Here is a 72,089-nt window from a genome sequence, read left to right as displayed (position 1 = left end):
AAAATGGAGGCTATAAAATGGATAGCGTTAGTCGTAATAATTTGGCAAATTTGCAAAATAATGCTTACAGTACATTGGGCCGAAGGGGTAACACCTTTGGTAATAATTCCAATTTGAATGGTGGCCTCAATGGTGATATTGGCAGCAATGGAGAGCTGATGACCAATACGCTGGGTAGAAATCATCATCAGCAGCAGCAACAGCATAATATTCAAAGGGGTTACAATGAAGTGCCAATAACAAACCCATTGTTTCAGAGGTAAGGGGACAACTAAGTATTCGTTAATAAAAAAAGCGTCTTAATAGACGACCATAAAGTCGTCTTAATAGACAACCTTAAAGTCGTCTTAATTGACGACCATAAAGCCGTCTTAATAGACAAACTTAAAGTCGTCTTAATAGACGACCTTAAAGTCGTCTTAATAGACGACCTTAAAGTCGTCTTAATAGACGACCTTAAAGTCGTCTTAATAGACGACCTTAAAGTCGTCTTAATAGACGACCTTAAAGTCGCCTTAATAGACGACCTTAAAGTCGTCTTAACCCAGATATGCCCAATGTCCTATATATAGTACACACAAAATTCTTGTTTTCATGACATGCCCGCTTTATTAAAGTACCGTTTTTATTGCTGACCTCAACTATATAGCTAGAAATACATCTCGACACCATTTCGGAGGGGCCCAGTACACAAAATTTGAATTTTTGTGAGAAAAATATAGAAAAAATGTCTAAATAATTATCATGATCATTATCAAACCTTTAGCATATCTGGGTTAATAGACGACCTTAAAGTCGTCTTAATAGACGACCTTAAAGTCGTCTTAATAGACGATCTTAATGTCGTCTTAATAGACGACCTTAAAGTCGTCTTAATAGACGACCTTAAAGTTGTCTTAATAGACGACCTTAAAGTCGTCTTAATAGACGACCTTAAAGTCGTCTTAATAAACGACCTTAAAGTCGTCTTAATAGACGACCTTAAAGTCGTCTTAATAGACGACCTTAAAGTCGTCTTAATAGACGACCTTAAAGTCGTCTTAATAGACGACCTTAAAGTCTTAATAGACGACCTTAAAGTCTTAATAGAAGACCTTAAAATCGTCTTAAGAGACGACCTTAAAGTCGTCTTAATAGAGGAAATTAAAATCGTGTTAATAGACGACGTTAAAAAATCGTGTTAATAGACGACGTTAAAAAAGTCGTCTTAATAGACGACCTTAGTCGTTCATATACGACCTTAAAGTCGTCCTAATAGACGATCTTAAAGTCGTCCTTATAGACGATCTTAAAGTCATCTTAATAGACGACCTTAAAGTCTTCTTAATAGACGACCTAAAAGTCGTCTTAAAAAACGACCTCAAAGTCGTCTTAATAGACGACCTTAAAGTCTTCTTAATAGACGACCTTAGTCGTTAATATACGACCTTAAAGTCGTCCTAATAGACGATCTTAAAGTCGTCCTTATAGACGATCTTAAAGTCGTCTTAATGGACTACCTTAAAGTCGTCTTAATAGACGAACATAAAGTCGTCTTAGTAGACGGCCTTAAAGTCGTCTTAATAGACGACCTTAAAGTCGTCTTAATAAACGACCTAAAAGTCGTCTTAATAGACGACCTTTAAGTCTTCTTAATAAACGACCTTAAAGTCTTCTTAATAGACGACCTTAAAGTCTTCTTAATAGACGACCTTAGTCGTTAATATACGACCTTAAAGTCGTCCTAATAGACGATCTTAAAGTCGTCCTTATAGACGATCTTAAAGTCGTCTTAATGGACTACCTTAAAGTCGTCTTAATAGACGAACATAAAGTCGTCTTAGTAGACGGCCTTAAAGTCGTCTTAATAGACGACCTTAAAGTCGTCTTAATAAACGACCTAAAAGTCGTCTTAATAGACGACCTTAAAGTCTTCTTAATAGACGACCTTAAAGTCGTCTTAATAGACGACCTTAAACTCGTCTTCATAGTTGTCTTAATAAACAATCTTTAAGTCGTCTTAAGCGGCATTTGCATTAGAGCTTTTGCTGGGTTAACCTTCTTATGAGGGTTTATTTGACGTTTGCGCTATGGAATTGACATTTGGAGCCCATTAGGTTTATTAAATCCGGTTAAGTGCAAGTGGGGTATTAATAGGCATTTAATAGAGATTAAATAATAACTTAAATAACTTTAAACTTTAATATCATTATTTCCATTTATTTTTATTTCAGGTCCAATGGCGATCTATCCCACCTAAGTCCCACCAATGAAAATGTAACATTTGGCAAACGTGATTATGGTCAAATGGGATTTTCCTATTTAAATGATTTGGATCGTTCTGAAGTCGAGACAACAACCGAATTATGAAAATATTTTAAAAAATACGAAACGAATGAAATAAATCAACTGAAAAGACATTGAAACGAATCGAAAATCCCCCAAGAACAAGCCAAAATACAATTTAAAATATAGTTTAGTAAAATAAAATTAAAAAAAGAAAACTAAAAAAATATTAAATGCAATAACTAATTTAGAAACAAAACGAATAAATTCTATTAAAATCTAAAATAAAACAACAAAAGTTGCCATTAAGTGTATATTATATTTTTGTTTTGTAAATAGTTAAAAAACTAAGACTTTTATCTAAAGATAAAGACAAGTAATAAATGTATAACGAAAAACAACTTGAAATATATTAAAAATATTTATAAATAGTCATTAGTCTTCTAAGTTGTGATTTTAATTATATAAATAATGTAATTGTAATCCACAATAATTTAATTATAGTTCATATAAGAAAAATTTAAACTTTTGTAAAAAGTTAATTTTGTTTAATAAATTCTTAACCACACTTTCTTTTTAGCTGTTATGTATAAATGTATTTTACTTGTTAAATGTGTGTCTAAGTACTTATGTATATTTTATTTTGAAAAAATAATGCAAAGATTATACAAAATATAATTGTTTTTTAGAGAATTATAATAGTTTTTGCAACAAAATGTCTATAGTTTTATGTAAATGTTTAAACTACAAAATATATAGAAAATTTTGTTTCTGTACAGAAGAAAAAAACAACAACAAGTGTCAAATTGCATATGAAATCGTTTTAAATATAAAATAAGCTCAAATATTCGTATAGAAAAAAAATAAATTAATTTTTTAAAAGAAATCAATACCTTGTTTTTATTGTCTGCCCCTTTTTTGATCGCATGCTTGGCAGACTATGGGTGATTCTTCTGTCTTTTCTTCGCATAAGTAGTTGTTGTTGTAGTTCACTCCTATTTAATATAGCTCTGGTACAATCAACATATGATGATTTGGATAACTCCCATGGTATCACTCACACAGATACTGCAACGAAAATACATTATTATGTTGACTTACGGGAAGAACACTGTGCAAAATTTTAAGGTGATCTTGTGCAAACAATACGAACTGAGGATTTTTGAAAGTACAGATCCAAACGACAAGAATCCCTAGTTGGGTTCTGTTGTGTCAGATCCAGCTCGGATTTTATGGACCCATCTAAACATGGTTAAATATTGAGTTTTTAAAGAAATTCGGGGCTATATCTCTGAAAACAATGTGAATCTTCTTCTGACCTCTGAAGCAAATTTGTAGATAAAGCCAAGAATAAAATATTTGGGGAAATAATGAACTCGAAAAACTACATTTATTGCCTCAAATTTCAAAATATATGCAAAAATTCCACAATTTTTATACATTTCGCACCGTATCTCCAAACCTTTAATTTTTTCAGAATATTTTCTTTTAAAAAATATTCCCGGGAATGTAATACACAACTCTTCAGAACATGTCATTGTTGTAAAATGCCTCTATGCCGTTGTTTTCAGTACATTTTTCAATGACGATTTAATAAAAATTTCAATAATGTAGTGAAATCCGAAGTGCGAGAATAAACTGTTGGTGTGAACTGTGTTTGAAATACGTGTTGTAAAAGATATGATGCAAAATACCGCTGAAACAACATAAAGTAAGCATTTTAGAGTTTCAGAATGTTCTAAAGAATTGTTGAGAACTTTATTTGGAAGATTTTTGCAAGAGGTTACTTGGTTCAACACCCAATAGTTTAGCCGATACTGACCAGAATTTCTGCAAACAAGGCCAAATTCCTCTTCGTTTCTGAGATAAAGGCCTGATAAATGCAAAAAAGTGTAGATTTAGCCCGGTTTAGATGAGGCCATAAAATCCGAACTGGATCTGACAGGAAAAAACCCTACTAGGGTTTTTGCAGTCTAAATATGTACTTTCAAAAAATGCATACTATAGCTTCGTTCCCGTACTTTTCAATGGTAAAACTCGTAAAAGAGAGAACTGCAAAAAATTTGTTCCCACACACAAATTTTTTTGAAATAGTTCGGGAACGGAAAAATGGAAAATACGTCAAAAAAACTGGAACAAATGTCAAAGTCGGCGTATCAGCCAATCAGACGCCGGCAACCATGTTACTATTTTTTTACTCGCCCAAATTTGTCGTGTAACAAGTTTTTAAAGAGAGCGTCATTCAGCGCCATTTTTGTTTAAAGAGAAGTGAACACTTTACAATTTTTTTGTGTACGGGAACGCTTTTTCGAGTAAAATGTGTAAAAGTCGTAAAAATTGTAAAAACTTTTTAGTTCTGGAACACAGCTTATAAGTTGTTTGCATTTTCAGTGTTGCATAGTGGAATATTAGTATGTTCGACTAAAATCTCTTTAAGGGGTTATGACCATATATTGAGTACGAAAAATGACATTTTTCACGATTTTTTTACAAGAAATCTACCATTTTTTTCAGAAAATTTTATTTTCATCTGATAGATCAGACCTTGAGCTACTTTCGGAATTTTTTAGTTGAAAATATTGCACAGTGTTCTGACAAATGGCCGCCTACAAAACACTGTTTTTACTAAAGCAGTTTGTGGTGCCCACTGTAGCTTGAAAACAAATAAACCGATCAGCATATGCTTTTGTGGGATTTTTAAGAACCTAATAATCTTGTACTTATGCGAAACGGAATTCAAAAATATCTATCTTTAAACAAATTGTGGTCAAAAATTGTCGGTCAAATTCAAAATTTCGATTTTAAATGAAACAAGTAAAAAAGTATCAGTCGGCTTTGCCGACAGAGATATACCCTCAGCCTATGTGAATTGAAACTTCCATCTACGTACAGATCGAATGTAATTAGGGTCTTTTCACTGGACTAGGATAAAAGTTCAAAAGTGTTGTAGAGGCGAACAGACCTTACACTGCACTTAGACACAAATGTTGAACTTTTGTGGGGGAGGTACGCTAAGGTAACTCCATTTTATAAGTTAAACTAAATATGGACAAAATGTTAGGAGATCCAAAGTTTGGACCAAATTTGTTCAAGAGATATTGTTCACACCATTTTTTAAATATTCGGGGGAAGTACCGGAAGTTGTGGAGCGGTATTGCCTATCTTCAAACTAAAACTATGACAAAATATGACGAAGGACAAATTTTTGGACCATCGGTTGATCAGTTCGAGATATATCGTGCTCTCCAGGCACTACATATGGTGCCATAGGGTTTTTTTTCAAGAAGTATGGACTAGCCCCTGAATAAAATTTTACCGTCGTAATTGAGGCAGCGAATGCAAGTATCTTCAACAAAAATCAAAGTGATTCGAGAGCAAGTCTTAAAGTGTACTTATCCGTAATTTTGTGTGATAGGTGCCCGAAGTAGTGGACAAATATAATCCATATTCGAACCTCATCTATATCTGGTAGACATATTAGGATGTGTAAAGTATGGACCAAATCGTTCACTCCCTTCAAGAGTTATTGTGCGAACAATTTTTCCGAACATTTTTAGGGGAGGTACCTGAAGGAGTGGACCGAAATAACCCATCTTCCAACTTAAACAATGTTTGGACAAAATATTACGAAGGCCAAATTTTGGATCGAATCGGCAGATCCGTTCGATAGTTATCTTGCGCTCCAACCACTACACACGGTGTCATAGGGTTTTTTGAAACTTTCAGGCTATTTTCTCAGGAATGGGGGGAAGTGAATACAAGTTGCTACAACAAAAAACGAAGCGATTCAAGAACAGGTCCTAATCTGAACATATCCGAAATTTTGTGTGGGAGGTACACGAAGGAGTGGACCGATTGAGTCCATTTTGGAACCTCATCTAAGTTTAGTAGAAATTTCACGATGTGCAAAGTATGGATCAAATCGGTTACTTCCTTAATGAGTTATCGTGCGCACAAACTTTCCGAACATTTTCGAACTTTTGTGGGGGAGGTACCGGAAGGAGTGGACCAATATAGCCCATCTTTCAACTTAAACTAAGCTTGGATAAAATCAGGGTTTCGGAGTCGGAGTCGGAGTCGGAGTCTACGAGTCGGAGTCGAGCAATTTTGCTGGAGTCGGAGTCGGAGTCTGAGTCGAAAAAAATAACTCGACTCCGACTCCGGGCAAATTTTTTTCCACGTTATAGAAATATAACATTAAATTTGGAACAAGAACATTTTTTTAAATCATTATTTATTTTCTCACAAAGGTCTACTGGTATTCTCATCTTGTTTTTAATGAGAAATCATCCTTGTCTTCTATTAAAGACACTGTGGTCTCTATGGGAAATCTTACTGAATACCCTGTGACACAAAATGAAAGTTAAGATCTGGGGGAGGACAATTCCTTTGGGGAATGAAATCCCCAATTGAGAACCCCAAAGGATCCCATAGGATTCATTATATACTCAATGAGGGCTTTAGATGGAGACATTGAAATAACGGGATCTGTCCGCCAGGAACAGATATAGTTGATGTGTATCCGAGTTTTCTACACAATTAATTGCATATACGAAATTCAATGAAATACATAATCATAAAGTTTTCATGAGAAAGGATCGGGTAAAAGTGATAAAGGACAATGAAAACATGACAATGTCGATTTCTTGTCCTAGTGGACCGACCCTACATAAAATTTTCCTAGCAACATTTTTGTAGAATATTTTCATGCACGAAATCTCATCGTTTGCTAGTTTTTCAGTTCCAAAAAAACATCCATCTGCCTACGTGCTGAGTTGTGTACACAATATATCTCAAATATTTCAATAAAATTATCCACTCCACCCACACCAAAGTTCAAAATGTGAGCGCTGAATTTTAGTTTAAGGGGTGATCCCTACTTATAAATTTCAGAAAAAAGTAGAAAGTATAAATAGCATATAATATGTGGTCAAATTTTTAAAGTCGATCGGAACAATAATGCCTCAGAATGCGCGTTGGATGGGAACAATTTATTTAATTTTGTATGCAGTATATAAACTGTGTTTTTCTCGAAATCGGCCACAAAAATATATGACAATTGGTTTATTAGTTTTCGAGATAGAGTTGACACCGAAAAATGCTTTAATAAAGACAGGGTTTCGTAGACGGCCTCAAAACTTCGTAATATTTTTCTCTTTCAGATGAAGAAAAAAATTTGCAAAAAACTTACGTAGTTTTTCTCGAAAAACAATTATGAAAAATGGCTTTTATTGAGCTTTACAACTTGGGGTCTCCTTATAAGGTTAAGCACATTAAATGTTGGCTTACATCCAGTTTGAAACTTGGTCGTGAATTGCTTATAGTTTTTATTGCATGTAGTCCTTACGATTTGTATTGCCCCATCATTTTCACATATTTAGAAAGCTTAAAGATTTTCTCACGCGGAAGAATTCCGCCCAGAATATACTAGTGCAAAAAATGGAAAACCGACAAGAACTTTCCAACTTTGCTATTTTTCAATGTAAGATTCGGCAGAAACAGTAATGCATATGTAAGGAAATTAGCACATTTGCCTATATAGGCCGAAATATAGAAAAATATTAAACATTTTTGCACATTTTATTAATTTTTAGTGGTATAGGAATTCACTCTCGGAGTCGACCCGGAGTCTGAGTCGGAGTCGGAGTCGTGAAAAAAACTCGCCTGGAGTCGGAGTCGGAGTCGAGCCAAAAACACCTCGACTCCGAAACCCTGGATAAAATATTGCGAAAGCCAAATTTTGGATCGAATCGGTTGACCCGTTCGAGAGTTATAGTGGGCTCCAGCCAGCCAGACAGACAGACGGACTGGCATTGCTCAATCGACTTCAAAATGTCTGAACACATTTCGTCCAAACCAGGGTTTCGGAGTCGAGGTGTTTTTGGCTCGACTCCGACTCCGACTCCAGGCGAGTTTTTTTCACGACTCCGACTCCGACTCAGACTCCGGGTCGACTCCGAGAGTGAATTCCTATACCACTAAAAATTAATAAAATGTGCAAAAATGTTTAATATTTTTCTATATTTCGGCCTATATAGGCAAATGTGCTAATTTCCTTACATATGCATTACTGTTTCTGCCGAATCTTACATTGAAAAATAGCAAAGTTGGAAAGTTCTTGTCGGTTTTCCATTTTTTGCACTAGTATATTCTGGGCGGAATTCTTCCGCGTGAGAAAATCTTTAAGCTTTCTAAATATGTGAAAATGATGGGGCAATACAAATCGTAAGGACTACATGCAATAAAAACTATAAGCAATTCACGACCAAGTTTCAAACTGGATGTAAGCCAACATTTAATGTGCTTAACCTTATAAGGAGACCCCAAGTTGTAAAGCTCAATAAAAGCCATTTTTCATAATTGTTTTTCGAGAAAAACTACGTAAGTTTTTTGCAAATTTTTTTCTTCATCTGAAAGAGAAAAATATTACGAAGTTTTGAGGCCGTCTACGAAACCCTGTCTTTATTAAAGCATTTTTCGGTGCCAACTCTATCTCGAAAACTAATAAACCAATTGTCATATATTTTTGTGGCCGATTTCGAGAAAAACACAGTTTATATACTGCATACAAAATTAAATAAATTGTTCCCATCCAACGCGCATTCTGAGGCATTATTGTTCCGATCGACTTTAAAAATTTGACCACATATTATATGCTATTTATACTTTCTACTTTTTTCTGAAATTTATAAGTAGGGATCACCCCTTAAACTAAAATTCAGCGCTCACATTTTGAACTTTGGTGTGGGTGGAGTGGATAATTTTATTGAAATATTTGAGATATATTGTGTACACAACTCAGCACGTAGGCAGATGGATGTTTTTTTGGAACTGAAAAACTAGCAAACGATGAGATTTCGTGCATGAAAATATTCTACAAAAATGTTGCTAGGAAAATTTTATGTAGGGTCATTCCACTAGGACAAGAAATCGACATTGTCATGTTTTCATTGTCCTTTATCACTTTTACCCGATCCTTTCTCATGAAAACTTTATGATTATGTATTTCATTGAATTTCGTATATGCAATTAATTGTGTAGAAAACTCGGATACACATCAACTATATCTGTTCCTGGCGGACAGATCCCGTTATTTCAATGTCTCCATCTAAAGCCCTCATTGAGTATATAATGAATCCTATGGGATCCTTTGGGGTTCTCAATTGGGGATTTCATTCCCCAAAGGAATTGTCCTCCCCCAGATCTTAACTTTCATTTTGTGTCACAGGGTATTCAGTAAGATTTCCCATAGAGACCACAGTGTCTTTAATAGAAGACAAGGATGATTTCTCATTAAAAACAAGATGAGAATACCAGTAGACCTTTGTGAGAAAATAAATAATGATTTAAAAAAATGTTCTTGTTCCAAATTTAATGTTATATTTCTATAACGTGGAAAAAAATTTGCCCGGAGTCGGAGTCGAGTTATTTTTTTCGACTCAGACTCCGACTCCGACTCCAGCAAAATTGCTCGACTCCGACTCGTAGACTCCGACTCCGACTCCGAAACCCTGGTCCAAACATACCATTATTAACCATTATTTCGATGAGGCACATTTTGCCCGTATGAACCCTCGTTAGCATATAAAAATTATAGTTTTTTTGCCATAAATACGTCATATCTCAGCTAATTTTTGTCCGATCGACTCGGACTTTTTGGAAAATATTCTATTCTACCTGTACTTTAACATTAGCCAATAATTTTTTTTCGATTTTGTAAAATTTGTAGGTGGCCATAACCCCTTAAAGTCACGTGGAGGCTCAATATTGCAGTTTTCATGTCGGCATTCTAACTGGTCCGTCTAGAGAACATTTGTCCTATAAGCCGAACTAAGAAAGGATTTCCATTCCTCTCTATTTGTAGCTTTAGTTTTCTTATTTGGAATACCATCGAAGCATGTATCGCCATCTGGTTAGCTACCCTGTAGGAAATGTCAATAGTGAATCTATACTGACTTACAATTGACATTGTCAACAGTACTACTGACAAATTTTAGACAACTCTTGTAATTTCCTATTGACATTTTGTATGAGAGTGTCATTCAAAAGTCAATAGTGAAATTGGAATTAGTACGTCAGTGGTTGCTGAGGGACCATGTTTTGACATTGGAGGTAGTGAGTCAATATTTAATGAAGGGCCATATGGAGAAAGTTTCACTGCTAAAAATTCTCTCTTAACTAGATCTCTTTTACTAGACAATTTTGTTATCGAACAGAATTCAGCAAACAAATTTGTGGGTTATCGTACAGACCTATTTTTGATAACAATATTGTGCTTCATCGAAATAATGGTTTTAGACCCCAAGTATGTTTGGACGAAATCTGTTTCAGGCAATATGGAGTCCATTTAGCCATGTCCGTCCGTCTGTCTGTCTCTGCTGTTTGTCCTCTATATTAATAGCCTTGCTGAGTGGTGCTGTGATGCGAATTGCAAGCCGCTTTTGTTTGCGGATGATGTTTTCCTTGTTTTTGGTGGAAATGGAATGTCTCCTGCTGCTTTTGAAACTGGAATAAATCATAGCCTTGATCGTTTTAGGCTATGGTATATAGAGAGCTCGTAGATGATCAACCCAGGTAAGACGAGAGCAATCAGATTCAGGAGTCAATCGTTTGACTTAAACCATTTTCTGGACCGATATTTGATTAGCTTTGTATCCTGCCATAAAATGTTGGGCATTTTTGTAGACGAAAAGTCAGCCTCCCTAATTTAGATTCTGGCTACGCCCTTGACCGAACTAGCTGTGGTCACGAAACTTCTTCACTAAAAATCATCAAAATAGTTTCATGTTTTGGTAAAGCTCCCATATAACGGTAGCTCCCGATTTTCGTTATTTTAAGGATTTTAGCTAAAATTTCTAACTAAACTAATTGTAATATGATATTTGAGGTCCCCATATAACGATATATCCCGATTTTCGGTATTTTGAGGATTTTAGCTAAAATTTTTAACCGAACTAGCTTTAATATGGCATTTAAAATTCTCAGTGGACAAGAAAGTTATCCACCAAAAATCGTCAACACAGGTCCATGTATTGGTGTATCCTCCATAAAACGGTAGCTCCTGATTTTCGTTATTTTAAGGATTTTAGCAAAAAATTTTAACTAAACTAGCTGTAATTTAACATTTGTGGTTATATTCTGCCTCGAAAGTTCTCCACCAAAAATCGTCAACATAAGTCCATGTTTTGGTATAGCCCCCCATATAACGGTACCTCCCGATTAATGGTATTTTAATTATTATAGATACAATTTTTAACCGAACAAGCTGTAATTTGACATTTGAGGTTCTCAGTGGTTGCAAAACTTCCGAACGGCGTGTCTAAGACGCCACTTTTGTAGAGAAGTTTTACATGGCTGAAATACTCAGGAAATGGTAGTGGTATGGTATTGGTAATGGTATTTTGCCGCCCCCTCCGAAATTCAACAAAATTTGTAGCCCATTTTTGCCGGGGCCATCCCTGTACATTGCCTGACAATTTCAGAAAAATCGGTTCAGTAGTTTTTGTAGAAAAGATAAAAATTGAACAAGTAAAAAGTCGTTAAGTTCGGCCGGGCCGAACTTTTTATACCCTCCACCATAAAATAGTCTTAATTCAAATGAAATAATTAGGGTCCTTTCACAATTTTAGGTGTAACAACTTTTCGACAATGGATAGACTCCTACTGAATCCCACTATTGCTTAAATTACACTGTGAGCACAAATGTTGGGGCAGAGATATTTCCTTTTGGAGATGAAAGCCCTTGGTGTGTGTATATTAAAAACCTCGAAGGACAGATGCGCCGTGAGTCGAACTTCCGCGTTATGGCGTGATGAAGTTTTTGCAAGAGACCCTGTAAGCCATCATGTATTAGCATTATATCTTGGTTTGTTGTTTTTGTAGAGCACTTAAGCAACAGTGAACAAAGATATAACGCTAATTCCTGATGGCCCACAGGGTCTCTAACAAAAATTTCATCACGCCATAACGCGGAAGTTCGACTCACGGCGGATCTGTCCTTCGGGTTTCATAATATACTCACCAAGGCCTTTCTTCCCCAAGAGGAATTTTCCGTGCGCCAGACTTTCACCTCCATTTTGTTGCACAGTGTTATCTAATCTAATCTAAAAAATGTGTTCAGCTAGGTGACAGGTACCACTAACGGGGCTATATGAAAGAGTCAACCTATCTTTAAATATTTTGGCGGAAAAGTATTATAGCTGCAGGGAACTTCAAGAGTCAAATTGAGGTTAGTTTCATCAAAGCAATGTAGAACCTCAAAAATGGACCGATGTTGACGAATTTTAGTGAAGAAATTTCGTGACCACTGAAAATTCCTGAAAATCGGGAGGTACAGTTATATGGAGGATATACCAAAACATGGACCTATATTGACGATTATTTTTGAATAGACAAAATTGTAGCTAAAATTTTTAAAATACCGATCATTACAGCTAGTTCGGTTAAAAATTGTACCTAAAATTCTCAAAATACGGAAAATCGGGAGGTACCGATATATGGGGGCTATACCAAAACATGGACCTATGTTGACGATGTTTCGTGAAGATGTTTCATGACCACTGAGAACCTCAAATGTCAAATTACAGCTAGTTCGTTAAAAAATTGTAACTAAAATGCTCAAAATACCGAAAATCGGGAGGTACGGTTATAAGGGGGCCATACCAGAACATGGACCTATGTTGACGATGTTTGGTGGAGATATTTCATGACCACTCAGAACCTCAAATGTCAAATTGCAGATAGTTCGGCTACAAATTGTGGCTAAAATTCTCAAAATACCGAAAATCGGGAGGTACCGTTATATGGGGGCTATACCAAAACATAGACCTATGTTGACGATGTTTCGTGGAGATGTTTCATGACCACTGAGAACCTCAAATGTCAAATTACAGCTAGTTCGGTTAAAAATTGTAACTAAAATGCTCAAAATACCGAAAATCGGGAGGTACGGTTATAAGGGGGCCATACCAAAACATGGACCTATGTTGACGATGTTTGGTGGAGATATTTCATGACCACTGAGAACTCCAAATGGCAAATTACAGCTAGTTCGCTTACAATTTGTAGCTAAAATTCTCAAAATACCGAAAATCGGGAGGTACCTATATATGGGGACTATACCAAAACATGGACCTATGTCCATATCCTTTGGGATATAAGTTTGCTGATCCCTAGGAACCGTAAGTGCCAAATTATAGCTAATTCGGTGTGCAAATGTGGCAAAGAACGTCAAAATACCTCAAATCCGGAGGTACCGTTATATGGGGACTATACCAAGGAGTGGACCGATATAGCCTATCTTCGAACTTGACCTGCCTATGGAAAAAAGACCCTCGGTTGCAAAATTTCAGCACTCTATCTCAATTATTGTGAACGCTAGAGTGATTACAACAGACGGACAGACGGACGGACAGACGGACAGACGGACAGACGGACATGGCTAGATCGTCTTAGAATTTTATCCTGATCAAGAATATATATACTTTATAGGGTCGCAAATGATTAGTTCGATGTGTTACAAACGGAATGACAAACTTAATATACCCTCCATACTATGGTGGAGGGTATAAAAAATGGACGTGGTCAAGTTTTCTTTGCAGTATGGGTTATGGCGAACATTTCACAAAAAGAATTATAAAAATCGGTACAACCGTTCTCAACTGATGCCATTACCAACGAACGACATTTGGTTTTTATTTATAAAAATTATTACAGGCGAAATAATTAATTTTCGAATAATATACATAGCTTAAATTCTCAAAATACTGAAAACCGGGAGGTACCGTTATATGGGGGCTATACCCAAACGTGGAAGCAGGTTCACAATTTTTGGTGGAAAAGTTTTGTGACCACTGGGAACCCTAAATCGGGAGGTACCGCTATAAGAGTGCTATACCAAAACATTATCTGATATTGCTCATATTTATCCAAAAATTATGCTACATCATCTTCTGTTCAAATACAAAAGTGCTTAGATTTAAAAATTAGGAAAAGAACCTTCCGCACGAGAGCGGTAGAGGTCTGGTTATTCAGTCGATGACCAGTAAATAAAAACCTTTCACATTGACAAAAAATTAAAAAACCACACTGGAATTCGCAAAGACCCATCTGAACTGGGGTCTCCAAAAATGCAGGACTGTGGTGTTTTCTGATGAATCTATGTTGAATTTGAATGATTCAGATGGCATAAGCGAGGACCAAATGGGCACCGGTTAAATCCTAAATATTGCAATGGCGGAACACGATGGTCTGAAATTTTTTAGGGGCAAGGGATTGGACCAACTCATGAAATTAATGGAATTATGGATGGTTTCAAGTATCGTAACGTATTAAAAGGCGTGATGTTCACTTAGATGGATAATCCAGGAAGATAACAAGCCAAGACATGTATCGAAAGTGGTTAAGGTGTGATTCCAAAAAAATTCGACAGAAGTTCTCACATTGGGCTGCCCAATCTCTTGATCTTAGCTCGCGATTCTCGTACCAATCACACAAAGCCAGTTTCTTTGTCAGTTTCAGTTTCTTTTAATCGTTTCGTTCTTAACGTAAATGTAAACCAAGCATAGGGGCGCGTAATTTCATTAAATTTTTTCAATGAAATCACTCTAGTGTGGACCGGGACAGTGAAAGCAGTTCACAACAATTACTACTTTTACCACTTAACCATTCTGTAAAGTAAAGGAACATACTTTTAAATTTACTACAGTACGCCCTGTTAATGGTCATCTGAAAAACATACCATGGTACAATAAAGTAGAGGTAGGCCAGGTCAAAGACATAAATACAACTAAGACTAGACAAAATGCATGCAACAAAAAAATGTTTACGAAACTTTGTATAGAAACATTACCCTTAACAGATTGCAGTTAATTCAAAATCGCAACCAAGGAGGAACATTTCATGTAATGGTATCAGAAACGAAATTTATGAATTCAAGGATCTATTCAAAAATAATTCTATGTCAATTGGATCGGTAAATTCGGTTAAATACGTAAAAATGTATAAAAGGAAAAAATGTTATATCACTATATCGTGATATAACATTATGTTAAATTCAAAAGCCATTCACTGAAGAATGATAGCAAAAAAATGTCTTATCTTGTTGTATTTATGTCTTTGGTCAGGTATGAAAATCACTGAGAAATGCCACCCTGCAGCCATGGCTTAAAACATGGTACAATTATTACAGGTAAAAGCAAGTGTTGTTGTACAACAATCGATACAACAACCACATAGAAATTTGTTGTTGTACGTAATACTAGTGTCAATCTAATTTTTCAAAAATGTAAACAAAATATGAAATATAAATACATACATATGTTTTGAAGTTTCATAATTGTAAATTAAAAAAAAAATTTTTGTTTTTGTTTTGTTGTGTTTGGACATTATCCCAAAAATTGTTGGCTGAAGTTCCTAGGTGCAAACTTGGTTCACTATTTTCATCCCTACAGGTGTAAGGATAAAAAGTGGTAACGAAAGGAGAGTGTCAACGTGCATTATAGTAAGCTTAGATTTTCTGAACGTGGGTTATGGTCTGTTTAATCCATTGCTTGACGTTTTGTGTAGCTAAAAACAACAACCACATAGGATTGCTTTCGTGATGCCAACCACAGCAACACCTGAGACGAGACTGCTGTTCTGATACCTCTTCCTTAGCATGTGCCAGTAGCAAAACAACAAGCTAAGACAGAAATTGAGAAATTTAATTATACTGAAATGTCCACCAACGATTTGGTACAGAATTCTGGCAGAATGTGAGTGGAAATTGTTTGCATTATAACAAATGCTTAAAATTAATCTTTTTCTAACTATAGCATCCATCAGGTCCATTATGAATTGAAAGACAAAGATTTCCGCTATGAGATGAGTTTGGTTGGCAAAGAAACAAATGGATTACACCGTCTAAATTAAACATTTCGGAAATCTTTTATGACGACATCGCAGCTAAATATGAGATCGGACGAAGCATACATAGTATGTGGGACCTTAAGTCATATTTGAAAATATTCCGACTCAATTGGATAGAGCAACGTACACGTTTCAATTTTTATTAAAGTATACATTGCTAAATACATATGTTTTCAAACCAGAATTTGTGCATTATTGACAATGTTGTAAGGTATCACCTTTTTATTATACGCATTTAACGTGAACATCAGACTAAAATTGCTATTGCAGCCATGAAACAGTATAAATTGAGTCTGAATAAATGTTGCAGTTCTATTAACAAGATGCAGTCGCAAAAGAAGTTTAAAACGCATTGCTAATTATACATTTTTACCGTTAAAAATATCATTTATAGATGGACTCAAATATCGATTACAATTTAATCAATAATCAAATTTATGTTTATGCATTTGATTAAAATTAACTATTATATACATTTGCATTAAAACAATATACATTGACTAATATTGAAACTTAATATTAGGAAAATTCGCGTAAACATCTATTAAAACATTCAAAATAAAAAAAATATGTTTATAATACAAGAAGCAGCCAAACTCCGATCTAAAAATGCATTAGGAAGTCTATCATTTGTATGCTCTCTCAATATAACAAATATTAAAAATACACTCCCAATAGCGTACAACAATACGAAAGGGCAACCACAACACTAACATATCTGCAACAGAAGAATATCCATGCGGCCAACTTTACCATGGAACTTTACAACTGGAATCTTTGTAGCGCATACAATTTAATGCAGTCGCTACATGCGAATGGCAATTGTCACAGAAGAGATTGTGCATTCGTGTGCCATAAAACACGGAAGCTTTAGATACTGCTTCGTCCCACATTAAAGATCATCCCTCAACATTATTGGGACTTAAACGTAAGTAACGGGTAGGTCTCGCAAATCCCATGTTGTCTTCCGATACAAAATATGGTCCAACGAAATCTCTTGTAATGCCATTTGACATGCAAATACCAAAAACTGCTATTTGATACCTCCCTGCTAGGGATATTTAGAACAAATCTGCTTCGCCATAGTTAGCCAAAATAACACGGCTGAGGTTCCGTAATAAAAGGCTAACCATACTCTGAACTTATCTTATTCCGTATAATTCACAGTGCATCCAATATATTGAGATTCCATTCATAATGTTTTCAATCAGATCCTTGTCTGCAATGAGATATTTTTACATTCATAAATACCCACTTTACCATGAATAAATATAGCACTGACCTTTATCCGCAAATTCCTGGCACACCATTTTAAACGGCCTTTTGTTCTCTTACACCATTTGCTGATCTATTTATTCGAAGTTAGCCGTGAGGTCTATAACTTCAAAAATATGTGTTTTATGTTTGATTATCAGAAAGTAAAAAACATAAATATTAATTTACAATTAACGAAAAGAACAACATGTATTACACTTCATATTGTTTTTGACACTAGTATTACGTGTCAATCTAATCAGCTGGGACTTGCTTTTACCTGTATTATTGTACCATGGGCTTAAAACGTCAAATGACATGGTACAATAATAATGGTACATGTACCTGCATAGCTATCCCGTATTACAAAAACATGGAACCTAAAGCTTCACTTTTTATATGTTAAAAGTGCCATATAGTGTAAAAACATTTCTTTAGCAAGGCTCCAGAATATTCTTGTTGGAAAGGTGTTCCAAAAATAGCAAAAGTTCTTCCAAAACTTATGACAGTGATAAAATGCCATTCACTTAGTCCCGGTCCACACTAGCGTGAATTTCATTAAAAAATTTCATGAAATTAGGTGTTCTTAAATCGAATTCCCCACTACAGCAATTTTATGATTTTACTCTACTATGGACGTCTAGAGACGCACAATTTCATATCAAAATTTCAGTGAAATTACTGTAGTGTGGAACGGGACTTATTTTCTACTTGACAAGTTTGGCTAATATGACATCGTGATTGCTGGTATCCGATTTGCAGATAAATGTCAGCAGAGTTTTTACAAAAATTGTAATTTTTACATTCTTATACTTTTGGAACAAATTTAAATTAATATCAGTATTTGATAAATTGTTCATTCGTAAGTTTTGATAAAAAATTAAACAATTTTATTTTGCCGCGCGAATACATATTTCTTGTCCTTGTTTTCAATTTTAAGATATAGTGTTACAGCAGAAGTTTTTGGTTGGAACAATTCAGCGATACATCTACCTTTATGATTGCATAATGTCAAAAACAGTACAAAATGTCAACCCTGCTTTTGACAGATTAGGCCATAAAAAGAAAAAATTGTAATCAGCTCTTAGCTGTGGCCTACCTTTATTTTATTCTACCACTTCATGAATCGCCCATTAATTTTAGGGATATATTGTTTGGTAAAAAGTCAAATTGTTTAGCCCTTGTTTGTGCAAAAAAAAATTGTTTACAGGAACGTTGTCGTCTTACATTTTCGCAAATAAGCTAAATTGTTTATATTTATTTCAAAAACTACGACGAAAAGGCACAATCACATTGATTAGAACCAAAGAATTTGTATATAGAATATAGGAAAAGACAAGCAATAATAAAAAAAGCTAGTAAGTATACATCATCTTGATACAATTCAATTACATCAATTATCATGATAATAACAACCACTTGATCAAAACAATCTTGTTGTTGTAAAACAAATCAAGATTAACCAAATCATTGATTAGAAAAAATTCTAAAGGAAAAATGTTGAAGTAATTGTTGTATGCTCAAGATTTTATTGATTAAAGTACGGTGTGGGGTATGGTCTTGGATCACCACGTATTAAGAGGAAATAATGTGTATAAGTATGTAGCGTTGAGTAGTGTAAATATATTTTAAATTTCCCTTATATAGCCGTGTATTTTAAAGCTAAATTTTATTAAAAATATCTCATACATTAATAATTTACATCCAGAATAAAAATGATTACGCAACCACAGATGTTTCCTTTTGGAAACAACACGCGAACACAGTAATGAATATTAGGCACAAATAATAAACACTCTATTTTGTATGCTAGAGTGTCGCAAAAGATGTGGGTGACATTAATTACTTTAATATTAACGTGATATGTCAAGACCAGCCTGTCAGACCAGACAGCTATTGTTATAGAGTTTATAATTTGGTCAATTTGGTCTTTAGCATCTATGATTGATTGCACATTTTTTCTTCATTTTCAGAGATGGCAAAATTAGATGAGAAAATTGGTTTCATTGGTGGCGGTAATATGGCATTTGCTATAGGTTCCGGCTTAATCAACCGGGGAATAGTTAAAACCGGTCAGGTCATGGTGTCCGGTCCTAATATAGAAAATTTACAAAGATGGCGTGATATTGGTGTTGCAACAACTGATGACAATAATGAGGTTTTAGACAAATCCGATATAATTTTCATATGTGTTAAACCCCACATCCTGACACCATGTGCTGTACATCTTCGAGACAATCATGTTCGCACAGTTAAGGATAAAGATAAGCTATTTGTATCAGTGCTGGCAGGAGTAAGTTTAAGAGATTTGGAGGAGGTAAGTTTGAAAACCATATCAATTTCGAAGAGAACATAATACATTTCTTTATCTAATAGAATTTCTCCTTCATTGATGGCCTAAAAATGATTCGTACAATGCCCAATACACCCATGCAAGTGGGAGAAGGTGCAACTGTCTACACACCTGGGTCCTATGTGGTGCAGCAGGATTTGGAAAAAGTCCATTTAATGTTAAATTCATTGGGTATTGCCCAACAAGTACCCGAATCAATGATTGATTGTGTTACCGGAGTATCGGGTTGTGGACCGGCATTTGTTTATACCATAATTGAAGCCTTGGCAGATGGTGCTGTGAAAAATGGTGTACCACGTCAAATGGCCCTACAATTTGCAACACAAACTGTCTTGGGTGCTGCCAAAACAGTAATGGTCACTGGAAAACATCCTGCCGTGTTAAGAGATGAAGTCTGCTCACCTGGTGGTGCTACGATTGTAGGTGTACATGAACTGGAAAAGGGAAATTTGAGGTAATTAAAAAGGGAAATTTAGTGAATAACAAATGTGAAGTGTAAACGAATAAGATAAAGTTTATTGTGATAAAGTAAATTTGGTGGAATCTGCGCCATTAAATCCCAGAGCACTTACTACTTATTCCTTGCTCTAATACGAGAAATGTTGCAAAATTCCCCAGTAAAGGCAACGGGACTAGCAAATTACCACATTGAGCTTCTTCGAGTCTGAAAGTTGACACTGAAAGTCAACAATTTGGTCGGAAGCGGAACAAGTGGTGAAATCACCTGAAAAGTTGTAACATTGGAAGCGGAATTAGTGAATCGAAACCTGAAAAGAAGGAAGATAGCACTTCAGTCGCGTTTGGCGATGTTACGCGGACTGATATGAAGAAGTGTACATGTTGTTTTAATCGACAATTTGTCGAGCAACCCCGAGAGTGGCACGGCCATGAGAAAGGTACTACTACTAGGAAGGAAGATGTTTCAAATACCATTGGGAACGCTAAATCATCCAAAACGTTTGAAACGTTGGATAATCATTTATATGCTGAAGTCCCACATAAAAAGTAGATTTGGGCAATCTCGTTCAATTGAACGATCCGGATCACTGTTCTCGTTCAAAAACGAATGAGTAACATCATAAAAACTAACTTGTGAAATTAAGTATACGCAGTTTTGTCAAAGAAATTACTGGTGTCATTGAACAAGATAGTGATCCGGATCGTTCAATTGAACGAGATTGGCCAACTCTAATAAAAAGCAGGGAGTTCCCCAAAGTGGGATGATATCTCCGGAACTGCTTAACCTCTACCTTTCCTGTATCTCTCCCCATCCAGACTGCATTGAGATCGTTACATATGTGGATGATTGTACGATCTTGGCTTCGGGTACATTCCCTAATGTGGTTTGTGAAAAGCAGAATTCTATTTTATCGATCTTATCACCTTTTTTCACACAAGTAAAGTCTACGGTCACTCTGTTCATCACATGGATGTCTTGGTCAATGGTGAAAGAATTCCGACCAATAACTAAATACCCGAACATTAAAGGGGAAACATACGACAGTATGTTCAAATCGTCCCCGGATGTCACAAATATTTGCGACAAGCGAAGATGTAAAAATAAGGTTTTCAAGTCCCTAGCCTCTAGCACTTGAAGTGCAGACAAATAGGTCGATATGGCGCACTAACATAAGTACATAAGTCAACGTTATGAAAGAGTATTCAAACCTGGCACAACGCCTCTGTGAGAACAGCAAAAGGGGAACCTCCTCATGTCATCAAAGCAAATGTCCACCACTAAGTCTACGGCTATTCTGTTCACCACATGGACTGCGGAGATGAGCCCAGAGTTGAATGTCCTGGTCGATGGTAACAGAATTCCGATCAATAACTACCCGACGATTCTAAGGGTAACATTCGACACCGTCGCCCTCGCATACAAAGATTTAAAAATAAGGTCCTCAAGTCCCTAGCCGGCAGCGCTTGGGGTTCAGGTAAAGCAACCTTGTTGACCATATATAACCCGACAGGTCGGTCTGTGGTAAACTATGCGACGCCAGAGTTATCTGAGAACATAAGTCTTCACCACACGGACATCGGAGAAGAACCCGGGGTTGAATGTCATGGTCGATGGTAAGGGAATTCCAATAAGTACCCGAAGATTTTAGGCGTAACATGTGAACATTTAAAGACAAGATACTCAAGTCTCTAGCCTCCAGCACTTGAGGCGCAAAGATAGAAACCTCATTGACATAACGCGATAAGTCGGTCGGGAGTTACCGCGAGAGCCATCTTGTAGGTAGGACCGACACACCCAGGCACATCAGGAAGGATATCCACGATCTAGAGAAAGAGGTCCACCGATACAGGAGAGAACCCCTAGATCATGAGGCATATAAAATAGGTTTAAATAGCATCCATACGGACGCAGTTTCTAAGTCCATAAGCAAATATAGTGTGAATAAAGTCCTCGTAGTACATCCCCCATCTATTACTCTGAGGACAAAACAGAGTAGTTTTGGCTCAACTATGATCGGGATATTTCAGTCGCTTAAATTCTTATAGCTCAAAGATACATACCGTGCAAAACATCTGCCTATCATGCGGCATGGGCCCGCACGACACGCTGCACCTATTCAACTGCCCTTCCAAACCCATCGAAACAGCCACTTTCCTGGAACTGGAGATAGACCAAGAGCCAGATTGAGCAGAAAAACAAACGTGCTCCCTGACTACGTCGGTGCACTGCACCTTTTCAACTGTCCTGCTAAACCTACTCAACTAACACGTTGCTAGAACCGGAGATAGAACCAGAGCTGGATTAAGAATGGAAATGAATATACCATCATGTCATATCCTGTTACAACAATAGCAACAATCCCACGGCAACTGGTTCTTAGGTACCGGATTGATCCGAAACCAGCGGCTGTCAGCTCAGCATCAAACTTATGCCTCCACGTAGGTTTCATGCTGCTACAAAAACAACAACAAACGATAGTCTTTTTGGCGCAATAAAACCGAGTTGGTCCAATCGCCTCAGTTCTTATTATGGCAAGATTTATGGCGTAACAACTGCAACAACTCAAATATTACTCTCAACGAGGTAACGAAACGTGTCGCATGCAATTATTCGGAAATTCACAACCATTAGTATTTGTATTTCGAATGTAGACCCTCTGAGATCTTCTTTTCAAAACTTGTCTAGAGAAATATTAGACAAATGCAGTCACCAAATAACATCCATTTCACGTTTATATTTGAGGGACTCCATTGAATATATTATTAATATATGATCTATTTTCTCATCCCTTTTGCTCACATTTTATTATAATTTCGTTTACAGATCTACCATTATTAATGCTGTGGAGAAATCCTCTCAACGATCTGCTGAACTTGGGCGTAAGGGCAAATAAAAAATAAGCTGTGCTTACTAAATAAATCCATATACCGTTACTCGAAGAAATATGTTTCATGTTTTGTGTTAAAAAATTATCTGTGTTTGCAACATGACATCCCAAAGCCATAATAATAAATAAAACATTCTCTACAATATTTAACTATAAGTAATAGGCGATTGTATCTTTATTCTCGATCTTTTTTGCTTACATATTCTACACACTTTGATGGATCTGTTGGAAAATATTCTTGACATTTGGTCATTAGTCGCTTTAGACCTTGTATATATTTGCGCTGCGTTTCGTCGTTCATTACATGCGCCACATTTTTGGAGAAAATCTTTTCACGACCCGTACGTGCATGAATACCAACCATAGTAACACCAATAGGCCAAGGGGCATTACCAATAGCCATTTCCAAATAGGCATCACTGGCCTGTATATAGTTGCGATTTAGCAAATGTTTACAAATATCTGTTAAACTTTCCAAAATATCATCAGACAAAGAACGATTTTTCAATTTCCTAAACAATGGTTTAACATACTCCTTTGTCTGGGTATAAATAACTCTTGTCATTTTCACTTTGGTGGACATTTTCTCTTGTTTTGAGTATCCTGCTATTTGATCATTCCATAATTTCAGTAAATATGTTAGCAAAGTCATTATGACATCCATATCATATTCTTTATTGTTACGTCCCATTTTCTGGGCCATCACCTTAATGCTTTCCCAATCGACACTTTCATCCAATTCGGTAAACTCATTTTTCTTTTCCTCCTTTGTAGTGGAGGTATTGGCAAACATTTCCTGCAAATAAGCTTGATCAACCTGTTCCATAGCCTCCTGGAAATCGTTGCGAAAACCACGATTAGCTTCTGGTTGTGAAATTTCACATTGTCTCAAACGTTGAAATGCCATTGATTCTGTTTCGCCAAACAACAAAATTGGTTCACCTCTTTCTCGTAATCGTCTTATTACTTCATTTCTCGGCAATATGTTTTGTCCTTCTCCTGTGAAGTTGTATTCATGTGTGCTTTGATCTGCTTCATTATTTTCTGGCTTTTTGTAGCCTTGTTTCTGTAGAATTTCTTCATTGTTTTTGGCAATCAAATCCCCACGCTTGAAGTATTTCTTTTTGTCATCGACCAGCTGCTTCTCTTCCAACAGTTTACGTTTTCTTGCTATTTCAGCTTTAATTATATCCATTTGATATATTTTTGTTAATCGCAGAAGGAAATTTTTGTTGAACGCAGTAAATAAAAATATAAACAAACTTGACGTTTATTGGTTTACTCTGTTAACATATGATTTCAGTGGTGTATTTCTGCTTAACAACAGAGTACTGGCAACCCTATTTTATAGCAACTGAGTTGCCAACTTACTTATAAAGTACACTGTTAGAAATTAAGGTTAAAATGCAATAAACTTTGCTTGCTTCGCCTTTATTTCATGTAAAAGACTTAAGGCCTCGTCACCTAAGAGGATTTCTGGCTTAATTCATTAAGTTTTAAGTTGCATATTCTTCCGGCTTTAAGTCAAAAGTCAAAGCAACTCTACGCGGCTCAATGTGTGCTGAAACGATTTTCGTATGCTTTGACTTTTCACTTAAAGCCGGAAGAACATGCAACTTAATGAATTAATAGTACGAGCTGTGTTCCTTTACTTACCTGAGGTTACCATTTTAACCATTTGTTACGATTTTTAACCTGCAAAGCGTTCCTTAACCCCGAAAAGTGGCAAAACAGGGGAGAGAGAGCCAAAATGGCTTTCTCTTCTACCACAGGCTACCAGCAAAATTTCTGCAGGTAGAAAATGCAGAACTGATTTTTCGACTTTTGTTTGACGATTATTTCACAAAATCGACGAAAAACCGAAGAAAAAGTCGAACACTGGCAACACTAAAATAAAAACTGTGAAATAAAAGACGAAAATTGATTTTTTATGTTTTTTTCTGACATTGCTGCCGGATCTACCATTTTCCCGTTCCTTTACTTTTCTGGTAAAAATGTTCATGAGAGAGCAATTTTGAACAATTTTGACACTTTTCTCTTTTACCACTCTTACCATTAAAAAAGTAAAGGAACAAAGCTACGGTTACACTAGAGTTTTTTGCCGAAACCCATGGTATAAATAGAAAGGTATAACAGAGCTCACATCTGATTTAAATTTTTTTCTGAGTGTGACCGACTTTTGTCAATGTGAAGTTTTTATTTTGTGTGTGTATGTGTTTGTTTTGAAAAATATTAAAAATGTTTTCAAAATAGATTCAAAATAAATTGCAATGAAATCGTTAATTACAGAACCGTTGTAGAATATATTTATCAAACTTAATTTGAAAATACGTTTTTGACCGTGTTTTGATGTATACATGAAAACAAATATTTATGTTTCATTCATGTTCGCGCTGTTTTAACGAATTGGATAAAATGACAAAAAATATCAAACAAACAAAGGCAACCTGTTGCATATGTCAGTATAACAATTCTGACAGGAAGCGGGCATACGTGTAGGGTTGAATTTCTATCGTTTTTTCGAACCTGTTCTACCTTCCTTATTGTACCATGCCGAAACCCACATTTGAAATCCAAACCCACTGGGTAAATCTGGTTAAGTGTAACCGGGGTATAAGCCAGAAATCCTCTTATGCGACAAGACCTTAATGCTTGGTTTACATTTACGAAATCCACTCAACTGTCAATTCCTTTGCATATACGTCAAATAAAAACTCGTCTGAAATCGACTGGATTTCATTTGACGTTTAAGCAAAGGAATTGACAGTTGAAATCGAGTGGATTTCGTAAATGTAAACTTACTACAAGATAGGAAAAGTGAATTGTGAAAAATTAACTGTAGGTGGAGTTAACTAACCTCTGTTGTTACGATATCATAACAACATTCTGTTAAACGAAAACTGTTACTCATTGGAATATTGACAAGAAAAACATTAAAACTCAAGTATGACGGCATTCGCTTTTGATTTTTTCATTGAATAAACAATAAAAAAAGAAAAGAAACAAATTTTAGCCACAAAACACAACGTTTATGTTTTCTGCGCGGATAAATGGGAATCAAAAGCGATGGGCATTGCTGTTATCAATTCCAGTAAGTTGTTTAGCCATCTGTAACCAAAAAGTAGAACTATTATATGTTTTTGGAAAATGCATTTTAGTACGTTTATATATAAGCGGATTTAACAAACCCACTGGGTTTCAAATGTCAGTTCCTTTACGTATACGTCAAGTAAATCATATTTAAGAAGGTTAACCCTGCAAAAGGCTATAATATAAACATGGCCTTTGTTCGGTTCTTTACACCTATACGTTTTTGGGGAGAATATTATGTATTGAGAAAAAAAACGACGACAGTGGAGTGTGTAGTAAGTGTAGTTGCCGTGGCATTTTTGCAAATTTCTTAATACAGTAGACCTCGCATATAAGAAACTCGGAAAAATTCGGCAAATTTATTCTTATATGCGTGTTTTTCTTATATGAATTTATTTTATATAAGAAACTAGTTTCTTATATGCGTGCATTTAGAAGTAAGAAATATTTTTATAGGAATAAGAAAGATGGACCAATAACAAGTAAAACACTGTTTTTTGTTAATTATTTAATTAAGTTTAATGAAAAATAAAAAAAAGTTAAAAATATTTCATTTGGGAACAATAACAAACATAAAACACAAAAAGTCATTGTTTAACATAGAAATTCATATGTACTTTGTACTTAGGTTAGTAGCTTAGTCTTTAAAGAAATATTCGTTTTTTTCTGGATCCGATCCGTTTGCATTTGTAATAAATAACCATGTTAACCTGTTTTTTGGTGTCTTGAGGCCACTCATTTTTTCATTCCTATAGCAATAGAACCCATTCGGAAGGGCCTTATAAAGAAGTACAGTTTTATCGGCATTATAAATGTCTTCTAAATTATATTTTTCCAACAACGATGGCAAAACGTATTCCTTGAAATTTTCAGCGGTCTCTCTATTAGCAGAGGCGGTTTCTGCATGCCGTTTTCGGAAATGTATGTTTTCAATCTTCTTCCAACGTTGAAGCCATCCTTGATTTGCATTAAAGTCTGGAATATCCAATTGTACTGCAGACTGTTGTGCCTTCTCAAGGAGTATTGGTCCATTCACTTGAGCACCATTTTGCATCATTTGTGCAAACCACAAAGACATCGTCAAAACATTTATTTTCTTATTTTAATTCATTTTTGCGTGTTCGCAATACAAAAAAAAAAACAACGGACTGAAGTTAAATCTTGAAAAAGAATGAAGCCTGTTATTCTGTACGATCGTGTATGTACGACCAATACTTGTGTGTTTGATTGAATATTAGAACTTGTCGTTAAAAATATTTTCAAACTCATTCCTACACCTGTTACATGTACCCAGCAAAATGTTCGATGCCAAAGATGCTATTCAAGAATGGGTGCAAGTGAAATGGAATGTCATTTTTTCAGCATCTTCACTCATTCTTTTTACAAGAGCGTGACCCCCAAAAGATGCAATTCATTTTCAGATCCTAAGCATGTCATCTTTACTAACTCGATTGAATGGCATCTTCAACAATTCTTTGGCATGGCATCTATACCAATCCTTTTGCATGCCATCTTAACCAATTCCCAAGAATAGCATTTTCACTAATCTTTGGCATGTCATTTTCACCAACCCTTTGGCATGTAATTTTCACGTCTTGTTCGGAAAATGGAAAATGCTGTATTGAAAAATGATTTTCTTTTTTTATTTTATTAATTCAAAGGAATTAATGAAATAACTATAATTTAATTCACACGATAACTGTTTACTGCATCTGCGACTGCATTCGTGTGAATGCTACTTAAACCTGGTTGAAAGACTTGTTGATCTAGACGTTCTCTCTTGCAACGTTAGACTTCTCTTTCTAGATTATGAGCACGGCTTGCTCTGAGTGAGTCCTCTGCTAATATGGAGATGGAGAGAGATGGCCTTCAGCGCAGTTGTTGTGCTGCTTACGGATCCTATGCTATTGATCGGCAACTGGAAAGTTATTTCTGATGCTGGAAGAACTATAGCCACAAGGGTCCTTGCTACGGGCGACAAAAGCGAAATCGGTTTGTAAGATTCACATTTGCTGGCATCCTTTTCGGGCTTCAGTAGCTGGCCTATTTTCCAGACTTCGGGAAAGATGTGTTTGGCAAGCGACAGGTTTGTAAATTTAAGTGAGAAACTTGACTTCAGGCTGTCCCAGCTGTTGCAGTCTAAACACCGCCGCTGCACGCAACAGGTTTTGATTCATCTTACAAAAGGATTTTACTTCAGTGCAGTGCAGATTTCGACATTGACTCCAACTGCAGATTACTATTTCGTGAATTTTATTTTACAACGTTTTGGAAATGTTTGTTGTTTTGTAGGGATCTACAAATCGACTTGTTGAGCGGGGTTCTCTAGTGCAGGCAAGGAAACTTTTATAATTGGTCTGTTCCTTTACTATTAAAAATGGTAATTGTTGCAAAAATGGTAAAAGTGGTGAACTGCTCTTATATAAATTGTATGCTTTTAAAAGTAAGGAAACACTTTGCGGGTTAAAACTGGTAACCTCAGGCACGTAAAGGAACATGACTAATACCAAAGAGTGCAGTCCGACTCTACTTTTAGCTCAATGATTGGGACTTCCTAGCATAATAAATCTTACATTGCTTTAAACGTACATATTTAGATAAATAAAAGAATACCTATATATACGTGTAAAAATAAAAACACAAAATTCATCTCTATTGGATCGATGGAATGGGTTCAAATGCTATGGAAAAGATCGGATCTATCACGACTTCCTTTGAATTGGTAGAAATGCTGATGAAACGATCGGATCTTTCACGACTTCCTTCGAATGGGTTCAAATGCTGATGAAAAGATCGGATCTTTCACGACTTCATTTGAACCAATGCAAAAGATCCAGTGAAATCATGGCATCTCATGGAACCACTTCCATAAAATTTTGCTGGGTAGTGTTGTCACCGTTCTTATATAAAATTATTTTAACGGCGATTTTCATATTTGGTGTTTCAAAAATATTTCTTACAGGCGTTTATTTCTTATAAGCGTTTTTTCTTATATAAAATAATTTTACTACGGCGAATGTGATAAAAGGCATGGTGTTTTGAAAAAAGTTTCTTACATCCGTTTTTTTCTTATATAAGATGTGCTTATATGCGTGGACTACTGTACGCACAAGAAAATTAACAGAAATTCATAACTGTTGTTTGGGTGAAAATCAATATTATATATTCGGTTATGTAAATAAATAAATTGTTGTTAAGAAGAAAGAAAAAAACAAGAATCATCGTAAATTACTCGGAATCAAAGAATCAAAACGCTGTACGCTGTGGAGAGAAAGTTCAACAACAAAAAACGTGATAGCATCGAATGAATGGGACCAATTAAAAAACTTCTAGAACTTCTTCTTCTAGAACCCCGCTGGCGGGCATTGATTCCCATATTCCATCCATGAATCCAAATAAAATCAGGTAAAAATGAATTAAAATTTTCAATAACCATACTATTTCCGACATTTTGATTATAATCTATTTCATTTCGTTCCTATTTAAATTATCTGTCACAAATCACTATTCACCGTTATCTGAGAATTCATGAATTTTTTGGTTTGTTCCTTTACTTTTAAGTTGGTAACAGTGGCAGAAAATGGTAAAAGTGGTGAACTGTTCTCATATAAATTGTATGCTTTTAAAAGTAAGGGAACACTTTGCGGGTAAAAAGTGGTAAAAACTGGTAACCTCTGGCACGTAAAGGAACACGACTTTAATGAATTGTGTGGCAATTAATGTAAATTGCATCGGTGTCCAAAAAAATGAGAGAAAATTGATGGGAGATTAAGGTACCTTTGTTAAACAATGGCTGACATGCTCTCATTTGAATTCGCTACTCTCTGTTGTTACGACAACGTGCAGGCGTGGACATCCCTAAAATTGGGACATTCAAATTACACAATTCATTAAAATTTATGAATTCTCATATAACAGTTAATTGTGATTTGTGACAGATAACTTATGCTTGGTTTACTTTTACGAAATCCACTCGATTTCAACTGTCAATTCCATAGGTTAAACGTCAAATGAAATCCAGATGAGATTTAATTTGACGTTTGAGCTATGGAATTGACAGTTGAAATCGAGTGGATTTCGTAAATGTAAACTTAGCATTAAACAGGAACGAAATGAAATAGATTATAATCAAAATAAAAAGTAATAAATAAAATAAAAAGAAATCTGTCGGGAAATACTAAAAATCGTAAAACAAATACACACACACCAACATTCAATTCATTACAAACAACAACATCATGGAGGCGAGCGACGCATAGGAACATAGCAACAGGTAATAATAAATGAAGAAATTTGCATGTAATTTTGCTTGCATGTATGTATACTAACTACCCAGCTAAAATTTTGTTCCGAATTCGAGCAGAATTTCTATAAAAAATTCCGATTCTGATGCCGATTTCGTACCGAATTCGGTACGAAAGTTGTATGGACGTGGTCATTCGGAAAGAATTTTCTTAGGAAATTCTAAAAAATATTAGTGTTTCGCGACGAACTCGGTACGAAATCGAAGGTAAATTCTTGGAAAATTGGGAGGAAAAATTAGATTTTCTGACAGAATTCGGTCCGAATTCGGAAAAAAATATCTTGAAAATTCGGTGGAAAATTTAGATTTCCTTAAGAAAATCGGTCCGAAATCGTAAAGAAATTCTGAAAAAATTCTAAGAAAAATTTAGATTTTCTGAAAAAGTTTTTGGGCGCTGACGCCTTTGATATTGACACAATAAACCCCACTCAGAGACAATTTTCCTTAATTCGCTATTTATGAAAGATTCTAAATTTCAAACGATCTAATGATTTTTCCTGTTGTTATCATTTGTTGATTAATAGTAGAACAATGTGCACATGTAACTTGAAGCTGGCTTCAATTATTATATGTTGCATTTATATTAAAAAATACTAAAAACTGCATGATATAAGTAAAGAGGTAGATTTAAATGAAAACAATCTATAGAACCCTTGTTTTCCTGAATTCCTAAAACTTCAAAATAAAAGCAACACGTGGGTTTGTTTAAAATGCATTTTTTGAGCATTTTATAAAAAAAAAGCGAAAAATGAATGAAGTGTTAAGTTTTCTCCACATAATCGAGTTGTGAATATGATAAAATTATTTGGTCTGTTCCTTTACTTTTAAAAATGGTAACAGTGGCAGAAAATGGTAAAAGTGGTAAACTGCTATCATATAAATTGTATGCTATTAAAAGTAAGGGAACACTTTTCAGGTTAAAAATGGTAAGAAATGGTAACCTCAGGTAAGTAAAGGAACACAGCTATTGTTTCAATGCAAATCTGACGAATTTCTTCCATACAAATGGTCTAAAAACAATATTCAAAATCATTGAATTCTATTGTTTTTAAAATTGTTTGGCATATTATTCAAACACCACACACACATACACAGTTTTGGTCTGTTCCTTTACTTTTAAAAATGGTAACAGTGGCAAAAAATGGTAAAAGTGGAGAACTGCTCTCATATAAATTGTATTTATTCTAAAGTAAAGGAACGCTTTGCAGGTTAAAAATGGTAACCTCAGGCACGTAAAGGAACAGAGCAAGTTTGTTTATATTGTATCGAATGAAAAAATTTAAATTGACATAAAGCTTTGGCTAACCTTTCTTATTAAACCATGAAAAACTGTATATGCGAATTTCATAAACAATAACTTTGTTTTTCGATAACAACCAAACAAAAACATCCCTTAGAAAATAGATTAGAATTCGGAACGATTCGGCCGAATATTCTTAAGATACTTCAGAAAATGTGCAGTATTGCAAACAAAAAATACCAAATCTATGGTTTCTTCGAGAATATTAACTTAATGAGTTATCTACCACTTTGGGACATTCATTGGAGCATGTATTTATGAGCTTAGTTAAACCAAAAATTAAGGCTCGGTCCACTCTAAGGATACTGGTTTTAGTAAATCTTGATCCTTCGTTGGAGGATGTTTTTGGTTTGCACAAAGCAAAAAACTCAATTTTCATAATTTTTTGTTCCAAGGGAAGTATAAATATTTTTATACAGACGTTTTTTCCTCCTGAAAAACACATCTTAAACTACTTCTGGAATAAACGGATGGGCTGATCTTCGTATATTTTTGTGCATTTTAAGAAACTAATAATAGAATTTTAAAAAATAAATTTTAAACAAAATTTTGAGCTGTCAAAGTTAATTTTTTTTTTATTTATTTGCTTTGCAATTGAAGCCAATTGTGAGGCCAATTTATATAATTATAATTCAAGAATCCACATAAATACCATAGCTACTCTAAAAGCAATTTCATATATATAATTCATCTTAAAGCTAGAAATTGGAGATCGTTAAGGCTAGAAAAAAATCCTCATTACATCATAGTTACCCAAAAAAAAAATCGGTTTTAGCGAAAAAAATTTACCTGTTTTGTCCAACAATATGTATATAATAAGCTCTTCAAACCATATGAAGATCGTCAATTCGTTGCCACCGCAAAAGCTTTTGCAAAAAAAGGGTTTCGAGAAAAACGTGTTTCATGTTGAGCTTCTACATAACAAAACTCTACGAATTCTCAATTTGACGATCATATCTCAGCCAATTTTGCTCCGATCCACTTTAAATTTAATTTTTGGCATAGGAACATAGCATAGGAACATAGCAACAGGTAATAATAAATGAAGAAATTTGCATGTAATTTTGCTTGCATGTATGTATACTAACTACCCAGCTAAAATTTTGTTCCGAATTCGAGCAGAATTTCTATAAAAAATTCCGATTCTGATGCCGATTTCGTACCGAATTCGGTACGAAAGTTGTATGGACGTGGTCATTCGGAAAGAATTTTCTTAGGAAATTCTAAAAAATATTTAGTGTTTCGCGACGAACTCGGTACGAAATCGAAGGTAAATTCTTGGAAAATTGGGAGGAAAAATTAGATTTTCTGACAGAATTCGGTCCGAATTCGGAAAAAAATATCTTGAAAATTCGGTGGAAAATTTAGATTTCCTTAAGAAAATCGGTCCGAAATCGTAAAGAAATTCTGAAAAAATTCTAAGAAAAATTTAGATTTTCTGAAAAAGTTTTTGGGCGCTGACGCCTTTGATATTGACACAATAAACCCCACTCAGAGACAATTTTCCTTAATTCGCTATTTATGAAAGATTCTAAATTTCAAACGATCTAATGATTTTTCCTGTTGTTATCATTTGTTGATTAATAGTAGAACAATGTGCACATGTAACTTGAAGCTGGCTTCAATTATTATATGTTGCATTTATATTAAAAAATACTAAAAACTGCATGATATAAGTAAAGAGGTAGATTTAAATGAAAACAATCTATAGAACCCTTGTTTTCCTGAATTCCTAAAACTTCAAAATAAAAGCAACACGTGGGTTTGTTTAAAATGCATTTTTTGAGCATTTTATAAAAAAAGCGAAAAATGAATGAAGTGTTAAGTTTTCTCCACATAATCGAGTTGTGAATATGATAAAATTATTGTTTCAATGCAAATCTGACGAATTTCTTCCATACAAATGGTCTAAAAACAATATTCAAAATCATTGAATTCTATTGTTTTTAAAATTGTTTGGCATATTATTCAAACACCACACACACATACACAGTTTTGGTCTGTTCCTTTACTTTTAAAAATGGTAACAGTGGCAAAAAATGGTAAAAGTGGAGAACTGCTCTCATATAAATTGTATTTATTCTAAAGTAAAGGAACGCTTTGCAGGTTAAAAATGGTAACCTCAGGCACGTAAAGGAACAGAGCAAGTTTGTTTATATTGTATCGAATGAAAAAATTTAAATTTACATAAAGCTTTGGCTAACCTTTCTTATTAAACCATGAAAAACTGTATATGCGAATTTCATAAACAATAACTTTGTTTTTCGATAACAACCAAACAAAAACATCCCTTAGAAAATAGATTAGAATTCGGAACGATTCGGCCGAATATTCTTAAGATACTTCAGAAAATGTGCAGTATTGCAAACAAAAAATACCAAATCTACGGTTTCTTCGAGAATATTAACTTAATGAGTTATCTACCACTTTGGGACATTCATTGGAGCATGTATTTATGGCTTAGTTAAACCAAAAATTAAGGCTCGGTCCACTCTAAGGATACTGGTTTTAGTAAATCTTGATCCTTCGTTGGAGGATGTTTTTGGTTTGCACAAAGCAAAAAACTCAATTTTCATAATTTTTTGTTCCAAGGGAAGTATAAATATTTTTATACAGACGTTTTTTCCTCCTGAAAAACACATCTTAAACTACTTCTGGAATAAACGGATGGGCTGATCTTCGTATATTTTTGTGCATTTTAAGAAACTAATAATAGAATTTTAAAAAATAAATTTTAAACAAAATTTTGAGCTGTCAAAGTTAATTTTTTTTTATTTATTTGCTTTGCAATTGAAGCCAATTGTGAGGCCAATTTATATAATTATAATTCAAGAATCCACATAAATACCATAGCTACTCTAAAAGCAATTTCATATATATAATTCATCTTAAAGCTAGAAATTGGAGATCGTTAAGGCTAGAAAAAAATCCTCATTACATCATAGTTACTCAAAAAAAATCGGTTTTAGCGAAAAAAATTTACCTGTTTTGTCCAACAATATGTATATAATAAGCTCTTCAAACCATATGAAGATCGTCAATTCGTTGCCACCGCAAAAGCTTTTGCAAAAAAAGGGTTTCGAGAAAAACGTGTTTCATGTTGAGCTTCTACATAACAAAACTCTACGAATTCTCAATTTGACGATCATATCTCAGCCAATTTTGCTCCGATCCACTTTAAATTTAATTTTTGGTATTCTCTATAATACCTATACTTCAAAATAAGTTTATAAAATTGTTTTCCATTTTTTGAAAGTGACAAGTAGGGGTAACACCTTGAGAGTTTTGTTGTTATATTACATCGCCTATACTATTCAAACGGATTTCACAGATTCACAATGCTGTACCCACCAGCAAAATTTCCCATTATTTGAAAAGTTCCTAAGATGAATAAGAATATGATGCTTTATTTGATGTTTGTATGAACTACTTGCCTCAATGAATTTGTTTACATCTACAAAAAAACACTGAAGAACTGAAATTTTCATCAGTCCTTGGGACCCCAAGGTGTACCCAGTATAATTCCCTTCTGACACTGAAATTTCGGTGACTGATGGAGAGTATAACAAAGTATAACAAGCAGACTGGAACTTATTCCCAAATGAAAGGGATTGATGAATATGGACGAAAATATTGAAACTGTTAACAAAGTTATTTATTTTTTTAAGGTGTGGTAATTACGTATCCAGCGAATCTATTGCTTGGTTTACATTTACGAAATGCACTCGATTTCAACTGTCAAATCCATAGGTTAAACGTCAAATGAAATCCAATGGATTTCAGATGAGATTTCATTTGACGTTTGAGCTATGGAATTGACAGTTGAAATCGAGTGGGTTTCGTAAATGTAAACTTAGCATATGACTTTTTTTAAATTTTTGGATGTAATTCATAATAAAAGTTACGTTCCAGAATCAGTATTGCGTTGCATTCTTTAGGCATACTACTGGGAATATATTAGTACAAATCCTTTTTTAATTACAACTACTTTTGATGGTATTTTTAGGCAAAATAAATTTTCGTAGTGGGGTGTGCTAATTATGTAAACGACACTGTATATCCATGAACCCAATTTCGCATACTATTGTCCATGGTAAAGAATATATGAGTTTTATTGGTTTTGGCGAAATTTTTATTGGATTTATTATGATAGCAGGGAATAATATCTATCCACTTAGTAAAAATTAAATCATTTCATTGCCCTTGACAGACCAAATAGTGCTCTGTCGTAGGTCGTTTCAAAATACTCAAAACACTACACTGGTGTCAATTTTTTCCATATACTTTTCCAGAGGCGATGTTCTCAAAGCCAAAATATATGTTTTGCGCATTGTTTCATAAAAAAACAAAGACCTTCTCAATTCAATTTCATTCAATTCAATTTCATTCAATTCAATTTATTTAAATTTTATAATGTATAATACATTTCAATAAACATTATACACTCATTTTAGAAATCTATACTCAGCCAAATACATGCGGCTATTAATTTGGCCCGTATTTTCAATACAAGCATTGGAGCGATGTTTTGCATATCTCATTGTTGTTGGGGTTGGCATTCCTTCTGTTCTTCGTCGTATTTGGTGAAATAATTTTTCAATATTATTATGCGTTGTTAATTTTTCCATTATTTGCAAGGCCTTTATAGTACCGATATAGGCCCTTAATGCCTACGTACATAAGCTGCCTCGCCTGGTTGCCTTGCTTGCTTCTGATAAAAGAATAAAAAAGAAAAGGGGAAATCCAGTTCGAAATTTACTCAGCCTCCTTTATTCTTTTATTTTTATTATGTCAAAAATGAAGCAGGAAAGCAAGGCAACCAGGCGAGACAGCTTATGTACGTAGGCCTTTATGCCAAAAGATTTAATATGGCTGAGAAATATTTGAATTTTTATTAAATTCGCTGTTTTTGCTGTAATGTTTGGCGTTCCTCATTTCGAATAAAATTATAAAAAGTGATCATTTTTCTTATGAAGCTTATTGCAATTGGTAGGTCAGGCTTGTTACTGAGACCCCTTAGAATATTCAATACATTTTCGTTGAAAATTTCTTCGAAATGTTCGATTTTGAAGGTGTCATAGTAGTAACGTCCAGCCAATATTCCTCTGTGATTTGTATAATCCTCAACATATTCGAAATTGGGCTCTTCCCCATAGTAGTATAGTGTTCCTTCTATGAAAGCATTGACAATATTGCACAATATATGGGGTATATCAATACCCCAATATATTCTTCTTGAACAGTTGAGGTAAGTGCCGTTATGATAAAATGGGCTAATGAGTTGAATGTGCTGTGACACCGCATCGCACACACTAAATATTATTTGTACACCAATATCCCTGGCAACAGTATATATTATTGGCAGATATCATCCCGTATGTCATCCGCTGGATAAGCTGGGCCGACAACTACACCAACCAAGACGTTCCACGTACCGAAAATAGAAACAAGCGTAAACGGTTCGAATGTTGTCAGCATCCACTCTAATGGCGTCAAAATTTAACATACACAGCCTTTGTCGTTGCGGTATCTGCGCCAACAGCTCCCTCAACATGTAAGGTAAGTGGTGGGTTGTAGAAATCCCATGTCCACCCGAGGATACATGGATTCCACTTCTTGTATGTCTGGAGTATAAAAATGAAGATATTCTTGCTCCATTTGGTAAGCTGTTCTGGATGCCAACGCTTTTAAAATCAAAATTTTCCTTTGGAGTAGGCTAAACGGTGGACTTCCTCCAGCTTCCGTTGTTAACAAATAATCAAACAATTTAAATTTATTTCGTTATAGTTTTGTGCCCTTTTTGGTTGGTAATTGTTGAATTATTCCGGGATTAGATATGAGATTGTAACAAAAGTACATAATTTATATCAGTTCTCATAGAAAATTGCGTTTTATGCAATTGAAAAGCTAATAACATATTCGTAAGGCCACTTCAGAAGTATTTCCTTAAAATTAGCTTTTTAACAAAGCGTGTAAAAAAAGGCTCATATCTGCCAATCATCCAATTTTTCAAATATAAACAAAATAATTGTTCTGTGTGTGGTTAAGATGCTAAGGGCCTCAAAACATTATTTGGTTGAGGAATTAATGCCTTATAGACAAGCTTTTTTGGTCAATCCTTACATAATAGTCAAATGGAAGCTGGCTAAAGCTTGGTTCAAGGATCAGGCAATACCCTGATGGCCAAATCCAAAGGGCTTTTTTTGGTTTCAAACAGCCTTCGAATTTATTAATCCTAATCTAAAATAAAAATATTTTCTTTCCTCCACACTCCTATTTTTTTGAACACAAAATTTTAAGACGATTTATTATGTTGGTGTAAACAGCAAATAAATTATAACAAATTTCCACATTACTGTGAATGAATTAACAGTTGTGATGTTAACAATCTTAAAGCCCCCATACACTATCAAATTTTGATGTCAACATTTGTAGTAGTATGTGTAAATTTTTAAAAATTTGAGAATGTGTCTGTGAGTTTTATGGATTGAAGAAAATCAAAATAGTTTTGATTTTCAAAATGAAACCCAATCAATCCGATGAATATTGTTTATTTTGAAAATTTCCAAAAAGCAATTTTGAAAAACAGAACATTGTGTTTGTGAAGAAATAAAAAAAATTTAAGTTCATTCATTTTTTGAGGAAAATTTGAAGTTTTCCGTTGCAGATTGAAGACTGATTGAATGCTTTGCCATACACTTATCAAGCTCACACGTACAGAAGGAGTTCATCGGCTTGGCAATCAAATTTGATAGTGTATGCCATGCTTTAAACCTAACATTAATTATTTTTTTAAGACATTTCAAATATCGTTTGGTATTTGAATACAATATTCCAGACGCCGAAGGACATGGCCTTGCGGCGTATTACGGAGGAGGTGACGCACAGCAAGGACCGTATTACCCTTATTACGGAGGTGGCGCAAAGCAAGGACCGTATTACCCTTATTACGAAGGTGACGCACAGCAAGGACCGTATTACCCTTCTTACGGAGGTGGGGCACAGCAAGGACCGTATTACCCTTATTACGGAGGTGGCGCACAGCAAGGACCATATTACCCTTACTACGGAGGTGGCGAACAGCAAGGAGCCCCGTACGGAGGTGGCGAATAGCAAGGAACAACCGCTGGTGCTGATGATGGTGGTCGTGCCGCTGGTGGTGGTGATGATGATGGTGGTCGTGCTGCTCTTGTTGGTGATGATGACACAAATGATACAAACGAAATGTTTTATGAAATAAATGCTCAGGTGGAGGAAGAATCGCACCATCACAACAACAACAACATGACACAAGCCTTGGAGCACTGTGTTGTCGCTGGGACTTCGGTAGAAGAGGTAGAAGAAGCAGCGGCAATATTTGATGTCGACCAGGCCGACCTTCAGGCGTTACTACGTCAGCGAATGGAAAATGCTCCGCAAGATGTCGTCCCAGAGGACGACACAAGTGACTCCACAAATCTAATAAACAACTACCACACAAAAAGACAAGCAACCTTGGAAGAGGTCACGAGGCAAGTTAACGAAGTTTCGAAAGGTGGACAAGGATAACCTAATAAATGCAATTGTTACCCTGTTAACAACAGGAGCATCAGCTGCCTCCATCTCACAAAAATTTAAAATAAATCCGAGGACCTTAAATACGCAACTGCGTAGAATTCCTGCGTATATAGCAATGAAAAGGCTGAGGAAAGAAAATAGACAGCAAAAAAAGAAGTAGAAGAAGAACAGATCCAAAGCGCCAACCGTAACGCCCCAATAGTCAATATCATTTTGGCACCTCCATCCATTTACTACTTTACTTTTGACAACATAAAGCCACCTGAAGCCCCAACTCTACAACGAAACGAAAACGACGAAGAAGATGAAGAACCACCAAAAAATGAATTGAAACAAGTCGTTGAAGAAGATATGCCGTCTATTCCAAGAAATTAAGGCGTTCGTTAAGAAGCTATGTATACCCACACCCGGTGACAGACCTGATGTGTGTGAAGTTATATTGGCAAAATTAATTTTTAGCAGGTCATGCTGTTGGTGTTTCCCTGGTTGGAGCTGGTCTTGACCAAGTTTTTGTACCCCATCCCCATTGTGCGATTTTTTCTTGACAATTATGGTTTTCGTATTGCTGTACTGGCTATGTCATTGCTCATTGGTGGGGGTAAGTGCGTGCTCTAGAAAAAAGTCTGTTTGGGCTCATCACTAATATTTACCTTATTTTGCATTCTGTTTTTTGTTTAATTTTGCAGTTTATTGATGTCCTTTTATTGAAGCCAATAACACCAAAGAAAAACCCCACAAATGATTCCAGTTCAACGTCGCATATTGTTAAACACAACAATCGTAAAAATTTTACCACAATTCCACGTGCCATTGGTGGTGCGGCAGACTCAACGTGAAGATTCTGTTATAGAAATTTAAATTGTCAATAATGATACGGATATGGATAAATAAAAATCACTGGAAGTATCTTTGATGCCACATCAAAATAATGTTGTAACTTATAAAGCAATAACTTTGCCATTGGAAAACAATGATTTGAAACAAGAACAACTCAATAAGCCTTCAAATTTTCGTCGAAATCATTCTTGAAAACTCTACTGAATATGTGGACAACACATATCAGAAGGCAGTGGTGTTGGTTTAGGTGGTTTAGGGTGCTTGTTTAGTTTGAAGTCATTATAGAGGAAGGAGAACTGCAGGTGGCAAATTCCTGGCCTTGGTTGGATGAGGCTGCACTTTGTCGGCATTTATTAGTGGCCCTATATACACCCTCAAATAATTGCGAAAATAAACATCCCCATTAGAATTCAATAAAAACACAAACATTTGGTCTGTTCCAGAACAGCAAGAATCTACTAATTTTTACTATTTTTTTCCGATAACATAAAGGAAAAAATGTCATCGTAGTAAAAAATAGTAGCTTCTTGCAGGTTCTGGAACAGAGCAATTGTTACCTCAATGACCGATAATTGTCGCCAAAATGAACCCACGTCCTTGAAAACATATCAAAAAATGTTGTCACGGCGTGTTAGCGTTCAAAGCCAAAACTCATAACTTCAAAGGCAGCGCAAAAAAGCGTTTGTCGTGAAGAAAATACATTTCAGCGGCCAAATATTCGCGTAAATGTATAAAACACATTTGCATTTGGAAAACGAAAAGTTCTAGGACAGATAAGCCACTATATAGTCGATACGTCCGAAGATCTGCTTTACCATCAGTTTTGGTGACTATGTGGGTTTGAGTCCTTGGCTTTCCTTTTTCACTTGCAAATAATTTCCGATCCTCAAGCTTAACTCTAAACGAGAAAATTAATAAAAATCATTAAAAATGATATTCGCCATAAAAGGCAAAATTTCAAAAATAAATTTTTAATTTGGCCTATGTTTTTTGAGACGAATTTAATTAACAATAACTTCTTTTAACGTTTCAAATTCGATCAGATGAGCTGATGCATCTACCTTGGTAATTGTGCTATGAACAAAAAAAATGCCATTTAAAACCTCCAAAAGGTATATCTAAATGCAATGAGATTTGTACTGGATTTATTAAATCCAGTCGAGGATTTATGACTAGCCTAATAGCACGGTTACACTACAGCTTTTTGCCGGGTTAACCCACTTCATGAGGATTTATTTGTTTAATCTGCTCAAATCTGACCAGATTTGCCATACAAAAATTAAATCCTCTCATGGCTGGGTTTATTTTAAATCCGGCATAAATCCACCAAAAATACAGTGTTGTATTCGGTATTTGTGCAAAAAAATCCAACTCTACTCAAAAAGTACCAAAATTTGCAACTGTTTTTGCAACAGAGTTTGTCGTGTTTTACACGTTTACGATTGGTCGCATGAGATTTTATGGAGTTAATAACAGCGTGTTTTTGTAAAAAGTTTTTGGCCATTCGTTCGTCGATTTCATGAACGAAGACACAATTTGGTTTTCATAGCGGTTGTATTCGTGTGACAAACAAATGAAAGCTTTTTATTTTCGTAATTTTTTTGGTTTTCGTAACAAAATCAGACGAACGAATACGTCAAAAATAAACGAATGGAAAAGACCCATTGTTTTGAATGAAAATTAAAAAATTTTAATAATAAATGGCACAAAACACACGAAAACTGGAGGGGAACGGAATTTTATTTATTTCCATAGAAGCACACGCGTATATGTACATCCGTTTCTTCGTATTATCACAATTATTTTCAGACAAATTTGATTACATTTTTTTCTTATTTTTTGTTTTTCATCTGTTTATCGGGGTTGCCATCAAGTAACACATTTTACGTGCAGATGCCTATGCAAAATTGACAAAATAAGTATCATGGAAACCATGAAATATAAAAGCTTTTATGAAATAGACGAAAGCTTTCAGATAAAAACGAATGGTTCGTAAAATTTTACAAGAACCAAATTTTGAACGTATACGTTTTAGTACGAACGGTTCGTGTGACAGGCAAGCATTTTTACAAAAACACCCTGTAAATCTAAAGTTATTTGAAAATCATAAAATTTCAGATCATTAAGCTTAACTCTAAACGAGAAAATTAATAAAATCATTAAAAAAATGATCTTCGCCCTAACAGGCAAAATTTCAAAAAATAAAAATAGGCTGAGCCCGGCTGGGATTTGAACCCACGTCCTTGAAAACATATCAAAAAAATGTTGTCACGGCGTGTTAGCGTTCAAAGCCAAAACTCATAACTTCAAAGGCATCGCAAAAAGCGGTTGTTGTGAAGAAAATACATTTCAACGGCCAAATATCCGTTAATGTATAAAAACACATTTGCATTTGAAAAACGATAAGTTCTAGGACAGAGAAGCCATTACATAGTCGATACGTCCGAAGATTTGCTTTACCACCAATGAAACCAGGTAACGTAATTTGGTGACTATGTGGGTTCGAGTCCATGGCTTTCCTTTTTCACTTGCAAATAATTTCAGATCATTAAGCTTAACTCTAAACGAGAAAATTAATAAAATCATTAAAAAAATGATCTTCGCCCTAACAGGCAAAATTTCAAAAAATAAAAATAGGCTGAGCCCGGCTGGGATTTGAACCCACGTCCTTGAAAACATATCAAAAAAATGTTGTCACGGCGTGTTAGCGTTCAAAGTCAAAACTCATAACTTCAAAGGCATCGCAAAAAGCGGTTGTTGTGAAGAAAATACATTTCAACGGCCAAATATCCGTTAATGTATAAAAACACATTTGCATTTGAAAAACGATAAGTTCTAGGACAGAGAAGCCATTACATAGTCGATACGTCCGAAGATTTGCTTTACCACCAATGAAACCAGGTAACGTAATTTGGTGACTATGTGGGTTCGAGTCCATGGCTTTCCTTTTTCACTTGCAAATAATTTCAGATCATTAAGCTTAACTCTAAACGAGAAAATTAATAAAATCATTAAAAAAATGATCTTCGCCCTAACAGGCAAAATTTCAAAAAATAAAAATAGGCTGAGCCCGGCTGGGATTTGAACCCACGTCCTTGAAAACATATCAAAAAAATGTTGTCACGGCGTGTTAGCGTTCAAAGTCAAAACTCATAACTTCAAAGGCATCGCAAAAAGCGGTTGTTGTGAAGAAAATACATTTCAACGGCCAAATATCCGTTAATGTATAAAAACACATTTGCATTTGAAAAACGATAAGTTCTAGGACAGAGAAGCCATTACATAGTCGATACGTCCGAAGATTTGCTTTACCACCAATGAAACCAGGTAACGTAATTTGGTGACTATGTGGGTTCGAGTCCATGGCTTTCCTTTTTCACTTGCAAATAATTTCAGATCATTAAGCTTAACTCTAAACGAGAAAATTAATAAAATCATTAAAAAAATGATCTTCGCCCTAACAGGCAAAATTTCAAAAAATAAAAATAGGCTGAGCCCGGCTGGGATTTGAACCCACGTCCTTGAAAACATATCAAAAAAATGTTGTCACGGCGTGTTAGCGTTCAAAGTCAAAACTCATAACTTCAAAGGCATCGCAAAAAGCGGTTGTTGTGAAGAAAATACATTTCAACGGCCAAATATCCGTTAATGTATAAAAACACATTTGCATTTGAAAAACGATAAGTTCTAGGACAGAGAAGCCATTACATAGTCGATACGTCCGAAGATTTGCTTTACCACCAATGAAACCAGGTAACGTAATTTGGTGACTATGTGGGTTCGAATCCATGGCTTTCCTTTTTCACTTGCAAATAATTTCAGATCATTAAGCTTAACTCTAAACGAGAAAATTAATAAAATAAAATTATTTATTTTTCTTCATTAGGCACTTTTCAAAGACATAAATACAACAAGATAAGACATTTCTTTTGCTATCATTCTTCAGTGAATGGCTTCTGAATTTAACATAATGTTATGTTACGATATGGTGATATAACATTTTTTTGTTTTATACATTTTTACGTATTTAACCGAATTTACCGATCCAATTGACATGGAATTATTCTTGAACATATCCTTGAATTCATAAATTTCGTTTCTGATACCATTACATGAAATGTTCCTCCTTGCTTGCGATTTTGAATTAACTGCAACCTGTTAAGGGTAATGTTTCTATACATAGTTTCGTAAACATTTTTTTGTTGCATGCATTTTGTCAGGTCTTTATTACTTTATGTCTTTGCACTTTTTTAACAAAAAGTACGATTGATACCATGATACAAAAATGTATCCCTGTGTGTAAAATTTACCAATATGAGCAAAGAGGTGACGATATCTCATACGAGAAATTGTAAAAGTGTAACACACGACTTTATTAGTTATTTTGTATGTATACGTAAAGAAACATCAGCTGACAGTTTATATCCTCGAAAAGCTAAGTGTAACCAGCAAAGATTAACCCACTGGATCTATTAAACCCAGTGGTTGATTAAAATCAACTTTGCACATCAAAACAAATTTAATTTATCCGCTTGTTTACAATTTTTTACATTTTAAATTATTTTGAGTGTAGCAATTCACCGATGTATCTACCTTGTTTCTTGTGCCACCTTGCAACTTTTTGTATTTTCTAGCAACATGTTGCAAAAAACAGAGTTGTATACGAGGATTTATGCCAGATATAAAACAAATCCACTCAATACGAGGATTTATTTTTGTATGGGGAATCTGGTAGATTTTGGCTGGATTTAGCAAATAAAACCTTATAATGTGCTAAATCCTGCATGTAAAATGTGTTACTTGATGGCAACCCCGATAAACAGATGACAAACAAAGAATCAGAAAAAAAATTAATCAAATTTGTCCAAAAATTATTGTGATAATATGAAGAAACGGATGTACATATACGCGTGTGATTCTGTGGAAATAAATAAAATTGCATTCCCTTCCAGTTTTCGTGTGTTTTGTGCCATTTATTACTCAAATTATTTAATTTTCATTCAAAACGATGGGTCTTTTCCATTCGTTTATTTTTTACGTATTCGTTCGTCTGATTTTGTTACGAAAACCAAAAAAGTTACGAAAATAAAAAGCTCTCATTTGTTTGTCACACGAATACAAACATCAACCGTTATGAAAACCAAATTGTGTCTTCGTTAATGAAATCGACGAACGAATGGGCAAAAACTTTTTACAAAAACACGCTGTAAAGCATCTTTGTCTGATAGTCACATAATCTAAAGCAGCCATAATTAGTTGCTATAAAAATGTATAACATAGTGTTGGCAACACTTATTTTGCCAAATGTTTTTGTTTTTTCTACAACAAAACCAAGAAAGAAATTCGCATTGCAAACTTCCACAAAATTCTACGAGTGCTTCTATCTAATTAAAAATAAGTAGTTTCCAATTCCATAATGCCTAAAAAGATGGGAATAAATAGTAAAGCCGTTGAGGCACGTGAAAGAAAAGCTGCTGCCAAACAGGCAACACAATCTAAACTTGCGAAGGAGGCAGAAGAACGTCTTTGGAAAGATGATGATAAAACGTTGGCAAAGAAGCAACAAAAACGTGAAGAGGAAGAAAGGAAACGAGCAGAGGCAGCAAGAAGAAAGGCCGAGGCGAAGGCTTTATTGGATCAAGAAATGAATTCAATCAAAACACAGGGTAAACAACCTTTGGCGAAAATCAGTCGTCAACAGGTGTTGGAGGAAATGGAAAAGAAACAGAAGGCTCTCGATGCCATTGCTGCTGCAAATAAACCTCAAGCCCGTGTGGTGGTGCAGACAAATTACATTGAGGAGAACCTTAACAGGGCCATGGCAGATGTTGAGGTAGCCTCCACTGTAGATCAGGCCTTGGCTGTGCTGAGGTAAGTTTTTTTTTCATAATAAATTGTATTGTAGTTTTTATTTTATTTCTTTATTCTTTCCTTTAGTGTCAAGGACGATGAAGAAGATAAACATCCCGAGAAACGCATGCGAGCTGCGTACAAGGCCTTTGAAGCAGCAAACCTGCCTCGCATTAAAGCTGAAAATCCTTCAATGCGATTATCTCAATGGAAACAAATTCTCATGAAAGAATGGAACAAGTCTCCCGACAATCCATTCAATCAAGTCCGTTGATAATTCGAAAAGGCTGTGCTTGTACATTTTGTTTTGAAGATTTTATTTTTCGCATATGGTTAGGATTACCTGCCAGCGTTCTTGATACTAATTTGTTCGCAATTTATTTATAGTCATTTATTAAATACTTGATTTAATATATTTAGATTCTTTTTTGTTTTCTTTATATATTTTTATTTTTTTTAATTCTCTAATATTGTTTATTAAGTAACATAGAAAACATGTAGAATTTAGCACACCTATAGAAATAAATTAAGTATTTATTTTGTAAAAATATGTTTATTTTGTTTTAGTATGTACCATGGCACTATTACCCAGATAGTGTCATCGTAAAATTTTGAATATGTTATGTCAAAACTTTCTTTATGTTGTTAGGGAAATTACAACAAAAATATTTTTTTTATAAAGGGATTTGACTTTTCATATTCGAGCTGGCATCAAAGACATACCCAACCTTTACACATGCCAGTGACAGTTCGAAAAATTCAATACATACACAATTTTTTACTACCACAATTACATTTTTTGAATTGTCGACTCCACTGGCACTAGATTTTTCATGCCAGCAAAATTTTGAACTGGCTGCCAGTGATATGTCGAAAATGAAAAAAGAGTTGCCGAGACTATTTTTTAATCCATGTACATTTTTGTTTCTTTTAAGAATGCAAAAGATTTAATGCATATTTTCAAAAAGATTTGGAAACACAAATAATACATCTCGGTAGCTGCAATATATTAGTGGTAAATAAAGACATACTTTTGATGTTTTTCATGAAAATATATGTTGACAAATAATTTCCCCTCTAGGATTATACAATATTGAAAAGGCGGCAATACCAGATTCATTATTTTTATGATTGATTTTTAAAACGAAATAAAATAAAAAGTAATAAAATATATTGTGAATTGTGTTTTAAATCTGAAATATAATGCACTTTTGTGTGTTAATGCGGCTTAAAATAATTTTGAAATTGAACTTGCACTGGCATGTGTAAACACACAAGAAAACTGCATGCCAGTCGAACACTTTTTCGGCATTTTCGAGTATAACACTATGCAACACTGAAAATGCAAACAACTTCTAGTATGAATTTTTTGGAAGTACATATTTAGACTACAAAAACCCTAGTTGGGTTTTGTCCTGTCAGATCCAGTTCGGATTTTATGGCCTCATCTAAACCGGGCTAAATCTACACTTTTTTGCATTTATGAGGCCTTTATCTCAGAAACGAATAGGAATTTGGCCTTACTGTCTTTAGCAATATTGTAACTCTAAACTAGTAGAACTTATCTTATGAAGAAACCACATAAGAAAAACTCCATCTAGGGCATCAAAATCTATAAAATATAGAAAATTTTACATAATTGCTGAAATTCTGGTCAGTATCGGCTAAACTATTGGGAGTTGAACCAAGTAACCTTCCAAATAAAGTTCTCAACAATTCTTTAGAACATTCTGAAACTCTAAAATGCTTACCTCATGTTGTTTCAGCGGTATTTTGCATCATATCTTTTACAACACGTATTTCAAACACCGTTCACACCAACAGTTTATTCTCGCATTTCGGATTTCACTACATTATTGACATTTTTATTAAATCGTCGTTGAAAAATGTACTGCAAACAGCGGTATAGAGGCATTTTACAACAATGACATGTTCTGAAGAGTTGTGTATTACATTCCAGGGAATATTTTTCCAAAAGAAAATATTCAGAAAAAATTAACGGTTTTGGAGATACGGTGCGAAATGTATATAAATTGTGGTATTTTTGCATATATTTTGAAATTTGAGACAATAAATGTAGTTTTTCGAGATCACTATTTCTCCAAATATTGTATTCTTGTCCTTATCTACAAATTTGCTTCAGAGGTCAGAAGAAGATTCGCTTTGGTTTCAGAGATATAGCCCCGAATTTCTTTAAAAACTCAATATTTAATCATATTTAGATGGGACCATAAAATCCGAGCTGGATCTGACACAAAAAAACCCAACTAGGTTTTCTTGTCGTTTGGGTCTGTACTTTCAAAAAATCCTCAGTTCGAATTGTTTGCACATGATCACCTTAAAAATGTTGCTCAGTGTAATACATGTACACAATTGGCACCAATTTACTGGCATGTGTAACGGCAGTGATAAATACAACTAAGACTAGACAAAATGCATGCAACAAAAAAATGTTTACGAAACTTTGTGTAGAAACATTACCCTTAACAGGGTGCAGTTAATTCAAAATCGCAACCAAGGAGGAACATTTCATGTAATGTCATCAGAAACGAAATTTATGAATTCAAGAATATTCTATGGATCGGTAAATTCGGTTAAATACGTAAAAATGTATAAAAGAAAAAAATGTTATATCACCATATCGTAATATAACATTAGGGGTGTCTTTTTACTTACTAAATGTTGCTGAAACATTTTTTTCTGCAACTTTTCCTTTACACAACTGTCAAAATTTGCAACATTAGTAATAATTATTACAAATTATCACGTAAAAAGACACAGCTATTATGTTAAATTCAAAATCCATTCACTGAAGAAGGATAGCAAAAAAATGTCTTATCTTGTATTCATGGTAGAATAAAATAAAGGTAGGCCACAGCTAACAGCTGATTACAATTTTTTTCTTTTTATGGCCTAATCTGTCAAAAGCAGGGTTGACATTTTGTACTGTTTTTGACATTATGCAATCATAAAGGTAGATGTATCGCGGAATTGTTCCAACAAAAAACTTCTGCTGTAACACTATATCTTAAAATTTAAAACAAGGACAAAAAATGTGTATTCGCGTGGCAAAATAAATTTGTTGATTTTTTAGCAAAACTTACGAATGAACAATTTATCAAATATTGATATTAATTTAAATTTGTCCCAAAAGTACGGGAATGTAAAAATTACAATTTTTGTAAAAATTCTGCTGACATTTATCTGCAAATCGGATACCAGCATTCACGATGTCAGATTAGCCAAACTTGCCAAGTAGAAAATAAGTGACTGACATTTTTTCACTGTCATAAGTTTGTGAAGAACTTTTGCTATTTTTGGAACACTTTTCTAACAAGAATATTCTGGAGCCTAGCTAAAGAAATTTTTTTACACTATATGGCACTTTTAACATATAAAAAGTGAAGCTCTAAGTCCCATATGTTTTTGTAGTACGGGATAGCTATGCAGGTACATCTACCATTATTATTGTACCATGCCACTTGACGTTTTAAGCCATGGCTGCAGGGTGGCATTTCTCAGTGATTTTCATACCTGGCCTACCTCTAATTTATTGTACCATGTTACAACTGTTTTTGCAGTTGTCTGGACGCCTACGTCACACAGGCAAGTTTTGGGGTTTTGACAATCAGTACATGAACTCAACTGTCCTGTCATTTGTAAACGCAGGGTTACTCGATAATTTATAATAAGTCCCAATTTACATTAGGCGAGTTTACTTGCGGCAATTGTCAGTTTATGGGTGAGAGAGGGTGTTGAGAGGCAAAGGGTTACCATATACCTCACCTCTCTCTCCATCAAACTGACAATTGCCGCAAGTAAACTCGCCTAATGTAAATTGGGACTAATAGCTGTGTCTTTTTACGTGATAATTCATGGTAGAACAAATATAAGGTAAAGTAAATACTACAACAAATACAACTCGAACAACAACCACAAAGGAATTTGTTTTTGTTTGTAACGTTACTGCCAGTTGTATTTGTAAACAAAACAAGAAAATGTCTATAAATTATTGGAATTTAAAAAACTAATAATTTTTCACATTTGATTGAATATTTTGGGAAACATCAATGAAAATTCGTTACATTTTCAATTTTTATGTTTCCACATCATTCCACTAAATGTATAAATTCTCGCAGAATGTAGAATTCTTGCAGAAAAGTTTGGGGTCGCTAGAAATTCATTGAAAAAGGAGAAGCTGTTCAATGTTTTGTTTTAGAAATCAAAGAAGCACATGTTTATTAGGGCTTTATTTTTTTAAATTTTAACAAAATACCTCACATATTAACAAACGTTCTATCGCCTCTACAAGCGGGGATTTACTGCGCGGCTTATCGTTCGAACTTGGAGGAGGTTACATATCATTGATATGAAGAAGTCTTTCTGGGAAATGTTTTTTCCGAATGATATATTTTTTTCTCAAAAAATATATGTCCCTAATGTACATCGAAATAGAAATAAATGTATAAAATGTCATATGAAATTAGACACTAACGTTACAACCCAGTTCAGTCAGCTGTGTATTGCTGCTACCTTTTCTTATTCTACCATGAAAATCAGTAAATAAAAAGTATGCAAATATGAATCAGGTTGCTATGAATTGTGTACCATGTCGCATGAACGGGTTAATTCGTGTACGTAATTATGAGAGTGAACAACGTAATTAAAGTACTTGGTCTGTTCCTTTACTTTTGAAAATGGTAAAACCGGCAAAAGTAGTAAAAGTTGACACCTGCTCCCGTATGAATTGTATTGTGTCTGAAGTAAAGGAACGCTTTTCGAGTAAAAAGTTGTAAAACTTGAAGATTCTTGAACGTAAAGGAACAGGGCTACTGATATTTTCATACATTTTGTTTGCTGATTTTAAAGGAAGTTTCAACCAAAAGACATGCAAAATTAGTTATGAAGTGGAAAAAATACATTTCTTTCTTTCAAACATCTATTTTAAAGTCTATTCTTCCCATTCATGTTTTCTATTTTTCCTAAAAATTTTGGTGTTTTCTCAAATTTTGTATTTTCAAAATTAACGAGAGAGAGACCTGCCAAAAAAACTTTTTGGTATACAAACTTTCAGGCAGGCATTTGATTTTAGTTTTTAGATTTGTATTCGAATTTGAAAAAATGGACCAAAAATCCAACTGCATTTGAACATGTACTAATCGTTCCTCCGTTTACTTTTCATTCATGTGTTGCAGTTTTTATAAAAATGTTGGTGTTTTTCATAAATTTTGAATTTTGTCTGTCAAAAGTAATTTATTTCGATAAATACTCTCATTTGTTAGAGATGGGTCATATTTTATCGCCGTTCGGAGAGTAATTTAAATTGAACAATGTACAAAAATCGGTTTTCGCTCTCTGAACTTTGTATGGAAAATGGAGCATTTAACGAACAACGAATAGAGAGCGAATTACCGTCAGTATGAACAAGGCATTAACCCCAAAAAGTAATAAAACTGGAAGCAATTTTTAAGAGAGTGAGAGCCAAAATGGCTTTCTCTTTTACTACTTTTTGCTCGACAAATTTCGTTGTGTAAAAAGTGGAAAATCTGTCAAACTGCTGATTTGACATTTATTTGACAATTAAGACAAAAGAAAACTACGCGTTTTGTCAAAGCAAAATAATGCTATGTTTACATTTACGAAATCCCCTCGATTTCATCTGTCAAATCCATAGGTTAAACGTCAAATGAAATCCAATGGATTTCAGATGAGATTTCATTTGACGTTTGAGCTATGGAATTGACAGATGAAATCGAGTGGATTTTGTAAATGTAAACTTAGCATAAAAAGAAATAAAATAATTAAAATTTAAACCAGTGCACAGTGTCCGATTTTCCAAAAAACCTGGCCAAAAATCGAAAACAAAAATTATCAATTTACACTAGAAAGGGACAGATATTGTTTATAGGATCCCAGTGCGTGTAGTTATGAAAAAAATATATACATTTCTTGTTTAATAAGTGGGTATAAAAGCAGGTCGAAGTGACGCTATTTGGATTTTTTTTTTAATATGTAGGTTGTTTATAAATCTATGATAATATGCAAAATAAACAACGGTTATTAAATATTTTCTTTTTGTAATTGTAATGAAAGGTATGTGAAACGTATTTAAGATGTTGATGTCCGTACTTGTTAATTTTTCTCAAGATCAATTTTCACAATAAATTATGAAAATAGTTGTGAGTAAGATCGAGTTGGGCCGTGTAATTTATCATTTCATAAAAAAGGAAGGGTTTTTTTACCAATTTCCATCGAAACATCCTGCACATATTTGCACTTTTCGTTTTTATGTGATATTTTGTCCTGCAGGTATATACAGATTTTCTTTCATTCAGAATGTCAGAATATAGTATAAGGTCACTTTCTGGCGTTTGGGCATAATTTAGAGTTTTGATATATTTTAAGACCTATAGTAAAATTTTATGGCGAACAAATTTCTAGAATATTTTGGTCTGATCCGACCACATTTTATAGGAGATTTTAAAGATTATTGGAAAAAGGGACCAAAAGGACCCCTTTTATGACTCGCACGAGGGTTATTTTTCTTAAGACAAATATTCCTTGTATTCTTGTCAGTAAAGTTGCCAAAGACATTATACACCTAAAGTGCAAGGATTCCAAGTGATCTTAACTCAAATATTTCCAAAACTGTAGAAATTGTGGAAGCTTGCACCCCTATTTTAGTTTCGTGGTTTTTTGGCAAAATTGATACCAATATTTCCTTGGTATGTAATGCAAATAGAGATTTCATTTCTTTGGTGACTTATAGTGAAATTTAGCTGAGAACGTATTTGTCTTTGACGCCATTCTTCTAAAATGATGCTTTGTATGACAATTTTGCCAAAACTTTGATGAAGTACGACATTAACCCTAAAATGTTTTTCTAATTTGCATATTTCTGGAGTTAAGGTAAGATATAGAGTTTTGGTGTATTCTAGGACATATAATAAAAATTGATGGCGAAGAAATTTGTAGAATATTTTGATCCGATAAGATCACATTTTATAGGATGAGGGACCAAAAAGACTCCTTAAATGACCGCCTGAGGTTTAAATAATATCAAAAATGTAATCAGATGCCCGAAAAACATAAGAACCAAAGGTTACGTCAAAATCCATTCATTTTTAGAGTTTTGGCCAGGTTTTTCGGAAAATCGGACACTGTGCAGTGAAATAAAAAACAGTGAAATTTATTAAGTGTGTCTTTTTACGTGATAATTTGTAATAATTATTACCAAATGTTACTAAACGCTGTCTTTTTACACAAAAGTTCAGTAAAAGAGAGCGAAGTGAGAGAACAATTTTGACAGTTGTTTGCTGAGAAATTGCTAAAAGTTGCTGAAAGAATTTTTCCCAGCAACATTTAGCAAGTTCGATCAGCTGTTTTTTAATCATCTGCTAATGGTCGGCTGCTCAATGTTTACCTTATTTTTGTGGAAAAATACTATAAATATTACGATTTAGCTATATTTTTTTTTATTGTTTTATTAATATATTAATTATTTGTTGTTTATTTTGCTTAAAATTGAAGAATTTTTTCATTGCTTTGGAGTTAGTTTTTCTTTCATGCATTGGCGCCAATGTTTTTGTTTTGGTTATCAACTGTTATCTTGCTAAAGTTTACTAAATGCTGTCTTTTTACCTTTTTCTCTATTTTCGTATCAAAGATTAAAATCTCTCTTACTCTCTGAAAAGAAGTTACTGAATAATTATTACTGAAAAAGTAAAAAGACACAACTATTTTGTTTGTTATTTTTTTAAGCAGCCATGTTTGTTTTTTAACATTGCTGCCAGATCTACTATTTTTCCGTTTCTTTACTTTTGTGCAAAACTTGTTACGTGAGAGCAATTTTCACTGTTTTCTGAGAGAAGAAAAAAAAAATAATAAAGAACTTAAACCAGTGAAATAAAAAATAACAAACTGTGAAATTTATTTTGTTTGTTGTTATTGTTTTAGGCAGCCATGTTTGTTTTTTGACATTGCTTTGTGGTCTACTATTTTCCGTTCCTTTACTTTTGTGCAAAACTTGTTACGTGACAGATCTCTCTTTTGCTACATTTACTATTAAAAAAAGTATAGAAACAAAGCTAATTTTGAGCAACTTTGACAGTTTTCTCTTTTACCACTTTTACCATTAAAAAATTAAAGGAACAAAGGCTATAGTACGGTTACACTAGAGCTTTTTGCCGGGTTAACCCACTTTATGAGGATTTATTTGACATTTGCGCTATGGAATTGACATTTGAAACCCAAACCCACTGGGTTAATCCGGTTAAGTGTAACCGGAGTATTATCTTCATAATATTCCCTGAAGAACACACAGGTTTTCATAGTTCGATTACCGGTTACTCTCGAAACATTCGATCAACGATTTCGATCTAATCTCGTCATGCCCCTTTTTGTATCGTGTCGAAATCTTTTTCACGAGCAAATACATACTCGATCGAATCGAATCACGTAATTAGGCCGCAGTTTTATTCACGTTTTGCGTTCCCTTACACCAAAGCACAGCAATCCCAAGTCGGCGGGTTCAAATTTGTATCGTTTTACTTCGTTGAGCAGCATATCCCTGAATGCCTGCTCCGGATGCTTTTGGTCCATGTGTGGACGGAGGAAAACCCGCATGCACCACACTAAAAATTCGGGAGGTGCAATAGATGGGGGCGTGGGTACATCTCAGGGTTTGTTCCATGTGAGGGACTATGTTGCTGCGTGAACACAGCTCTCAGTGAGTCGTTGACGTCATCAGAATACGCCACACCCCAGCAACGTGTGCGGCTGCTGTTGGGAGCCACTTATGCATAATTTTTAAATTTGATTACAAGGACTCCTAGGAAATAGTGGATTTATGAGTAGAAAGGGTCGCGGCGGTGCAGGAAACCAAGCTCAAAAGGAACTGCAGCTTATAGCGATGTGATGGTTACGAGAAAGGATCGAACCAGAAGTGGAGGTGGGGGGATTAGCGTTCCTATTTTTCTCACTTGAGCCTGGTTCTAATGACCCGTACATGGAAAGTAAGGTAGCCGTCAGGTGTGGAGCTGCCGAGGTAGAGTCGCTTAACGTATACTTCCCACCGATAAATTGCTGTACTCTAGGTTGAATGGCCAACATTAGCACGCTTTTCTAAGGTCATAACCGACTGGTCTTGGGGGACTTTAATGCTCATTATGAGTTGTGGCATTCGGTCTTCGGAAATGACCACATCGTGAATGAAGACACTCCTACGAGGATAAAAGGTGATAGCTCTCCAGATATTACCATTGTGGTACCAGGTCTGATAAATTATTTCCATTGACTCAAACCACCTTCCTATCATCGTTTCCGCCAAGGGACTTCGTAATCTATTAATGCGGAACTTTTCTGAACCATGAAAAAGCTGATTGGCAAGGGTTCCGAGAATTTAGCAGTCACCATTTCAAAGAGTTGCTCATTCTGGCAGTAATCTAGTTCCTGGAGCGGATCGATCTTTCCTTTTGGGAAAAGGAACTAGTTCCTTAATATTCCTTTTATCCTTCTTTCTATTTCCTTCGTTCCAAATAGTTCCGAGAAGGAAATATGTAGTTGAACGAATCTCTTTTTTTTCATCTTTTGGTGGATGAATTGACATAAAAATAAATAAATTGAAGCGATGTACCGAGGTGTGATTTACGTTTATTTAACAATGTGGCCGCGTCTGAATGGTTACGGAAACGAACGTGAAAGATCGAAGTGAGTGTGGAATTAAATGAAGAAAATTAATTATACAAATGAAATGGCTGGAACTATATGAACTGAAGGAACTATATGAATGCAAGAGTCGGATATACATAGTTCCAATAGTTCCTTGTCCGGAATAGTTCCTTGGAACTAATACGTTCCGGAACTACACAACCATGGCAGAACTACCAGGTAGTGGTATCACACCAGCTGATCGCATATGAAAAGTCAAATCCCTTTATAAAAAAATTATTTTTGTTGTAATTTCCCCAACAACATAAAGAAAGTTTTGACATAACATATTCAAAATTGTACGATGCCACTACCTGGGTAATTGTGCCATGTACATAACTCAAGTGGTTGTTGTTCGCTCCGAATTCATACCGAAATCGGAAGAAAAACATTGGTATATTCGAAGGGAAATTTATAGTACATTTAGATTATGCTGGATTTAGCAAATCCAGTGGATTTAAGTTGTCATTTTCATACAATATATCGACACCTTCAAATAATAGTATGCTAAGTCTAAAAAGTGAGTTTTGCAGGAGAAGCTCTCAAAGTGTGGAAATTTTTTTGAACTTCAGTACTATGCTAAGTCAATATTTGTTTATAACTACTGTTCGGATTGACCGATCATTACCAAAATTTGACAGAATTTATGTTAAAGGACGTTCGACACCTCCAAATAATAGTTTGCTAATTCTGAACAGTGAGTTTTGCAGGACAAGCTCTAAAAGTTTGGAAATTTCTTTGACCTTCAGTACTATGCTAAGTAAATATTTGTTTATAACTTCTGTTCGGATTGTCCGATTATTACCAAAATTTGACAGAATTTAAGTTAGAGGACGTTAAATATAAAAATGTAAAGAACTTGAAAACATGCTAAGTCGACTTAGCATACTATTGTTTGGAGGCGTCGATATGTCAAATAAAACCAGATAATTGTCAAATCCAGCATAGTCTAAATCAGGCATTACTTTCGACATTCGCTCCGAATTCCGAACGATATCTAAACGAATTCCCCTACGAAAAATCGTTTAGAAAATGGAACGAAATCAGTAGTGGGACTCTCTAACACATTTTTTGGTTATCGACAAAAATCGTTGAAATTAAAATGCTTATAATTTCGGTAGTTAACGATATTAAATGGTAAGTTAGCGACCAATAAAAAGTAGTCGCAAAGTTCTAGCGATAGCAACAGTGATGTCAAACTTTGTTTGAACTTTCATTCATAATTTTGCGTTTTAATTTGACCGATTTTTGTCGATAACCAAAAAATGCCCTAGAGAATCCCACTACAGTAGTGCGATTCTCTAACTCATTTTTTGAGTTACCGACACAAATCGGTAAAATAAAAATGTTTATTTTTTATTTGAGAGAATTTTGCCTATTGAGGCGAAGATCATTTTTAATATTAATTTTTATTATTTTGGTAATTAACGATATTATTCGGTATGTTAGCGACCAATAAAAAGTAGTCGCAAAGTTCAAGCGATAGCAACAGTGTTGTCAACTTTTATTTCAACTTTTCATTCATAATTTTACGTTTTAAGTTACCGATTTTTGTAGGTTGAAAAATGAGTTACAGAATTCCACTACTGAACAATTTTGTTTCCGAAATTGTTTAGAAACAAGGTATATTTTAGATTTACAAAAAAAACGAAAACGTTCCTTCCATTAAAAGCTTGGACCTTAAAATAAAACTTGAACTTAGTTTGAAGAAAATATTAGGATGTACAATGTTTGGACATAATCGATTACTCAGTTCGATATTAACGAGCATTCTAGTCAGACAGCCAGTCGGACAAAAGGACGGACATGATTAAATGGAAATTAAAATCTTGGGCCCCATGAAAATTGTAAACATACATATGTCCAGGTTTTGGTATAGCCCTCATATAATGGTAACTCCCGATTTTCAGTGTTTTGAGAGTTTTTGCTACATTTTTTGACTGAACCACCCGTAATTTGGCATTTGAGGTTCCCTGCAGTCACGAAACTTCTACACCAAGAATTGTCAACCTGGTTCATGTTTTGGTATAGCCCCATATAACGGTATTACACGATTTTCGGTATTTTAAGGGTTTGAAATTTGAGTGTGCCAGTCCTCACAAAACTTCTCCATTAAAAAATGTCAACATTGGTATTGCTCATGTCATGTATTGGTATTGCTCCCATATAACGGTAACTCCCGACTTTTGGTATTTTGAGGATTTTAGCTAAAATTTTACTAAAATAGCGTTAATTTGACATTTGAGGTTTCCAGTAGTCAAAAAACTTTTGCAGCGAAGCTGACCAAATCAGCTAAAATTAGGTATTTGGGGTTCCCAGTGCTCAAAAAAATTGTTCCACATAAAATTTTGATAATTAACTATTCCATATAAGTTCAGAATATTTCATGGTGGAAGGTGTAACACCCCAGCCAACAATTTTTGCCGATGGCTCTGATATCATTTATTAAGAAAGACTGTATTTTATAATGAATACTATTAAATCCAATTTATAAAGCTCAACAAAAAAAGAAAATAATTATTAAGAAGTTCTCATCAAACATCCGACACTTTTCCGCATTCGGTATAAATCACCGGAATTTGTTTCGATTTTCGGATAATACTTTCGAAAATATTCCGATTTTTTCCCGAATATCGGATTATACGTCCGATAATTTTTCGGATATCGAATCAAACATCTGATAATTTTCCGACTTTCGGATCAAACATCAGAATTCTTTTCGAAATTCTGACAAAGTATGCGAAAGTCATCCGATTTATGTTCATTTTCGAATGTTCTGTTAGAGTTTTGTCCGAAATTGTGCAGAATATCGAAAATTCCCTCAAAATTTCCCATTTTGTCATTCTAGTTTTGAACGATTTCGTTTAGAATTCGGAAAGAAACTCGAATGTTCCTTCCGAATTTTTTCCGACAAAACTTTCCAAATTCGTGGGCACCTTTACACAATTTTTTCGATTTCGGAACGAATTCGGCATCAGAATCCGAATTCGAAAAAAAATCGGAAAAAATTTTTAGCTGGGACCCTTTTTTACTTGTTACTGTTTTGGAAGGGTAATTGCTTCCTTCTCTGTAAGGTATATTTTGTTACTCGCACTTTTTCGCTGAGGATAATAATGTACATACTCACTTATTTTTTCTTTTTCTTAATTGCTCCCAATTTTGTTTCATTTTTAGGGCGGTCACACTTTACCTAATAACCACCTGAACACCCATTCAATTTTAGAGTGGAATTTCATTGCATTACTTATCTGACATCTTTAACAGCAATTTGATTTTATCAAATGGTTAATAGAAATTAAAAGATCTTATATAATCCTCTTAATTGTGCTCTAAAACCAGTAATGACAATGACTTTTACAAAAAGCAGCATCAAATTTCCAAAACATTCACACGAGAAACTTAAAACAAAACAAATATAATTGTTATTAGGGCAATACCGCTACCACCAATGATGTTTATTTAGGGAAATGACTTATGAAAATACCAATGCACTAAAGAATAGTGGTGTCCAATATCATGTAGACACTTTGTAAGCTGTAAATATTGTAGAAAGAGAATTTTAAATGTCCAGTAATAATTGACACTTTTTGGGGCTAATTTGGTTCATTATTTCGGTCAATAGTCAATTTGTAGGTCCATGATGGTTTTGTTGTTGTTTATAAAGTAATATGTTTAAAGCTCGTCAAAAATGAAGAAAGACAGAAAGAAAAATCAAGATTAAAAAATACAGCAAGTGCAAACCGCTAAGCATTCAACCTGAAGTATAGCCTGAGAGAGTATGGGCGAGGTAAGTTGAGCAAAAAAAGTAATAAAAACACTCCATCATTTATGAATACCGTCAGAAGACAGACACATTGATGGCCCTCAATGCGTTGCGTTACATCAAAGAAATGATAGTGAAAGCGGAAGTCACCGTTATGATTGTTGTGGCTGTGACCAACAACTCAATTCCCCACAACAATGACCACTGGATGGATAGATGGACAATGTCGATGAAGTTTAAAAAAATAATAATAAAACTGTAAGCAAAATATATTTGCTGGTGATGATTTTCAACAACGTTTTTTTGGGGTTTTCGGTGGGCTATAAACACATACAATTACAATACCTACGTTTTTCTGCTTAAATAAGCCTTTAAGTTTAACTGAAGAAAACAAATTATCCTCTAATCTTAGGAAGGAAGTATTTCTTAACTTAAAAATTGTATAATCATGGTTAAAAAGTAATTAATTAAATCAAGTAAATGTGTCTTCTAATATTGGGGAGGAAGTATTTATTTCCCTCTTTTATTTTCTTTATTTATCATTTATACCTGATGCAGCATAATTTAGTTCAAAACAATTTAAAAACTGTCATCACACTCAATATTGCATTTGTTTTTATTATTACATGGTGTATTTACATTATTTTTATTATACAACTATAACAAATGCAATTGATTTGTAACAATTTCCATGCGTATTCATTGGCTGTTTACACATCTATTGTTATGTGACTTGTATGTATGTACGTATGCAGGTTATCATAACTGTCTCCATACATACCAATGACAGTCGAAGTGACTTGCCAAAAAATATGTTTATTTAATAGAAAATTCCCCATTTAAGAGGTATATTATTTTGTGTCAATTATCTTCATTGACATAATAGGTCTGGTCAGATTGTTAATTGTTCCAAAATAAATTTTTTTAAGCTAATAAAATCCGGCGCCTATGCCATTGTGTTATTGGGAGACACCTTGGTCAAGTGGAAAGCGTGTCCGCCTTGCAAAAGTGTGCATAGTATATACGACAAGTTGTTCAGACCCGGCGATATAAAGAGGTCCAATACCAATGAAAATAAAATCGGGCTGATTTCATTGATGTGAGGGAAGTCTCCTAATGTCCGTGGGAACTATATAAACCATATTAGTAACTAAATACCCCTCCAAAAGTATTCCTTATTGCCATTGGCCAAAATTCAAAAAATGAAAGTCTCTTATTAGGTACATAATCATAATTCGTACCCATTAACTCTTAAGGGGTTAAGCTTTTCATGTCATTCTAACCTTGGCACAACTACCAGATAGTGGAATCACACCAGCTGTTTGAATATGAAAAATCTAATCCCTTTATAAAAAATTAGTTTTGTTGTAATTTCTCCAACAACATAAAGACATTTTTGACATAACATTTTCAAAATTTTACGATGCCACTACCTTGGTAATTGTGCCATGATTCTAACGCAATTAGCTGCTTTCTTCAGTTAGTCCTGTACAAAAGTTAAGTGAAAATAAACAAGTAAAAAAGTCGGCTTTGCCGACAGAGATATACCCTCAGCAGGTGTGGTTTGAAACAGTTTTTCCCAAAAAACTTATGTATTGAGGGGGTTTCAAAATGACAAAAATATGGATTTGAATTAAAGATCATAGGGCCCACAAATCGGTTCCTACGTTAATGAGGTATCGCGCGTACCATTGTAGCGAATATTTTCGAACTTTTCTGGAGGAGGTACCGAAAGGAGTGGACCTATAAGCACCAACTTCAAATGTTCATATAATATTTAAAGAAATATTAAGATAGCCAAAGTGCGGAAGAACGCAATATTCGGTTTGAACTCTCCAGCCACTACATACGGTGCCATAGAGGTTTTTACAACTTACTTTCAGGGACTTGCCCCTGAAATAACTTTTACTGTCGTAATTGAGGCAGGGAATGCAAGTTGCTTCAACAAAAATCGAAGTAATTCGAGAGCAGGTCTTAAAGTGAATATATCTGAAAATTGTGTGGGAGGTACCCGAAGGAGTGGACAAATATAGTCCATATTCGAACCTGATCTATGTATGGTAGATATATTAGGATGTGTAGAGTATGGGCTAAATCGGTCATTCCCTTCAAGAGTTATAATGCGCACAATTTTTCCGAACATTTTTGAACTTTTGTGGGGGAAGTACCTGAAGGAGTAGACCTATATCTCTTATCTTCGAACTTAAACAAAGTTTGGGCAAAATATTACGAAGGCCAAATTTTGGACCGAATCCGCCGATCCGTTCGAGAGTTATCCTGCGCTCCGACCACTACACACGGTGTCATAGGGTTTTTTGCAACTTTCAGGTTATTTTCTCAGGAGGTATGGACTTGCCTCTGATGAAACTTGTATTGTAGTATGAGGGGCCGTGAATACAAGTTGATACAACAAAAATCAAAGCGATTCGAAAGCAGGTCCTAAGCTGAACTTGTTCAAAATTTTGTGTGGGAAGTAGTGGACCGATTGAGCCCATATTGAGACCCCATCTAAGTCTGATAGAAATTACACGATGTGCAAAGTATGGACCAAATCGGTTACTCCCTTCAGGAGTTATCGTGCGCACAAATTTTCCGAACATTTTCGAACTTTTGTGGGGGAGGTACCTGAAGGAGTGAACCGATATAACCCATCTTCGACCTTAAACTAAGTTTGGACAAAATATTACGAACGCCAAATGTTGAACCGAATCGGTTGATCCGTTTGAGAGTTCTCGTGCGCTCCAGCCAGCCAGACAGACAGACGGACGGACATTGCTAAATCAACTCCAAATTGTCTGAAACGGATTTCGTCCAAACATACTTGGGGTCTAAAACCATTATTTCGATGAGGCACATTTTGCCCGTATGAAAGTGTATTTACCCTCGTTAGCATAATTGCTGAGGATATAAAAATATCAGTCGGCTTTGCAGACAGATATATACCCTCAGCCTATGAGAATTGAAACTTTCATTTACGGACTGATCGAATGTATTTAGAGTCTTTACAGAATTTTGTGGCCCTTTTTGCACATTTGAACTTGCCGACAAAAATGTGGATTGTCTACGGAGAACATAATATCTCTGTAAAGCATCAGTATACATTTCCAAAGGATCTTCGAACATACTCTAAACTGCACTTAGACACAAATGTTGAACTTTTGTGGGGGAGGTACAGTAAGGAGAGGACCGATATGGGCCAATTTAGAAGTTAAACTAACTTTGGACAAAATATTTGGAGATCCAAATTTTTTTTTTAAATGTTGGGGGGGAATTACAGGATGTTGTGGACCAGTATTGTCCATCTTCGAACTGAAACTAAATTTGGACTAAATATGATGAAGGCCAAATTTTAGACCAAACCGGTTGATCAGTTCGAGAGTTATCGTGTTCTGCAGCCATTACATAGGTTGCCACAGGGGTTTTTAACACCTTTCGGACTGTTTTCTCAAGAAGTATGTACTTGCCCCTAAAAAAAACTTTTACCGTTGTAATGGTGGCAGCGAATACAAGTTGTTATAACAAAAACCAGTAAGGAAAGGATCAAAGTCGGGCGGGGCCGACTATATAATACCCTACACCACTGTGAATATGTAAAATATAAATCGGAGCTATATCCAAATCTGAACCGATTTCGATATAATTTGGCACATTTATTTCTAGACTGAATTCGGTCACACATTCCAAATTTTTTCGAAATCGGAAATATATAGCGTGTTTGGTACAGAAAATACGTGAAATCGGCCGAAAATATATATGGGAGCTATATCCAAATCGGAACCGATTTCGATATAATTTGGCACACTTATTTCTAGACCGAATTCAGTCAAACATTCCAAATTTCATCAAAATCGGACGTATATAGCGTGTTTGGTGCAGCAAATACGTGAAATCGGGCGAACATATATATGGGAGCTATATCCAAATCTGAACCGATTTCGATATAATTTGGCTCAATTTAAGTGGCGAAATTTCGTGGCCACTGGGAACCACATATGTAAAATTTCAGCTAGTTCAAGCAAAAAATGTGGCTAAGATCCCTAAAATACCTTAAATTGGGAGGTATCGTTATATGGGGACTATACCGAACCGTGGACCTATCTTGACAATTTTTAGTGGAGCAATTTCGCGGCCATTGGGAACCTCAAATGTAAAATTTCAGCTGGTTTGGGCAACAAATGCGGCTAAGATCCTTAAAATACCTTAAATCGGGAGGTACCGTTATATGGGGGCTATACCAAAACTTGGACCGATATAGCCCATCTTCGAACTTTATCTTCCGACGGCTAAAAAAATGGTATTCCCCAATTTTCAGCGAAATCGGTCAACAAATGCGACCTGTATGTTGCGAACGGACGGACGGACGGACATGCATAAATCGACTCAGAAAGTGATTCTATGTGTATCCCTAGAAGGAACTATGGGTCTATCTCGCTTCCTTTTGTATGTTACATACAAATGCACTAACACATAATACCCCTTACCACATAGTGGTGTAGGGTATAATTAAAGCAATTCGAGAGTAGGTCCTAAACTAAACTTTTCCGAAATTTTGTGTGGGTGTTACCCCAAGGAGTGGACCGATAGAGTCTATATTGGAACCTCATCTATGTCTGATAGAAATTTCACGATGTGCAAAGTATGGACCAAATAGGTTACTCGTGCGCACAAATATTCCGAACACAACTTTTGTGGGGGACGTACCTGAAGGAGTAGACCGATATCATCTTCGAACTTAAACTAAGTATGGACAAAATATTACAAAGACCAAATTTTTGACCAAATAAGCTCATCCGTTCGAGAGTTATCGTGCGCGTCAGCCAGCCAGACAGGCAGACGGACGGACATTGCTAAATCAACTCCAAATTGTCTGAAACACATTTCGACCAAACATTCTTGGGGTCTAAAACCATTATTTCGATGAGGCACATTTTGCCCGTATGAACGTGTATATACCCTCTCTAGCCTAAAGGCTGAGGGTAAACAAATTTAAGAGGTAAATGTGCAATTTCCAAAATGAAACTTACCCCCTGTTTATGTATTTCGAAACGAAAATGTGTGCGCATGAAACACACCCAAACTTTAGTTTTGGAAATATTATTTCCTTTGCTTTTGCTTCAAAACGAAAAAAAAAACAAATTTGAAAAACACACTCAAATTTGGTAGTTTTTCGTACGAATTCATTTTCTTTTCGACATACATAAACAGGCCCTGATAGTTGATGGCATTGACTATGTTTTTACGAAAAAAAAATATTGAAAATTCGTTTTCTAACTAATTCTCTTTCGAGTTGAGCTGTTAGGCCTTTAGAGATACATTGAAAAATTAGGAGTCTACCGAAGTCCCACGCATCCAACCATTACACTACGTTTCACGGGTGGTAAAGCCGATCTTCAGGTGTATTAGGATGTTGTTTTTGTGGCAGACGAAGGCAAAGCTTGGAAACTAGTATATATATCGCACATCATTAGATAAATGTATATGCGAAATTATGTCAGTTAATTGAAACTCCAAACTATTCCTATAGTCCTGCTTGGTAATCCCATTTTTCAATGTTCACAAATACTATGGTAAGTTTTATTCCTACATCATTAGTAATTGCTCTTCTATATCAGAAGATTTTATTTTTGATTTGATCATCAATTATTGTCTACTAAAGTTTTGACAAGTTGATGGTGGCTTAGAACGCTAAGACGCCGGCAACCTTGACACTCAGTTGTCGGAGACCCAGGTTCGAATCCCAGCCTAACTTCCTAAAAAATAAATTCTTTGTAAATTACTTTTTGTGCTATTTTTAATATCATTATTATAAATTTATGTTGAGTTTTACTAATGTTGGCCCCGCAAGGGCAAGCCCATATTTAAAAAAAAAAAACGGTGGAAAGTCTCTTGTTTACCATAAAACGAGATCCAGTTGCCCCCAGTTGCCACCCTGTAAGTTATTCCACTTATACCACGCCTGTAAAATCGTCAAAATACCGAATATCGGGAGGTACGTTTATATGGGACCTATATCTAAACTTGGACTTATAATGAGCATTTGTTGCAAGGAGGTATGTTGCTCCCTCAGAACACAAAATGCAAAATTACAGCCAAATCGATTGGAAAATTTGGCTAAAATCGTCAAAATACCGAATATTGGGAGGTACGTTTCATTCATTAAAATTGTTTTTCTCTCTTTTGGGCTCGTTATAAAACTATGTTTAACATTTCGAGGCGGTAGCTCGATTATAACTATTTTTGGTACTCCTTTCACTTCAGTGGGTCATCGTATAGCTTTTGGACCAGTATGCCAGGAAGCATGAACTTGTCTAGAGAGAACATAATATCTCTGTAAACAGGGCGAACAGCTTGGGTCTACATTTCCAAAGCATCTTCGAAAATACCCTAAACTGAACTTAGAAACAAATTTTGAACTTTTGTGGGGGAGGTACCCTAAGGGGAGGACCGATATGGGCCAATTTAGAAGTTAAACTAAATTTGGACAAAATATTAGGATATTCAAAGTTTGGACCAAACTGGTTGCCCCGTTCAAGAGATATCGTGCATACCATTTTAGTAACATTTTTTTAATATTAGGGGGAAGTACAGGAACTTGTGGACCGGTATTGTCCATCTTCGAACTGAAACTAAATTTGGACAAAATATGATGAAGGCCAGTTCGGGAGTTATCGTGCTCTGCAGCCACTACATATGGTGCCATAGGGGTTTGTAACACGTTTCGGGCTGCTTTCTCAAGAAGTATGGACTTGCCCCTGGAAAAACTTTCACCGTCTTAATGAGGCAGCGAATGCAAGTTACAACAAAAAAGCGATTCGAAATCAGGTCTTAAAGTGAACTTATCCGAAATTTTGTGTTGGAGGTACCCGAAGGAGTGGATAAATATTCGAACCTGATCTATATCTGGTAGATATATTAGGATGTGTAATGTATGGACCAAATCGGTCACGCCCTTCAGGAGTTATCGTGAGCACAATTTTTCCCAACATTTTTGAACTTTTGTGGGGGAGGTATGTTAAGGAGTTTACCGATATGGCTTATCTCCGAACTTAAACTAATTTCGAACAAAATATTACGAAAGCCAAATTTCGGACCGAATCGGCAGTTCCGTTCGAGAGTAGTCTTGCTCTCCAACCACTACACACGGTATCATAGGAATTTTTTTTTGCATCTTTTAGGCTATTTTCTCAGGAAGTATAGACTTGCCCCTGATAAAACTTGTACCGTCGTAATGGTGGCAGCAAATACAAGTTGTTAGAATGAAAATTAAAGTTATTCGAGAGCAGGTCTTAAAGTGAATTTATCCGAAATTTCGTGTGGGAGGTACCTGAAGAAGTGGACAAATATAGTCCATATTCGAACCTGATCTAGATCTGGTAGATATATTAGAATGTGTAATGTATGGACCAAATCGGTCACTCCCTTCAAGAGTTATCGTGGGCACAATTTTTCCGAACATTTTTGAACTTTTGTGGGGGAGGTACCTTAATGAGTTTACCGATATGGCTTATCTTCGAACTTAAACAAAGTTCGAACAAAATATTACGAAAGCCAAATTTCGGACCGAATATGCAGATCCGTTCGAGAGTTATCTTGCGCTCCAACTACTACACACGGTGTCATAGCGTTTTTTGCACCTTTCAGGCTATTTTCTCAGGAAGTATGGACTTGCCCCTGATAAAACTTGTACCGTCGTAATGGTGGCAGCGAATACAAGTTGTTCACAACAAAAATCGAAGAGACATTTTGTGTAGGTGGTACCCAAAGGAGTGGTCCGATAGAGTCCATATTGGAACCTCATCTATGTCTGGTAGAAATTTCACGATGTGCAAAGTATGGGCCAAGTCGGTTACTCCCTTCAAGAGTTAACGTGTGCACAAATTTTCTGAACTTTTGTGCGGAAGGTACCTGAAGGATCGGACCGATATGACCCATCTTCATACTTAAACAAAGTTTGGACAAAATATTACGAAGACCAAATTGTTGACCAAACCGGCTCATTCGTTCGAGAGTATAGTGCACTTCAGCCAGCCAAACAGACAGATGGAAGGATATTGCTAAATCGACCCCAAATTGTCTGAAACGGATTTCGTCCAAACATACTTGGGCTCTAAAACCATTATTTCGACGTGGCACATTTTACCCGTATGAACGGGCATATACCATCGTTGTCGTAAATACTGAGGGTATAAAAACATGATAGTTAACAGAACCAGATTTAAGCATCTCGACATTCATAAGGGCAACTGGCTTTCTCGAGACCAAAAAAAAAAAAAACAAAAAATCAAATTGATCACGATGGAATATATTCTTCGAGCGGATTTGCAATCGTTCCGAGAAGCAAAAATAGATTCGGTCCACCACCTTGTTGCAGCAAAGGTACTTACCCGATCCAATATTAGCGAAGACGACAAATATACCACAGATCCAATCCCACAGGATGGCATTGAATGTATAGCGCCCAGCTGAAGAATAATAAGGCAGCAGGAACTAGCCGGAGCACAGAGGGGAAATTTGTGTTAAAAGTTGATCAAAAGCCCTAGAAAGGTCATTTATAGTCCGATTGATATAAAATTTTGCACAAAGCATATCTTCTGTACAAGGATTAATCCTATAGAAAATAATGAAAATCGGTCCAGATTTAAATGCAGCTTCCATATATATTCGCATCTGATATGAGATAAAAATGCACCAAAATCACTGAAATTTGACACATGCAACCTGAACCAGCTTAAAAAACATTGAGCCAATTTTCAAACAAATCGGTACAGATGTATATATAGTCCCATACATATATTTCATTCCAAATTTTATTTTTTGAAACTTACTTAAATTAAATTTTTCTCAAATCACATGAGAAAAACCGTGAATGTTTCTGAATAATGCAAACATATTTGATAGGTGTTGTTTTAGTATGATAAATAAGAGTCCCGGTTATAAGGCGGAACAAAATTTTATGTGAGTAAACCTTGCAATTCCATATAAAAATATTTCATATTTTAGTTGAGAAAAATTAGATTTTTTCGGAATGGCGCAAATATGCGCAATTTTTTATGATTGAATCTGATATTTGAGACTCAAGCCCATAAAACATTAGAAGAAACTATGGTCGGGAAACGACGGGGAAATAGACTTTTTCACTATTGAAATTGTAGTAATCTTAAAAATTATCATAAAAAATGTTCATAAAGAGGATATGTATTGCCATTATTAAAGAGCAAAGATGTATAACCAATCTGAAAATTGTAAATGCTAATCTTGTTCGGAGACTATGCAAAAACAATAAATCTTGAAAAATATAAATTTTCGCTAAAATAATATCATTTTAATGTTCACCTAATTTCTTAGTTTTCGAAAATTTACTTTTTGTTTTCAGTATGGCTGAGTTCAATCGACTGCTGCATTGGATTGGTTAATCTTACAAAGTCGAGGATGGTTATAGCAAATGTAGAAAAGAGTCTGGTTGCCGTTTATCAAAATTGTTTCATAAAAAAACGATTTTCATATTTTGAGTTTTGAGCAACTTTAGGCATATGTTTCCCCTCTGTGCGGAGGCGAGACGCTGATAAGGTGTATCCATCAGCTAGTTAGCACCATCTGGCAGGGAGAACGCGTACCCGACGATTGAAACCTGAGCGTCCTGTGTCCCGTCCACAAGAAAGGATATAAGACGGTGTGCTCTAACTTTATGTGCATATGTGCGCTCCCTGTTGCCTATAAGATAGTGTCAGGGATATTGCAAAATAATTGGGCCATACCATTGACCATACCCTCGTATTTGTATGATGACTTTAGCTGATACCCGGTCCTCAGTTAAAATAAAAAATAACACCTCCGAACAGTTCAATACCCAAAGATGTTTCAAGGAGGCAGACTTTGTAACGTGACAATACTATCACCTACATACATAGTACAACAACACAATACCGGCTACCACCCAAAAGACTGCAGACGTATTGAACAGCCATTCAATAGGCAGCAGCCACTACATTACATCTGTCTACCTGTTGGATATTAACATGTAACGCAGCGGAGAATTCAATTCCAGTGCAATTTCGCCGTTACTATTATGACGCGCACTGCGAATAATTCTCATTCACTCTGTACTCCATGCCACTAAAGTATTCCAGAGTTGCTTGAGAATGGGGAGCTTACTACTGCAGGGGGTTAGCTACACGGGTTGGAACAAAAGGCTGTTCTAAATCCGCCAACTTACACTTCGAATTCATCATCTTCCCGATCATCTGCAGCCGAACACTGAATTCATCGTCTGCCCCATCATCTGCAGCCAAACACTTAATTCATCGTATTCCCGATCATCTACAGCTGAACACAAACAACACCGTTTCCCCCGAAGAAGAACGCGCTAATTCAACACCAGCCAACGCTAACCATTAATCCAAATATATACCCATTGAATTCATTCCTATCACATCTAAACACAAGTAGCTTGTAAATTAGTACTTAATCAATAAATGCCCGATTTAGCCCCCAGGAAAGAATACTAGTCTTTTCATTTCGTAAGGTTTAGTGGGTCCTTATGGAGGCCCTGGACGCGACTGAACTTACCCCAGCCGACGAGAAAACCACGTTACAACTTTCGTGTAATAGTTTCGACATGCTACTGGAAAAAATTATACGAGATGCAAACGTCAAAAGAAATGGCACAATATACACCAATAGGCCCTTATTACTTGCTCATGCTGACGATATTAACATCATGGGTTGATCAGTAAAGGAATTAAATGTTACCTTTAAGAAGGTAAACGGCGACAAAACCAAATTGATTGCATCGACGCGCAATGTGTCCATAGAAATCGGACCAACTGTGGAAATTGGTTCCCACAATTTTGAGGTAGTTAAAGACGTTGTAAAATAAGATGAAGAATAGTAATAGTAGATGCTACTTTGGCTTAACTAAGCAGTTTAAAAAGAAAGCCACGTCTCGTCAAAGAAAAAGTGCAGTGCTTGGTGCGGTTGAGAGAAAAATTCTTCCAAAGATCTGCGGGTCAATATGCATTGACGGTGAATAACGACTTCGTATGAACCACGAGTTGTATCGGCTTTACAACGACATTTGTAACGTGACAAATTGATCACGTACACAAAACCAACAACAGCGACGCCCAATACCACTACCACAACAACAATACAACCGGCCAACAGAGAACAGCAAGGCCCACTACCCAACAGCAAGGCCCACTACCCAACAGCAAGGCCCACTACCCAACAGCGTCACAACCTGTCAATCCATACACACTGTTGGGTTCGCTTGCATTTCTGTGGGATATGTGTGTTACAGTGCAATTTCAGGCAAGCGATATCATAAACACTGCAGGGTAATTCTCAATTGCGCTGTGCGACTGTACACACTAATATTCCAGTTTCGTTGGGGAAAGACAGGCTTGCTACTGCAGGGAGCCAGCCATACGGGCTTGAGTATAGTTGTTGTGTTCGTAGTTCGCCAACCGACACGAGAGAGAGAGTTAAGAGGTTGAGAAGTATTTTTGAGATCTACCCCTTTGCGCGGTAGCTAATACATTCACTCCACCTCCGGGTGTTGTTGCACTCCACCTTCGTGTGTTGTTCCACTTCACCTTCGGGTGTTGTTCCACTCCACCTTCGCGCGTTTTTCCACTCCAGCTTCGGGCGTTTTTCCACTCCACCTCCGGGTGTTGTTCCACTCCACCTTCGGGTGTTGTTCCACTCCACCTTCGGGTGTTGTTCCACTCCACCTTCGGGCGTTGTTCCAGTAGTCAGTACTCGTAGTATACTGTAGAGGTTAATTTAGAACTAACACTAACTAACCGCGACCCGAACAACCGATCCGAGTGCTGAATCACCGAGTGGCCGAACCCGTACAACACGAGAGTCGAGGGCCCGAGCAGCCATACGAACACCGAGTGGCCGAACACATACGAACCCTGAGTGGCCGAACCCCTAACAACACGAACCCCCGAGTGGCCGAACACATACGAACCCCGAGTGGCCGAACATCTACAACATGAATCACCGAGTTCCCGATTATCATCAAATCGTCTACTACCGAACAGCGAATCTTCGAGTTCCCGATTATCTTCAAATCGCCTTCAACCGAACAGAGAATCACCGAGTTCCCGATTATCTTCAGATCGCCTACTACCGAACGGCGAATCACCGAGTTCCCGATCATCATCAAACCATTTACTGAATCCAAGTTGCCGATTCCGCAGCCAATTATCATTCTTATCGTATTTAAACAACAGTAGATTATAAATTAGTTTTACATCAATAAATATATTTAACCCCCAGGAAAGGGAGATTACTCGTCTTATTATTCCGTAAGGTTTAGTGGGCCCGTATGGCGACCCTGGACACGACTAAGTCTACCCCAGCCTACGACAAAACCACGTTACACATTAGTACAGTTAGACCTATCGAGACACAACGATTGATTTGGCTAGGTCATGAACGATCATGAACCCACTAAAAAGGCTTATAAATACGGGCCGCATGGCGGTACATGCAGAACCGGGAGGCCAAGGCTTCGATGGAGTAAACAAGCGGAAGATGAGATA

The 72,089-nt window shown here is 35.4% G+C and overlaps 5 protein-coding genes across 9 annotated transcripts in view; 4 read left to right on the top strand and 1 right to left on the bottom strand.

Moving 5' to 3' along the window:
• The window catches only part of Cad99C (cadherin 99C), a 463,896-nt gene extending 460,745 nt beyond the window's left edge, over positions 1 to 3,151 (top strand). For all 3 annotated transcript variants that reach the window (XM_073960669.1, XM_073960670.1, XM_073960671.1), the window contains exons 12-13: positions 1 to 259; positions 2,214 to 3,151. The exon at positions 1 to 259 is cut by the window's left edge and continues 533 nt beyond it. In XM_073960669.1, the coding sequence (XP_073816770.1) occupies positions 1 to 259; positions 2,214 to 2,349 (395 nt within the window). In that variant the 3' untranslated portion in view covers positions 2,350 to 3,151. The remainder of the gene's footprint in view (positions 260 to 2,213) is intronic.
• A 15,428-nt stretch (positions 3,152 to 18,579) lies between these two features.
• On the top strand, positions 18,580 to 23,283 carry P5cr (Pyrroline 5-carboyxlate reductase). Of its 2 annotated transcripts, none has more exons than XM_073960668.1 (4): positions 18,580 to 18,785; positions 19,401 to 19,744; positions 19,804 to 20,234; positions 23,064 to 23,283. In XM_073960668.1, the coding sequence occupies exons 2-4, from the start codon at positions 19,403 to 19,405 to the stop codon at positions 23,131 to 23,133; spliced, it is 843 nt and encodes a 280-aa protein (XP_073816769.1). In that variant the 5' UTR covers positions 18,580 to 18,785; positions 19,401 to 19,402; the 3' UTR covers positions 23,134 to 23,283. The 2 variants fall into 2 exon arrangements, with proteins under 2 accessions (XP_073816769.1, XP_073816768.1); XM_073960667.1 differs by lacking the exon at positions 18,580 to 18,785 and adding an exon at positions 18,904 to 19,025.
• Prp18 (pre-mRNA processing factor 18) lies at positions 23,273 to 24,400 on the bottom strand. Its single transcript, XM_073960665.1, has one exon. The coding sequence runs from the start codon at positions 24,320 to 24,322 to the stop codon at positions 23,303 to 23,305; it is 1,020 nt and encodes a 339-aa protein (XP_073816766.1). The 5' UTR covers positions 24,323 to 24,400; the 3' UTR covers positions 23,273 to 23,302.
• A 5,143-nt stretch (positions 24,401 to 29,543) lies between these two features.
• LOC141391167 (uncharacterized) lies at positions 29,544 to 40,290 on the top strand. Of its 2 annotated transcripts, XR_012409579.1 has the most exons (3): positions 29,544 to 29,622; positions 38,618 to 39,975; positions 40,064 to 40,290. XR_012409579.1 is itself a non-coding variant. In XM_073964074.1 (2 exons), the coding sequence occupies exons 1-2, from the start codon at positions 39,928 to 39,930 to the stop codon at positions 40,211 to 40,213; spliced, it is 198 nt and encodes a 65-aa protein (XP_073820175.1). In that variant the 5' UTR covers positions 38,304 to 39,927; the 3' UTR covers positions 40,214 to 40,290. The 2 variants fall into 2 exon arrangements, 1 of the variants encoding a protein (XP_073820175.1); XM_073964074.1 differs by lacking the exon at positions 29,544 to 29,622 and having other exon boundaries at positions 38,304 to 39,975.
• A 5,215-nt stretch (positions 40,291 to 45,505) lies between these two features.
• Positions 45,506 to 47,237, top strand: LOC141391166 (coiled-coil domain-containing protein 124). The gene is made up of 2 exons (XM_073964073.1): positions 45,506 to 46,085; positions 46,152 to 47,237. Exons 1-2 carry the CDS (start codon positions 45,631 to 45,633, stop codon positions 46,336 to 46,338), a joined length of 642 nt encoding a protein of 213 aa, XP_073820174.1. The 5' UTR covers positions 45,506 to 45,630; the 3' UTR covers positions 46,339 to 47,237.
• The last annotated feature ends 24,852 nt before the right edge of the window (positions 47,238 to 72,089 follow it).

The sequence above is a fragment of the Musca autumnalis genome, unplaced genomic scaffold (assembly GCF_047663935.1).
Source record: "Musca autumnalis isolate F117 unplaced genomic scaffold, ASM4766393v1 scaffold_1, whole genome shotgun sequence".
NCBI lineage: Eukaryota > Metazoa > Arthropoda > Insecta > Diptera > Muscidae > Musca > Musca autumnalis.
Note: the sequence above shows the minus strand (reverse complement) of the source record. Positions and strands in the feature narration are given on the sequence as shown.

Coding starts and splice junctions, on each gene's coding strand:
- Prp18 (XM_073960665.1), bottom strand. CDS start 24,322: ATGGATATAATTAAAGCTGAAATAGCAAGAAAACGTAAACTGTTGGAA.
- LOC141391166 (XM_073964073.1), top strand. CDS start 45,631: ATGCCTAAAAAGATGGGAATAAATAGTAAAGCCGTTGAGGCACGTGAA. Junction 46,086..46,151: donor CAGGCCTTGGCTGTGCTGAG/GTAAGTTTTTTT, acceptor TCTTTCCTTTAG/TGTCAAGGACGATGAAGAAG.
- P5cr (XM_073960667.1), top strand. Junction 19,745..19,803: donor GTTTAAGAGATTTGGAGGAG/GTAAGTTTGAAA, acceptor TTTATCTAATAG/AATTTCTCCTTCATTGATGG. Junction 20,235..23,063: donor CTGGAAAAGGGAAATTTGAG/GTAATTAAAAAG, acceptor TTTCGTTTACAG/ATCTACCATTATTAATGCTG.
- LOC141391167 (XM_073964074.1), top strand. CDS start 39,928: ATGGTTTTCGTATTGCTGTACTGGCTATGTCATTGCTCATTGGTGGGG. Junction 39,976..40,063: donor GTCATTGCTCATTGGTGGGG/GTAAGTGCGTGC, acceptor TTAATTTTGCAG/TTTATTGATGTCCTTTTATT.